The sequence below is a fragment of the Siphateles boraxobius genome, unplaced genomic scaffold (genome assembly GCF_051911475.1).
Source record: "Siphateles boraxobius isolate OS27281-9 unplaced genomic scaffold, OSU_SipBor_1 1, whole genome shotgun sequence".
Classification (NCBI taxonomy): Eukaryota; Metazoa; Chordata; class Actinopteri; order Cypriniformes; family Leuciscidae; genus Siphateles; species Siphateles boraxobius.
In genome coordinates, this window is record NW_027508699.1 from 11,652,541 (window position 1) to 11,724,629 (window position 72,089).

The 72,089-nt window shown below is 39.3% G+C and overlaps 4 protein-coding genes across 6 annotated transcripts in view; 3 read left to right on the plus strand and 1 right to left on the minus strand.

Moving 5' to 3' along the window:
• Positions 1–6, plus strand: part of rgs13a (regulator of G protein signaling 13a) — a 6,017-nt gene extending 6,011 nt beyond the window's left edge. The window contains exon 5 of the mRNA XM_077205507.1: positions 1–6. This exon is cut by the window's left edge and continues 3,435 nt beyond it. The gene's annotated coding sequence lies outside the window, so the exon portion shown is untranslated.
• A 17,749-nt stretch (positions 7–17,755) lies between these two features.
• LOC143714717 (structural maintenance of chromosomes protein 6) lies at positions 17,756–50,680 on the plus strand. Of its 2 annotated transcripts, XM_077206170.1 has the most exons (28): positions 17,799–17,858; positions 21,046–21,130; positions 22,899–23,030; positions 23,212–23,329; positions 25,854–25,959; positions 26,045–26,181; positions 26,938–26,999; positions 27,099–27,179; positions 27,273–27,374; positions 27,516–27,635; positions 27,977–28,075; positions 30,483–30,629; positions 35,882–35,970; positions 36,071–36,235; positions 37,793–37,971; positions 38,221–38,422; positions 39,526–39,640; positions 39,724–39,884; positions 41,491–41,626; positions 41,729–41,809; positions 41,889–42,059; positions 44,814–44,951; positions 45,036–45,181; positions 45,717–45,842; positions 46,065–46,170; positions 46,380–46,532; positions 50,142–50,239; positions 50,340–50,680. In XM_077206170.1, the coding sequence occupies exons 3-28, from the start codon at positions 22,908–22,910 to the stop codon at positions 50,422–50,424; spliced, it is 3,246 nt and encodes a 1,081-aa protein (XP_077062285.1). In that variant the 5' UTR covers positions 17,799–17,858; positions 21,046–21,130; positions 22,899–22,907; the 3' UTR covers positions 50,425–50,680. The 2 variants fall into 2 exon arrangements, with proteins under 2 accessions (XP_077062192.1, XP_077062285.1); XM_077206077.1 differs by lacking the exon at positions 21,046–21,130 and having other exon boundaries at positions 17,756–17,858.
• A 4,352-nt stretch (positions 50,681–55,032) lies between these two features.
• otol1a (otolin 1a) lies at positions 55,033–59,536 on the minus strand. 2 transcript variants are annotated; one of them, XM_077220722.1, is made up of 5 exons: positions 59,473–59,536; positions 58,917–59,372; positions 58,730–58,819; positions 56,582–56,653; positions 55,033–56,215 (listed from the first exon to the last, which is right to left on the minus strand). In XM_077220722.1, exons 2-5 carry the CDS (start codon positions 59,359–59,361, stop codon positions 55,332–55,334), a joined length of 1,491 nt encoding a protein of 496 aa, XP_077076837.1. In that variant the 5' UTR covers positions 59,362–59,372; positions 59,473–59,536; the 3' UTR covers positions 55,033–55,331. The 2 variants fall into 2 exon arrangements, with proteins under 2 accessions (XP_077076837.1, XP_077077358.1); XM_077221243.1 differs by having other exon boundaries at positions 58,917–59,407; positions 59,473–59,514.
• Positions 59,537–64,709: 5,173 nt separating this feature from the next.
• Positions 64,710–72,089, plus strand: part of ppm1la (protein phosphatase, Mg2+/Mn2+ dependent, 1La) — a 17,644-nt gene continuing 10,264 nt past the window's right edge. The window contains exon 1 of the mRNA XM_077205641.1: positions 64,710–66,713. Within this exon, the coding sequence (XP_077061756.1) occupies positions 66,315–66,713 (399 nt within the window). The 5' untranslated portion in view covers positions 64,710–66,314. The remainder of the gene's footprint in view (positions 66,714–72,089) is intronic.

The window sequence follows — 72,089 nt, forward strand, 5'->3', positions numbered from 1 at the left end:
ATAAAATATCACAACAAGTGACTACATCTTTCAAATGACATGAATACATTTTCACTACCCATACACCACCAAAACTAAAGGCCAATTTGCACGTTTACATACTCTTTTCAAATCCAAACAAATACAAAATTGAATAAGGCAGCAGTTTGCTACATTTTAATACTATTGAAATATATTTAGAAAAAGAAAGAAAGATAATTAAAGCATAAAATATGAACTACAATCAAAACAATTCAATTTTTGGCCCAAAAGCAAGCATGAAGATCCATCCATTACACAACCCAGACCTAACCCTCAGTTTGGTGTAAGGAGATCATACAAAATGTATCAATGAAAACTTATGAATTAATTTCAATTTGTCACCAATTTGCCAAACTGTAAAAAAGTTACAAATAGCCATGAGAGTGTTGTTAAGTGAAACAGAATGAAATAGAAGTCAATCGTTTTTTCTTCCCTATATTTCGGTGAAACAGCTTTTCGAATGAAAAAAATGTGGGGCGGGACTTGATATTTTCCTTTGTGAATTGATTGGATCTATTGCTGTGATGTCATGTGATTGACAGGTTGTCCCGCCCTCACGCCATCAGACAAGAGAAGAGATGAGCTGCAAGAGGGAGAAGTTGGTTTAAAGAATAAGGGGCACATTAATGACAGTTTTTTTTAATTGCTTTGGCGCAATTTTTACAAACATTTTCAAAACTCCTAGTTATAATATCCCATCAGATGTGCACTTTTTCAAACATTTCAGCATATTTTCAATAGTGTTAACACAAAATCACAAAGTATCCTTTTTTAATACACATAATATGTGTTTAATCTGTATACATTTTTCATTCACAGTAACTGTCTTTCATAATGTAATCAATATCAAACTTATCATTCAGTTTAATACATTTGTCTATCATTTAATTCAACTTATCTTAATGTTTAATCAATTAATCATTTATTATGTCCATAGATTTTCAACTGGTCTGATTGTTGCCTGTTAATTTGTAAGTTACAAACTGCTGTAAGAGCTTTCAGTCAAGAAAGACCAATAACTAATTACTTTCACCTGATGATCACAATTAGATACCATTAAAGCAGAAATGTGTGTGAGATTTTGCTATGTTCAAACATGGAGCAGGATAGACTTGTAGAGACAGTAAATCTGCATCAAAGAGGTGGTGGTGCTCCTCAACAACGAGGTGCTGGTGCTCCTAGACAACATGGTAGTGGTGCTCCTCGACAAAGAGGTGGTGTTGTTCCTCGACAACGAGGTGGTGGTGCTCCTCGACAAAGAGGTGGTGGTGCTCCTCGACAACGAGGTGGTGGTGCTCCTCGACAAAGAGGTGGTGGTGCTCCTCAACAACGAGGTGGTGGTGCTCCTAGACAACGTGGTGGTGCTCCTCGACAAAGAGGTGGTGTTGTTCCTCGACAACGAGGTGGTGGTGCTCCTCGACAAAGAGGTGGTGGTGCTCCTCGACAACGAGGTGGTGGTGCTCCTTGACAAAGAGGTGGTGGTGCTCCTCGACAACGAGGTGGTGGTGCTCCTTGACAAAGAGGTGGTGGTGCTCCTCAACAACGAGGTGGTGGTGCTCCTAGACAACGTGGTGGTGGTGCTCCTTGACAAAGAGGTGCTGGTGCTCCTCGACAAAGAGGTGGTGGTGCTCCTCGACAAGAGGGGGTGGTGCTCCTCGACAAAGAGGTGGTGGTGCTCCTCGACAAAGAGGTGGTGGTGCTCCTTGACAAAGAGGTGGTGGTGCTCCTCGACAAAGAGGTGGTGGTGCTCCTCGACAAAGAGGTGGTGGTGCTCCTCGACAAAGAGGTGGTGGTGCTCCTCGACAAGAGGGGGTGGTGCTCCTCGACAAAGAGGTGGTGGTGCTCCTAGACAAAGAGGTGGTAGTGCTCCTAGACAACGAGGTGGTGGTGCTCCTCGACAAAGAGGAGGTGATGCTCCTCGACAAAGAGGTGGTGGTGCTCCTAGACAAAGAGGTGGTGGTGCTCCTAGACAACGTGGTGGTGGTGCTCCTCGACAAAGAGGAGGTGGTGCTCCTCGACAAAGAGGTTGTGACGCTCCTCGACAAAGAGGTGGTGGTGCTCCTAGACAACGAGGTGGTGGTGCTCCTCGACAAAGAGGTGGTGGTGCTCATAGACAAAGAGGTGGTGGTGCTCCTCGACTAAGAGGAGGTGGCGCTTCTCGACAGAGGAGGTGGCGCTCCTCGACAAAGAGGTGGTGGTGCTTCTTTTATCCTGTTGTACAAACCTTTTTTTTATATGGCTTTTGACCGTTTGTTTGAACCTAAGTGTAACATCCATTGAGTATAATAATAATGATTATGTGGAATGAAAATATGTGCAACTAGAATAAAAACATGAGATCAGTTTTTGAAAGAATGACTAACTGTTATAAGTGTGATCAGTTTAAAGTTTTGTACTAAGAGTTTTGAAAATGTACACCTTACATGTGAAAATAGTACCAAAGCAATTTTAAAAAAACTGTAAATAAAACAATAATGTGCACGGATAAAACATTTTTAATAAATACTGCAATATCCACACACTAAAAAAAAAGAGTAGTCAGTTTAGATTTAAAGGTGCTTTTAACGATGTTTATAATTGTGTTAAATGGCTCTACTCAGGCATTCAACTGTAGTGTGAATCAATAGTGCGTCATTCACATGTAGTGTGAATCAATCTAGTGCGTCATCATAATACACGCTCAGGCTGACTCGATTCATGTGGCTGAGACGTCAAAGCAGAGGTTAACAGTGTATAAGCACACATGCAAGCCACATCCTTTCATCAATTCACTCTGCTCGGTGATGTAGGTACTGATACCAAAACAGCACAAATGGAGGTCGCAAGATTTAGAAAGGACAGCACATTTAAACATTTCGAAACACATAAGCGAAAGATTCGCACCACAAATACACTATCTTTTCAGCTGTCTCATTCACAGATTCATATCTTAGACACAGAAATTGCATCTACTCTGGGAAAACTCAGAAATGGCAAAGTCTAGGAGTAAATCAAGAAGGTACAGGAAGGTATTGATTGACATCTGTTTTAAAATATAATTAAAGGCTGTGTATAATTAAACTTCTGGATAATAGGGCCTCTTTTTTGTTTTCCTTCACACTGTCTTAAGCTAAAGTGAGGCAATGCATTCAGTCTCTTTGAGAAACTCTATCTTTATGTAGCCTAAGTTATGACTCCAAAAATTATAATATCAGTATTTTGAGTCATACATTCTGTCACAACACATCAGCAATACAAGTGAATATAGTTTTTGTTCATTTCTAATATTTATGTCATTTCTCAATGACTTGAGGCTTTCCAATTCCACACTAGACACTAGCAAAATTTTGCAAAAATAGCATGACACATGTAGCATGTCACACTCTGTCTCGTCTTTCTTTTTAAAAACATAGGCTACAACCTATAATACAACCTATAATACATCCAAAATGTCAAGATATGCAATCTACTCCTCTAGATGTAAATATCTCATAAAGGTCACATATCAATCTACTATTGGTCACATGTCTTCACATGACACAAATTGAGGAAACAAGGCAGTTCACCAAGCTTGAACTTTCCCTGTCTCCAGTATTCGCATGATTAGAAATCAATGGAATGAAAAGTGAAGTGTGAATGTGATCACCCCTTTAAAGGGGTCTTCAACAGGGGGTCCTTAAAGGGGCATTCACTGCTACCTATCTTGTCTCTGAGTTTTATGCAATTTACAATGATGCTTGTGAGTTTTAGAGCGAAGTCTACATAAAAATTACTCCCTAAACCTGACCTTAAAAAAGAAACAACTTGAGCATCACTACTCAGGATTTTCTCAATCATCAAATCATCCCATCTTGTGTGTGCTAGTAGTGACAAACAAATCCTTAAAGCCAATTGTTTGGTAAAATGATTCACTGTTTCGAAACGCCAGACGATGGTGACCTCTGCTGGTCAGAACAGTGCAAAAGCAGCGAAAACTCAGACCAAACGTGCATAAAAACATCATTTACAAATCAAAATGTTTTGTTGAATATGTAATCTATTAAATATACTTAACAAATCATCAAATAGCATTTAATATAAAGTGTCAATTGATTTTTAATTAATCGTACATTTTTCTGTAATTAAGCATGAACTATCATTAAACTTTGTAGTATATTTTTTACTGTGTAATATATCATTTCACATTTATTCTTCAAATGAACATAGAAACAACATAAACATGGTATATTTTAAATATTTGATTAATGGCATCTTTTACTGAGTACTATGAATGAAGGCCTATAAATAAGGTTATTACATCAACATTTCACACCAGTTGGGGGGGGGGGGGGTTGTTGTTCTGTTTTGTACGGTTTAGAATCACAATTGGTCTTCTTTGTTGTGATGAATGCCATCTTACCATCTGACAAGCGAGGTTGAAACCATTTGCCCCGACCGATCGCCAGCAGGTCGTTGGTTTCTGGATAGCGTCCACACACCATTATGAACAATAGCACTCCCAGCGACCACACAGTAGCAGGTTTCCCGTGGTACCTACACTCCATTTTGTTCTCAGGGGGATGTACTTTCATGTGCCTGAATGAAAGACATTTTGTCTGAAGGGTAAGCTTCCAAAACAGTGGGGATATGTTTGAACTCGTCACAAGAATTGAAGTCCTAAACTACAGGTTTGATACATGATACATATCACAGAAGACGTTATTACCAGATTCTCTCAGTAGATCCCCGCACCCAAAGTCAATCAGCTTGACTTCAAGGGTTTCTGAATTGATCAGCAGGTTGTTCAACTTAATGTCTCAGTGAAACACTCCACGGCGACAGCACATGTCAGCGGCGTAAGTTGCCTGCCACATGACAAGCCAAGCTAAGTCCTCAGTGAGGGTCCCTCCAAAGCGATGGACATAATTCCCCAGATCTTGACGTGGCGAGAGACGTTCCAAGACCATGATATTGGTCAAGCTGCTACTGCCATTCAAGTAGGTCTGCTCAAGAAGGCTTACTGGGGGAAACGCATCGGAGTAACTGGTACCCGGAGCGTGCCTTGTTGCCATGCCCACCCTGGGACTCGATCGCGAAGCCAGAGCTGAAGTGGTCTCAAATGAAGCAGTCTGAGCGGCGTAGCTGCAGCTGTGGATGCCATATGCCCCAGGAGCCTCTGAAAGGATTTCAGTGGAACCGCACTCTTGCCCTCAAATTGTCTCAGGTAAGTCAGCAGTGATGTGTCACCAGTGACACATGGCGACCAAGTCGATTTCCATACCGAGAAAAGAGATCCTCTGCACGGGGCAAAGTTTGCTCTTCTCCCAGTTGACCCGAAGGCCCAGACAGGCGAGGTGCCAGAGCACAAGATCCCTGTGTCGCAAACCTGGTCTCGAGAGTGCGCTAGGATCAGCCAGTCGTTGAGATGGTTCAGCTAACGGAAGCCTGTGAAGGGAACGGTTCAAGGATTGGCCGTAACCCACCGGTTTTCTTGGGTACAATGAAGTAGGGGCTGTAGAAGCCAGACCTCATTTCAGCTGGAGGGACAATCTCGATTTCACCTTTCGCCAGTAGGGAAGCAACCTCCGCACACATGACAGGGGCATTGCCACGAACCATAGTGTAACGGAAATGGAAGCGGGGAGGAGATCGCGCAAACTGAATCACGTAGCCGAGCCTAATGGTTCTAGCGACCCAGCGGGACAGGTTGGGGGGCTCTAGCCAGGTTCCAAAGGACTGTGCCAGCGGGGTCATGAAAACCACAGATGTACCGCCGGTGAGGCAGCGAGGCGGAATGACCGGCCCGTAAAGGGGAGGCGTAGCATCCCAGAGTGGGGGCACGGTCATTAGCCGCGTCCTGACAGAGGAGGCCAGGCAAGAACCAGCATTCCACAGGGGCCTGCTCTGCCAGGGGTCTGGCAACAGAGGGGGACGAGATTGGCGAGGCTTGTGAGCGGAGCGCACTCTCATCCGAGACCTCTGATGGCTCATGTGTGAGTTCTTTCTTTAACCACATCAGGGTGCTGCCCGAGGAAGTGGAGAACAAAAGATTCTCCCCCGGCCCTCCACCGGGAGAAGGAGATGACCTGCTACCCTCTCCTGGAAAGAACTCTGAGCAGCCTGTCTCAGCAGCGCCGCTTGGCCTGGCCTGGCATTTATGGTAAATGGACTGCATTTATATAGCGCTTTCACAGACCCAATGGCCACTAAAGCGCTTTACATATTTGCCTCTCATTCACCCATTCACTCGCTCACTCATACACCGACGGCAGTGTCAGCCATGCAAGGCGCCATCCAGCTCCTCGGGAGCAGCTGGGGTTAGGTGTCTTGCTCACGGACACCTCGACACTTGCTCAGGTGGAACCGGGGATAGAACAACCAACCTTTCGGTTTGTAGACAACATACATGAACCACTGAGCCACTGCCGCCCCATTTAGCGGGACGCGGGGCTGGAGCAGGCTGGGACGCCTTCCTGCAACCACCTCCACGGCACGGCCCGGGTGAAGGCTGCTGCTGGGGCCAAGCGAGAGGGGCAGGAGCCACAGGAGGGGTCGTCCTCAGTGGCGACCAGGCTGAGGCATCTGTGCCGATGGCTGGATGGAGGCAGCAGCGGGCTGTCGGGGCAGAATGTGTTTAATGGCCTCACTCAGTCTGCTTCTGGGCCTCAGTCTATACAGGGCTGTGTATTCAGTTGCTGAAACCAATGTTTTCATAATAATTACTTTCTTTTACAGTTTTTTAAAAAGTGTATGTTGGTATGTTGTAAAGTAAGTTTGTCCAAGTGCACTGGCTGGAGGTCATCAATCCTATTGCACTTCCTCCACCACAGGGGTCCTCTCCTTTCTGATGGGGGCAATGTTACGTAATATGGCACATGCAAAAATAATGTTGCACATGCATCCCTCAGACTTTTCACTCACTGAAATCTTTCCATTTCAATCCATTTCCAATTCATAGCCTTGTCCTGGGAAGATCTGCATTGTAACGGGTTTGGGTCAAGGAATGGCATCATAAAATACCGCCTGCAGACGTAGCCCCTGTCATTTACATTTATTCATTTAGCTGACGCTTTTTATCCAAAACGTTACAATTGCTGTATTTCAGAGGTCGCACTCCTCTGGAGCAACTAGGGGTTAAGTGTCTTGCTCAGGGACACATTGGTGTCTCACAGTGGATTCAAACCCGGGTCTCTCACACCAAAGGCATGTGTCTTATCCACTGTGCCATCACCACCCCACTGTCTCAAAACAGGATGCTGCCATAATCACCCATTATACTAGAACCCACCTATAATGGGAAAATTGACTTTTGTTAGGCCTAGCATAAGTGTATATAATACAGTGAGCTTGACATTTATATTTTCCCTTACCACGTTCAAATAATGTGCACGAATGTGGCTCTCTGAAAATTCTCAGGGAATTCTTCTCTAGAGTCATGCACAGATCCTGGCTATTTTGCCTCCACATTTTTAATATGGCACATGGAGTCACACACAATTTAAGAGATTTTAGACAGTCAACTGCATAGTTTTTTATTCCATTTCTTTATTAATTTTATATAATATTACTAATCTGGAATTTTAAGAATCCTAGTAGTAACTTACCTGCACATGTACTCTGTGAACCCCTTTTGGTTCACAATTTCCCCTGGTGGGGCCTTGATGGGGATGTGTGTGCAGTCAATCACTTTAGGAAAGCCTGGGGGACACATAAGTCGTACTTACCGTATGTTCACACCGCCGCCGACTTGAGCGGCAAAGAAGCTCTGGACGCCCTGTCAAGGACGCTTGTCAAAAAGTACGGGAAAGCTTGTTGACGCTTTGGTCGGTCTGACGTAGCAGGGAGAAGAGAAGTGTCACAACATGAAATGTCACATGAGATTGGTGTTTTTGCATTCCACTTCACTGCTTTTCTATTTAACTATGTAAACACGCGCTAGACTGTGTGCTCAAGCTTTATGTCTTTTGCCGCGTCTCACGCATGTCACACCTGAAGCATTGTATTTAATTTGTATCTTGGTTCTATTGTATTTATTTGCGCTATTGCTTGCTTTTTTATTTGACTGTTTGTCTATAAAAATGTTTTACTTTATATTAGAAAGACAAATATTTTTTTTGTTGTCGTATAAAAATTGGAATTGAGAATTGTGAAATTTCACTGGTATGTGAAATGTTGATGTAATAACCTTATTTATAGGCCTTCATTCATAGTACTCAGTAAAAGATGCCATTAATCAAATATTTAAAATATACCATGTTTATGTTGTTTCTATGTTCATTTGAAGAATAAATGTGAAATGATATATTACACAGTAAAAAATATACTACAAATTTTAATGATAGTTCATGATTTATTAATCATGCTTAATTACAGAAAAATGTACGATTAATTAAAAATCAATTGACACTTTATATTTAATGCTATTTGATGATTTGTTAAGTATATTTAATAGATTACATATTCAACAAAACATTTTGATTTGTAAATGATGTTTTTATGCACGTTTGGTCTGAGTTTTCGCTGCTTTTGCACTGTTCTCACCAGTCGGCGGCGGTGTGAACGTACAGTCAGAGCAACTTGGACTCCATGCCACGCCGCATTGCTGGAGTAATTCAGGCAAAGGGAGCCCCAACTAAGTAATGAGTACTGTACATGCTCATATTTTTCATGTTCATACTTTTCAGTTTGGTCTTAAGTAATATTCTAATTTTCGGAGATACTGAATTTGGGATTTTCATTAGCTGTCAGTTTTAATCATCACAATTAAATGAAATAAACATTTGAAATACATCAGTCTGTGTGTAATGAATGAATATAATATCCAAATTTCACTTTTTGAATGGAGTTACTGAAATAAATCAACTTTTTGATGATATTCTAATTATATGACCAGCACCTGTGTGTATATATATATATATATATATATATATATGTGTGTGTGTGTGTGTGTGTGTGTGTGTGTGTGTGTGTGTGTGTGTGTGTGTGTGTGTGTGTGTGTGTGTGTGTGTGTGTGTGTGTGTGTGTGTGTGTGTGTGTGTGTGTGTGTGTGTGTGTGTGTGTTTGTGTGTACACTCACCAGCCACTTTATTAGGTATACCTGTTCAACTGCATTTTAAAGCAAATATATAATCTGCCAATCACATTGTAACAACTAAATACATTTAGGCATGTAGACATGGTCAAGATCTGCTGAAGTTCAAACTGAGCATCATAATGGAAAAGAAATGTGATTTCAGTGACTTTGAACGTGGTATGGTTGTTGGTGCCAGAAGGGCTGGTCTGAGTATTTCAGTAACTGCTGATCTCCTGGGATTTTCACACACAAGCATCGGGTTTACAGAGAATGGTCTGAAAAAGATTTTTTTTTCTTTTTTTGCATATATATATATAGCCGTATGGGTAAACAAATGAAGTCTCAGAAAACATCAAAAACAAAAGTGAAACTGTTGACTTGAATGGGGCTTTCTCTTGTGTTACAGTGACTTGCCTCAGTAGACGGTACATTATTTTCCTCAGCAAAAACCTCTCAAGCATTTTACAATTTTCTTGATTTTCTGCAAAATCATATTTCTTATGAACCACAAGCAAATGTCCCTGCAACTCCAGGTATTAGCTAACTATCTGTTTATGTTGTTACCTCTTTACTAACTATGGTGGAGCTCATTACTGAATAAGCACGATTCTTGAGATAAAAAAAACTGGGAGATCAAAACTTGGGATAACAAAACTTGCTGAGTTTTTGCAGAAAGTTGAATTAGAAAATGTTCCCTAATTCATGCATGAACATACATGGCATTAGCTATGTAGGGAATAGTGAATAAGTCTACATTTGGGCCACCGTAATGGCATCAGTGCACACATGTATCCAAACATTTCCCTTTCTTTTTGTGTTCCTAATTCCTTTGGATAGCAAACAAACACCTTAGCCTATACTAGTTTAGCATGTCGTGGCTAATTGATGATCTCTGGTTTTGGTCTGTAGTTTTCAAAGTCTTCTAGAAAAAAGTCTTCAAAAAGCTCTCAGAGTCGAAGTTCCAGGTCTCAGAAGAAGTAACTTTATTGAGCAATTCAACAAAGTGAGATGTTCAGCTGAGTCATCTGATCTTACAGTGGTCAGGCCTTATACTCTTTTCTTATCGCCAGTGTCCAATTAGCGTTTGTACCGTTATCTCTTACACCTTGCTCCTCCTCGGAATCACTCCACAATTAAGACCACATGCTCGAGGCCTCATTTCTATTGGTAGCGAAATATCACATGTATAGTTTTTTTTTAAATTACATCATACATGTTTTTTAGTACCTTCCCGTACCTTCCACCAACGTCATCTATGCATTACATGGGTTTTTAGGTACTTTCCATCTCTACATTGCTCTATGCCCTACTTTAACATTACAGCATCCAGACTTTCAGCATCAGCTAGAGGAGGGGTAGTGAGATTCTCCAACAAGCATAGCGCTAAATGCTTAAGAGAAGCACTTTTGATTATCTAGAAGAAGATATCACGGGAGTCTATTACTATAGGAAAGTTTACACAACAACAACAAAAAATGATTTTTTTTCCTTTTCTTTTTCTGCGTACAGATGACATCATTGTCAAAATGATCCGCGCTCACAAGGGTCCGCAAAAACGACAAAAAACACTGTATTATGCTGCCAGGCCAGTAGATGGCAATGTCAATTTTGACGCTTTTCCACTGCATGGTACGGTACGGCTCGGCTCGGTAACTATATTGTGGGCCCTTTTTCATCTAATTAAGAAATTTGTTACATGCCCTAGTGAAAAATAAATATACTTAAATTTATTTTATTAATAAATATACTTAAATTTATTCATTTATTTTATCCTAAGTATACTACAAATACATTTACATATTTCTGTAGGCCTACTAAATAAATGACATCCTGTATCGCGCCGGCGCGATAGCCGACCCCAGGGGGTTAAACATTTCGAAACACGCAAGCGAAACATTCGCACCACAAATACACTATCTTTTCTCATTCACAGATTCATATCTTAGACACAGAAATTGCATCTACTCTGGGAAAAGCCAGAAATGTCAAAGTCTAGGAGTAAATCAAGAAGGTACAGGAAGATATTGATTGACATCTGTTTTAAACTATAATTAAAGGCTGTGAACTTCTGGATAATAGGGCCTCTTTTTTGTTTTCCTTCACACTGTCTTATTCTAAAGTGAATCAGTGCATTCAGTCTCTTTGAGAAACTCTATCTTTATGTAGCCTGAGATATGACTCTAAAAATTATAATATCAGTATTTTGAGCCATACATTCTGTCACAACACATCAGCAATAAAAGTGAATATATTTTTTTTTCATTTCTAATATTTCTGTGATTTCTCAATGGCTTGAGGCTTATCGATTCCACACTAGACACTAGCAAAATTTTGCAAGAATAGCATGACACATGTAGCATGTCACACTCTGTCTTGTCTTTCTTTTTAAAAACATGGGCTACAACCTATTTCACACTTCACTTTTCATTCCATTGATTTCTATTCATGCGAATACTGGAGACAGGGAAAGTTCAAGTTTGGTGAACTGCCTTGTTTTCCTCAATTTGTGTCACACATGTGACGAATAGTAGATTGATATGTGACCTTTATGAGAACTTTACATCTAGGTTAGTAGATTGTATATTTTTACATTTTGGATGTATTATAGGTTGTATTATATATACACATGGTATATTTAAAAAAATTTATTAATGGCATCTTTTACTGAGTACTATGAATGAAGGCCTATAAATAAGGTTATTACATCAACATTTCACATGAAAAATGAAAAATCTCTGTCCCGGCCAATGCAGGAACCTCTGGACAGCCGTGGCAGGAACAGCTTTCACAGAAAACCTCTGAAGCGGCCATAAGAGCAACTTCTGGGACCCTTATGACAGTTGACAGGGCATTTTGGGACTAGTGTTACCAAGGCTTGCCAGTCCTGCAATATGATAAGGTGTGGGGGATAGGGTGACCACCTGACCCGCTTTGCGTTGTACCACACAGCATTTTCACCCCTTGTCCCACACGTCGCATATTGAGAAAATGTCCCGCATTTTCATCAGTCTGTTGGTTTTTAATTATCATATTAAGAAAACGTGCATGCGTTCCTTTTTAAGAAAGAATTTTATTTATTCTTTTTGCGGCGTAGTTTTTCACCTATATTTAACAGAGCTTCGTCAGAAGTACAAACACAACAGCCGTTTTTAAAATCCTATCCAATGGTTGAAAGCAAAGAAGTAAACAGAAATGCAGAATACAAATGTTTTTATTAAGTTAGATAAACATATAACAGTTTCAGGTTATGTTTTAGTGTTGGTAACATGTCCCACATTGTCCCACACAAATTTATAATTGTCCCACATTTGGTTTGTTTGATGGTGGTCACCCTAGTGGGGGTCAGTGAAACTTTGCAAACCATGAATGGAGAAGAATTTCATCCAGTTCAATCCGCCAGCTTGGGTTCTGCTGCAGGAGGGATCGTATCAGATGGCAGCATTCTGTGTAGAACAATGGGAGAGGAGGAGAGATGAGAGACTTGAACCTTACACCTGCTGTCTTTGTAATAATCTGGTCAGAAATTCCAGGAAAATTCCAACCACTTGGTTAAGATGTTACCTTTCCCGTCCTTTTTTTTATGTTGTTCTGTTTTGTACGGTTTAGAATCACTTCTTTGTTGTGATGAATGGCATCTTACCATCTGACAAGCAAGGTTGAAACCATTTGCCCTGACCGATCGCCAGCAGAACGTTGGTTTCTGGATAGCGTCCACACACCATTACGAACAATAGCACTCCCAGCGACCACGCAGTAGCAGGTTTCCTGTGGTACCTGCCCTCCATTTTGTACTCAGGGGGATGTACTTTCATGTACATCGTCACAAGAATTTACGTCCTAGACTACAGGTTTGATGCATGATACATACCACAGAAGACATTACAAACAGATTCTCTCAGCAGATCACCACAATCGAAGTCAATCAGCTTGACTTCAAGGGTTTCTGAATTGATCAGCAGGTTGTTCAGCTTAATGTCTCAGTGAAACACTCCACGGCGACAGCACATGTCAGCGGCGTAAGTTGCCTGCCACATGACAAGCCACGCTAAGTCCTCAGTGAGGGTCCCTCCAAATCGATGGACATAATTCCCCAGATCTTGACATGGCGAGAGACGTTCCAAGACCATGATGTATTGGTCAAGCTGTTCAAGAAGGTCTGTGCAAGAAGGCTCACTGGGGGAAACGCATACTTGCGAAGGCCCCGTGGCCAGCTGTGCGCCAGTGCATCTGTGCCGAGTGTGCCCTCGTTCAGGGAATAAAACAGGCTGCAGTGGGAAGAGTCGCGGGAGGCAAACAGATCTATCTGTGCATCGCCAAACTGTTCCCAAATGAGCTGAACCAACTGGGGATAGAGTCGCCACTTCTCCAGGAAGAGGCTGAAACCATGAGAGCTGGTCGGCTGCACAATTCAGGGTTTCCAGAATATAAATGGCTCGAAGTGACCTCAGATGCTTCTGACTCCATATGGCATGCGAGTTTGCGACATACGGCGGGAGCGTAGACTTGTCGGTTGTTGTACGCTACTGTCGCGGTATTGTCCTAGCGGACTAGTATGTGTTGGTTTTTGAGCAATGCAAGGAAGCTGTGCAGAGCAAGGCGTACTGCCAGCAACTCAAAACAATTGACATGCTAAAGGCGCTGGGGTCCTGTCCAGGAGCCCCGCGGTGGCATGTCCATTGCACATGGCACCCCAGCCCGTGGCGGAGGCATCTATTGAGACAATAACATGCCTGGAAAGCGGTTCTAAGGGCATTCCGGCCCGTAGAAAACTGAGGTTCGACCACGGGGTGAAGGTCTGACGGTAGGTCAGAGTAACTGTCACTCGGAGCGTGCCTTGTTGCCATGCCCACCTCGGGACTCGATCGCGAAGCCAGAGCTGAAGAGGTCTCATATGAAGCAGTCTGAGTGGTGTAGCTGCGGCTGCGGATGCCATATGCCCCAGGAGCCTCTGAAAGGATTTCAGTGGAACCGCACTCTTGCCTTTCGAATTGTCTCAGGCAAGTCAGCAGTGACTGCGCGCGCTCGCTCGTAAGCTGCGCGCACATGGCGACCGAGTCGATTTCCATACCGAAAAAAGAGATCCTCTGCACGGGGCAAAGTTTGCTCTTCTCCCAGTTGACCCGAAGGCCCAGACGGGCTAGGTGCGGAGCACAAGATCCCTTTGTTCGCAAACCTGGTCTCGAGAGTGAGCTAGGATCAGCCAGTCGTCGAGATAGTTCAGGATGCGAACCCCGTGTTGTCGTAGCGGCACAAGGGCTGCCTCGATGACCTTCGTGAAGACGCAAGGAGACTGGGCTAGCCCAAATGGGAGGATACTGGTATGGCTGCCCCTCGAAAACAAACCGTAGAAATGGTCTGTGTCAAGGAAGAATGGAGACATGAAAGTAGGCGTCTTTCATGTCGATTGCTTCTAACCAATCCTGTGACCGCACGCACTGGAAAATACGTTTGGCCGTGAGCATCCTGAATGGAAGCCTGTGAAGGGAATGGTTCAAGATTCGCAGGTCCAGGATAGGCCGTAACCCACCAGTTTTCTTGAATTATATTAAAAATTATATTAAAAAACTATATTAAAATCAAGTTTTTATGTGGTAAAATATTTACTTCACCACGTGACAGCAGCAAGCTGGCTCCTGATTGACGCAGAAGTTCAGATTTTTCAACTCGGGCGGCAGACGCGAATTCGCGTCAAACGCGTGAATGCACAAAAAGCACTAAATAAATCATTCACGCGTAACGCACCAGACGCTCAATTTGCGCTATTCGCGCCATTCGCGTGAACTTTACGCGCGAATGAGGCGAATTCGACCGCGCCGCGCTCTACGCCTCATTCGCGCCGCAGGAATTTTTTACGCGCGTAACGCGTCTTTGCATTGACTCAACATAGAAATCACTCGCGCTAGACGCTCTATTCGCGTCCGGTGTCAACAAAATTCCCTTTTCCTCTGATTCCTGAGCTCATGACGATTCGATTGCACTCTGTGACGTCATTTTCCGTCATAAAAATATGGCTGCCATTTTGAATTGTTCAAAAAACCTACTCTTTCTAACTTGTCCTAGACGGTTTGTCCGATTTTCACAAAAATTTCACCAGATCATCTTCAGGCAGTGGGGACCAAAAGTAGTTGGAATTCAAGTTGATTCGCTTAACCGATTTGGATATATACGCGTAAACTAATTTTACGTAGCGCTTGCAAAAACAGACCTAAGGCTGTATCTCCGCAACGCTTTATCATATCCAGACGAAACTTGGTACATGACCTGAGGCTATATGCTGTGTTTTAGCGCAGCGCCACTGGTCAGGAGATATGAAAAATGGCTATTTTGGCTTATAACTTCTGAACGGTTTGTCCAAAAATCATAAAAGTGGTCTCGTTAGATTCAGGGCGTCATGTCGAGTAGAGTGATATCCAATTTTCCCAGATCGGCCATTTTGTCTGTCGGCCATTTTGAATTATGTGCTAAAATGCTGTATTTTCTGAACGCATGAACGAATTGTTACGAATTGTTAATATATTCCGTGGGTCATGCCGAGAACATAGATGCCAAGTTTGACATATTTGGACGAACTTCCTGTCCGCCATCTTGATTTCCTTTCTAAACCTTCTTTATCGAACTTCTCCTAGATCATTCGTCCGATTTTCACCAAAATCGAATCATATCATCTCCACACCATGCCGACTAAAAGTTATGGATTTCGTGACGATAGACGAAACCGTTTTCGTATAGCACAGCATCAAATTTGAGGCATCCTGCCAAAATGACTATTCAGACTTTATCTCTGCAATGCCTTCACATTTTGACACTAATCTTTGTATGTGTCATTATCACCTCACTCTGACCACATCACATCTATTTCGTAACTGCGCCACCTATTTGTCGAAAGTGATAAACCATTAAACCATATTTTTAGTTAATGTATATGATTTTTCAGCCATTTTGCCAAAATTCTCTTAAAATGTCTTCAATTACTCCTTGCTGAAGTTGGTCTGCCACTCCCACCCATGATGGCATCTGTTGCTGCTTCTTGCGCTTGGCCCCGGTAATGGCTGCTTGCAGCTATATTTTCATAATTATTTTGTTTATCGTCTTTAATGTCAGAGCCACCCACTAGAACATGGGAACAAGTAAAAGTGAAATACATGAATAATATTCTAAATGATAATCTTTACTACTTATACTGTTCTTAGTCTCTTTTAAAAAGTCACTGTTAAATTATGTGTTTGTCTGCTTATAACAGCAACCAAGAAAAAGGCTGCGGGGGCAAATTAAAAAACACTTGGTGGTCCTGCAGCCCGTTATACCCCAACCCATTGTACAGGGCATCTCGGGCCTGGGTTCAGCTCTTCTTTAGACAGACATCCAGGGACCAGTAGCAGCAACAACTTCATTACTGGTAAATGAGCTTTCAATTCTCCTAGTGGTAAAATAATTTGTTGCTGTAATAAGCGTAATCCAAATGGATGCTAGTCATTTCAACTGTTAAATCTTGAGCAGTAATTAATTTCTTTGACCTAAAGAGAAAACTGCTAAACTTATTTAGAGTTAATGTAAAAATATGTTGCCGTGAGTTATTGATGTTTTTTTTTTTACAGTGCATTGTGATGACATTGTGTTTTCCCCTTTTGTGCAGTTTTACACTATACACCTACACTTTGATCTGTTCCCAAGAAAGTGCTGGCTGAAGCATGTGCAGTAAGTGGACTTTTTACATCTGAAAGGAAAGAAAGTGCAACACTTTGTAATGCCCATTTGTTTCCATTGCACAGGACCGTGAAGAAACCCTCTCAGATGTCCTTTAGAGGAAATACCTGTAAGTGCATATACTGTATAATTTAACTTAATTTGTATATACTCATGTACCTAGTATTTTCTGACTTCAATATGAGTGACAGGAGTCCAGAAAGGCCCACAGAGAAGTGATACAGAGGTGGGTGGTGTACTTTTCCTTTTTATTTTTGTTGCATGAGGCATGTATTGAGTTCATTGTTTTGAGGGCACAGGGTGACATCGTTCCCTATATAAACGGAGTCTTCAACACAATAGAGTATTTTTCCCTGAAATAAATAATTAATTAATTAAAATTAAGGGGAGAAATAGAACTTGAGGAAGTTCTATCAATGCCAAAAATGACTTACTGATGACTTTTTTTATTTATTTTTACGAATAATTAAAATAAAACTCTCAAGGCACTAAGCATATTTGTCTGGTCTTTTATTAAATACTATGTTGGTCCAAGTGCACTGGCTGGAGTTCATCATCAGATTGCACCTCCTCCACCCCAGGGGTCCTCACCTTTCTGATGGGGGCAATGTTGTGTAATACGGCACATGCAAAAATAATGTTGCAGATGCATCCCTCAGACTTTTCACACACTGAAATCTTTCCATTTCAATGCATGCCCTTGTCCTGGCTCGAGCTGCATTGTAACGGGTTTGGGTCAGGGTCAGGGAATGGCGTCATAAAATACCACCTGCAGACGTAGCCCCTGTCTCAAAGCAAGATCCCGTCATAATCACCTGTATAATGGGAAAATGGAAAATGTGCTATTTAATCATCAAATGATAATAATGCTCTCTATAATACTCATTTTAAAGAAGCAGTCTTTAAAGTCTTTTTAATGTTTGATAAAGAGGTTGCTAAAAGTCAGCTCCATTTCTAGTGCAAACAAACTTTATATATATGGTCATCCACAAATCGCTTGGCTGTTATCTGATTGGTGGGGACAAGCCGGAAGCAATCTGACGTCATCGGTTACCCTGACGCAGGCTTCAAAGCGCGCGCGGAGAAGCAGGAGGGTTTACTGGTATGTTTCGTCTGTTTCACACACTTGCCATATTTACTTACATATATTTAGAATAGATACCTTAAAAACACACACACATATAGCTCCTTCTTATCCTGTTGTCATGTCTGTGGTGGCTTTGAGGAATGGTTTCAACTTTTAAGGTCTTTCGCGCGTTCGCTAACATTTTAGCAGAGAGCGAATTTCAACGTGACATAATTGTTAGTTTATAAAACGTAAGCAACGATGTAAATGCCAGTCTCGCATAGTAAGTTTGATGTATTAAAGTTTACGAACTTGGTTCTAACAATATCACAAGTTTCGTTTTCATGTTTTGTTTTGATTTACTGTTTAACGTTACATTTCATTGTGAGTTCAAAGTGTCGGTTAGTATAATACTAGCTAACGTTACATGTAAAAGTTATTATATGTGTGGGATTGTGTTACTCTTTATCTGATCATCCGTGATTCAACCTGCTTCCTTTTTTTTTTACACATGGCACGACGTACGAAATAGGAGAATGGTTTTCTGTGGTACACTCTGTGATGGCATCCGTTAACTTATGTCACATTTCCTTTAGTGGTTTTACTGTCTTGGTTTCAGTGATCGTGATTAATCGGTATGCTAGGTCTCTCTGTATGCAGCCAAAACCGCTCAATGACAAATCAAAACTAGCCCAAAACCATTTTAATCAAATCAATCAGTTCAATCAAAGCTAGACCAATAAATACCAAAACATGCCACAGTCCATGTTATGCATTTTCAGCTTTCCTTACTTTGCTATGTATAATGCAATAACTGTATTAAACTGCACAACACATAGGCCTACACTATTTTACCTGTAAATTTGCCATGTTGTTATCAGAACTTATACAAATTATATCCATCCTACATGTTCTGACTTGCCTGTTGCGAATCAAAGATTCGTTAAAGGATAGCCTAGATCAGCCAAACATGAAAATTGTCATCAGTTTATTTAACACCATGCTTGCTGTTCCAAACCCATAAGACTTTTGTTCATCTTCGAAACCCAAGTGAAGATCTTTTTAATGAAATCTGAGAGATTTCTGTTCCTCCATTAGCCATGTTTCCATCTTTGAAACGCCAAGATGCGAATAAAGTCTAAAAATGTGCCTATAAAACTTATTTGAGGTGAATAATTTTTTGGTTTGGTTTTACTATTTTGCAAGTGACTGAGCTGTACAGCTAAACTAATTTCCCTATTTTAAAAAATATAGTCTAACAAGGTAACGAAATATAAAAGAAAAAAGTGGCAGGACATTTAGACCTAAGTATTGGTGGGTGAAGATGAAAATCTTTATTTCATTATTTTATCTTTGTTATTAAAAACAAGAACAAAGATGCACATTACAAACCCAACATATTATACAAATTAAATAAACAAATGTTTAATTTTTTTTCACAGAAGGTGTATTTAACAGTAGTATTCAAATAAGAAATTGAATGAAATGTAAAAATAAAACACTATATGTACTTCACACTGTTTAAATTACGTATACACTAGCTGGGTTTCCATCCAAACATGAAGTGAATGTTTTCAAAATTTCAAAAATTGGGTGCGTTCCATCAAGTTGTTCGACCGGATGACGGTGGTATTGGTATCCTAGTAACTAACAGTTACTAACTTCCGGTTCTGTCGGGGATCCCCGTTCACGAGTCCGCAGTGACGCTGATGACGTAAGACGCTGCTGACGTGTATCTGGTGCGTCCATGTATTCGGTTTCAAATAAATATGGCTAGGCAAAAAAAATGCAAGTCTTCCTCTGTGTTGAAATCCTTAGACATGTTTCAGCAGCGTCACTGAACGCGGATCCACAACAGAACCGGAAGACTATACAATGCTGAATAAAGTCCTAGTTTTTGTTATTTTTGGACCAAAATGTATTTCTGATGCTTCAAAACATCCTAACTAACCCACTGATGTCACATGGACTACTTTGATGATGTCTTTATTGCCTTTCTGGACAAGGACAGTATACCGTACATACATTTTCAATGGAGGGACAGAAAGCTCTCGGACTAAATCTAAAATATCTTAAACTGTGTTCTGAAGATGAACGGAGGTCTTACGGGCTTGGAGCGACATGAGGGTGAGTCATTAATGACATCATTTTCATTTTTGGGTGAACTAACCCAAACTCTAACCCTTTAACTCTTTTTTGCACAAGTCAAAAATGCCCTCAAGCGAAATTTGGCGTTTCCATTACTTGTTTCTGATGCGATACCTCAAAATGCTCATAAAAGCAGGTTGATGGAAAAATAGCTGCTGAGTCTGAAAGGGACACCAGGCAAACCTGAGTGTTTTTTCTCTACAAAGCTCTTTCTAACTCCCCCTGGTGTCTGGTAGTAAATGCTTTCAAACACACTGTCGTAAAAACGAACTGTTGTTCCTCACCACGAGCAACCCAGCTGATCAGCTGTCAACCCTGCTGAGCATGAACCGGCTATTTCAAAACTTCAAAACTAATTTCGTAACTTCTATATTTGCAAACAAGACGGTCACGGAAAATATTTTGAGTCTGGGCTTCATTGTAGTTAACGAGGATTTGTAGCATATTATTTATTTGAAGAATTTGATATCTATTTATTTGCGAACTAAGTTACACAAATAAAACCGACTGAGGAACGGCCAAACAACTACAGAAATCAAACGTGTTTGCTAATGACAATGCTAACATCAAAGTTATAGTATGTAGCGTACTAGTAAGCCCGTAACAGACACAGCAATCATAATTAAAACCTTTACAGACAATAGCAAACATCCTGAGGTCACAATTACTTGAAATTTAAATATTAAACAGTTTATTCCAAAGATACTTATGCAACAGCAAGAAGGCCAGGTCAGTTTTGCATCCGTTTTGCAGGCTTCTGTTTCTCTCAGTTCTCGCCATTCTGAAAAAGCCGGTCTGATATTTATTCGAGTCTGACTTCTTGCTCGGTCAGTCTCCCGTTTCCTCTTTCGTTGGTCCTCCGACAAAGATTTCCTATCTTTCTGCTTCTTTTTTACAGGCTCAGCCAACTCAATCTATCGTTACCCTTTGCTTATAGCTAGCTGGTGCTTGAATGGGGGCCTGTACGTGTGCAGTGCCGTCAAGCAATTTGTTACATCGTGAGACCTGATATCACGCGATACTCCCTTGCGGGCTCACCGGCCCAAAGTTACAAGTGAGTTTTTTCTGCTCTCAGGCTCCAGGGGGGTGCGATACCACCACCATTCAACCCGAAATAAGTAATGTAACCATTCCACTGACTCCGAAGCTGTCCAGTTAAGGTAAAAAAGTTGCCTGGTGTCACTTTAAGTTATTTAGTGGCAAGCAGTAAGCAATTTTCTCTTTGTCTTTTGTTGTTTGATTAACATTAATAACAAGCAGAAGCAGGTTAATTAGGCTGCTGTCACTTCAAAAACCTCATCCAATATACAGACAAGCATCTGGTTTTCTCCCAACTGTTCACGGTCACTAACTTCACTTAAGCAGACCTGCAAACTTGTTGCTTTTCGGCGACAATCGCCGTTTTCTTGGTCAATTGGGTCATTTACGTGAATCGCGTAGATCCGGAGATTTTTTTTTCCCCGGGGTGGGGGGGATGGGGGGGGGGGGGTTGGGTGTAGGCTGCCCTTCATCTGCATGCCGGCTAGAATTGCGAAACATTATTTGATAATTCTTATAATTGACATTTCTCTGGGCCAATCGGAATCTTAGCACTTGCGTCAGAATCTTGAAGCACAAAGCGTCCACTTAGCTCGCCATTGGATGAGCACCTGACTACCACGCGAGTCTGATGGAAACTCATAATGTGAAGGAATCTTATGTGAAATTCACAATAATAACTTCAAAATAATAATTGGGAATGTGCTAATTAGACTGGAGTGAGACCATAGACGTCTTTCGAGCTGTTGTGATCTTTTTTTTGGCCCTCTAATGACTCATATCGGTCGGGCTCTAAAAAGGAGATATTCATAATCCCCTCTGGTAATGTCTTTTCATTGAATATATCAGCAAAATGCAAAGATAATTTTGAACCTTGTTTTTTTTTTTCAATTCGTCACTTCAAAATATAGGCCTATGCAAATTAGCGCATATTTAATTAGATATAGCCTGATTAGCAAATTTAAAATAAAATTACAGAAAACCTGTAATACATTTTTTTCTCCTATTCATGTGAGTAATCAACTGGTAAAGTTTCATGGTGATATCTGTAAGTTAAAAGTTTTACCCTATTCACCTGTAGTGTCTCGCCTTAAGCGCAATAAGACGTGAAAGATAACTTCGTTTAGTACTCACGAGCTGTTTGACAGGCTTTTAGTGTATGTGCCTTTCGGGTGGTATGCGCTTAGAAAAAACGCATGTCAGAACAGCGTGTGAATAAAAAGTTTAACTGGCAACTGGCAAGGCCAGTTCATGGTAGAGAAAGCTGCAACATGCACTCAAAAAAATTACTCTTTAAACTAACTTAATTCAATTATGGACAGTGGTTCCACACAAGCAAATTATTTTGTACTCATGTTAATGACATTTTTTGGATCTATGTAAGCTCCTTGTGTTGTCACAACTCAACTGAATGAGTCCAAACAAATCAATGGAATTGCTTCCCCTGTATTTCAGCCCATAAAAATGCAAGCCCTAAAAATACAATGCATTAAAATAGAAGCATGGTTAATGCAATGCAAATTTTTTTCAAGTAGTACAATTCAACAGGCTTTTTTTGTTTCAAACACATTTGGCATTATTTTACTTCCATACTTTTGTCTTCGTGCTCTAAGACGCAAGTCATTTATGATGGAGGAAAAACAGCCAGACTTTATGCCAAAACAGCCATTTTTATTACAGATATTTTGCCCCAAATTCCGAGGAAGTGACGATATTTTTCTCTTAAACGTTTGGGTTGGAAACAAAATTTTTCACAAATGTTTTATGGGATATTCGTATTTTTGCAGACAAGTTTAATTTGTAACTTAAGATGGAAACAAAGCTACTGAAAGTCTATTCACACAAAATACTGTGTGTTTATTGAGAATGATAAATGCTTGATGTGTGTAGAGGGAGAGCATGTCGAAGAGGAAGGGCAGTAATTCAAGGCGCACGCCTGACAAGAGAAGCCGGGTTTCTCAACCCGAGGACGAGGAAACGGGAAACTTCAGTTCAGGAGATGGCACAAATTCATCACAGAGTGTAAGACATTTGCAGCAAACAAGAAGTGTATTAACTGATATTCTTTTGACCTGTTAAGTACCCTACTTGTACTTTATTGTCCTAATAAGAGAATCTGTGCTAGTGGCTGTACTCTTATCTTAAGTATGCACATTTTGCATAGACTTTGCTTACACATCTGCGTATGTATGTGTGTTTTCAGGTTACAGGTGAGGTGGGCATCATAGAGAGTATCTCTCTAAAGAACTTCATGTGCCATTCGTTGCTTGGTCCCTTTGCGTTTGGTCCAAACGTCAACTTTGTCGTAGGAAACAATGGAAGTAAGTTGTTCTTCATGTTTCTTTTTTTGAATGGCATTAAAGGGGTGGTAGGTAGTTCACCCCCATAAAACTTTCAATCATTTTCGAAACACAAATGAAGATATTTTTAATGAAACCTGAGAAATTTCTGACCCTCCTTTGAAAGTCTATTCACTGAAAACTCAGATGCTTCAAAACGGTTATAAAGAGATCGTAAAACTTATCCAATTAGAGTGGTTTAATCCAAGTCTTCTGAAGAGACCCAATTGCTGAATATGATGTACAGGTTTAATTTTGGCTTTTATGCACGCATAAACATTGATCAGCGAACATGCATAGAGCACGTCAAGTAAGGTAAACAGAAGCTCAACCGTACTTGCTTGATGTGTGAGAACAAATCTCACTAGTTCTTGTGGAAGCTCAAACGTGATGGAGCCACGTGCAAGAATGAACGTTTTGGGTGAATAGTAGTGATCGACCGATATTGTTTTTTTGATTGATATATATATATATATATATATATACTTTATATTTATTTTAATAAACCCACTACTTCATCTTATTACTATTCATATGATTAATCACTACAGGGACAAAGCTGTTCTTATACCGTTTTGTTGTACACTGAACCGTTGATTAAACGGAAGGTGCTGGAACTCAATACAGGGGATGATGCCTGTCACTTAAAATTGAAACACCAATTCGCTGTACCTGCCTGGTGTACAGTGAAGCAGCGTTAAGTAGTGACTCCCCAATTAACCTACTGGACCATTTCACAATTTGATTAAAAGAGTTCAGGCTCTTTAAAGATAAATTCCCATACCAGGACACCAAAGAAAAGAACAAAATTGATTCGATAAAAGTATATGATAAAACAGAATCCAACAGTGTTTTGTCAAGTGTAACTAAGATATATTTAAATCGTTATTAAAAATGAATCTCACCCTCAAGTTGTTCTAAACCTGTATAAATTTCTTTTTTCTGTTTAATTCAAAATAAGATATTTTGAAGAATGTTAATCAAACAGTTGATGGTTCCTGTTGACTTCCATAGTATAAATAAAACTATGCAAGTCATTGTGGTCCAGAAACTGTTTGATTAGCAACATAGTTTAAAATATCTTATTTTGTATTAAACAGAGCAAAGAAATTCATACAGGTTTAGAACAACTTGATGGGTGAGATTCATTTTTAATAACGATGTAAATATATCTTAGTTACAGAATTTATTATTTCGTGATAAAATAGGGACACAGCAGTCCAGACCACTAGAGGGCCACAGACCCCTGGTTAAGGAACACAGCAGCTCCTTAAGTGTGAAATGTGCCTCTTAGGAATGTTTCTTGCATTAATTATAAGAGCTCTCTAGTTTGAACTTTAATCAGCTGACAGCTTTTTTAATAAACTAGTGCTGTCAATCAGTTAAAAAAATTAACTAGATTAATAAAAAAAATGTCTGATTTATCACAATTTAAAAAAATCCTACGTTTTTATATGCCTTTTTATACATTTTATAATGTAATAATTTCACAATTAATGTCCAAATTAATGTAGAGACAACCTAAAGACATAAATACTTATTTAATGGCATCTTTTTATGAATGAAGGCCAGTATCACTGATACTACTACAGCTACTGAAGCCTCATGAAAATGTTTTCTCCCCCCAATTTTAAACATTAATTAGAGCCATTCCAGTGAAATTGACATTCTAAATTGAATTTTAACATTCATTAGGCTTTAAAAAAATATAGCAACTTTTAATTTAAGTGAACTTCAAACAATCCTCACCTAAACCCATAATAAATGTCATATTTACCTGTGCCGTTCCTACCTGTCTTACAGGTAGGACATAAACAGAAATTGAATACGGTTATCAAACAGTCACTTTAAGACCAGCCGCTGCTGCCCATGACACATGTCTCATTCTCTCACAACTCTTTACATTCATTTAAGACTTTTTTAAACTAATTTAAGACTGCTCTTATGAGGATACTCGGCAAAACGGACATTTTGGCATAAATATGTGTTATTGTTCGTTCAAGCGCGAAAGAGAACTTGTTTCTGGCACGCTGTCTGTGCGCACGATACTGGCGCGCGTCTTTCTGTGCGTCGTGTGTGTCACATAGACAGGACATTCACAGACAGCGCATTCTCTTTTGTCTTGTCGTGCTTTTATGGTTTAAAAGCATTTGCATGAAGAAGAGCACGATCATATAATATAACACTAGCCAAAGGATGACAGAAAAAACAAATGCTGCGTTAATTGCATTTAACTGGAAAAAATTTATTGCATGCATTAACGTGTTAAAGTTGACAGCCCTAAAATTAAAATAAAATATTTGTAATGTCTGGTAAGGGGTTATTTCAAATCTTTAGATTTGCTTACTAAAGTTTTACCAAAAGTGAAGAGAGATTACATAATCATAGAATTTTAAATAAACAAGAGGTTTAATAAGAAAACAACCTATTATGAGTTTGTGAAAGCTTGGTTTACATTGTCAATGCTGGAAAGTTTTTAATAGCTTCATGTGTATTTGTGTGTTAGGTGGGAAAAGTGCGGTGCTGACGGCTCTGATTGTGGCCCTGGGCGGTAAAGCTCAAACCACCAACAGAGGTTCCTCACTCAAAGGATTTGTTAAGGAAGGAGAGAGGTACAGCACTCCTATCCTGCTCTTTCTGCATGTTGTTACAGTCTGTTTATAGTCTCTCACGCTGTTTTGTGTCTTTAATGTTCAGCTCTGCAGACGTGTCCATCACTCTGAGAAACAGGGGTCGTGATGCGTATAAACCAGAAGTTTTTGGCGAATCCATCATCTTAGATCTTCGTATCTCCAGTGAGGGACTGCGGACTTATAAACTAAGAAGTAAAACAGGTATACTTACAATTACAGAACCATTTTACCTTTGGGTACTCACTTGCTTTGGGTAGTTCAATCTAGGGCTGAGATAACATTAATTTAGTACTAATTTCAGAGGAATTTACTCTTCGAGAGGCACATTTTTTGGTCAGATTATGTAGCCCTACACAGCAAACCTGAAGCTTTTTTTTTTTAAGGAATTATATTTTTAAAAAGCTTTCATCTCAGAATCAAAATCTCAGTACGATTTTTTTTTTTCTCCAAACAATGTTTTTTCTCCAAACTAACTTTTAACGTCTCTGCTGTCGTGACAAAGGCAAGTGAAGATTTGCTGAAGCGCTCATGATTAAAGCCAGGATATCATTCTTTCCTGATGTGTAATCGACAGCCAGTCGAGTCAGATGTGCACATATGCACAAAATATGTGGCGTCTGTGGTGCTCCACTGGTTTAGATTGACAATTTCAGTGCTACGTTGGTATTTGATATTTAATCATACCAAATTCAATAGTTTCATTCTTAGTATTTCACTGCAGAAAACACACTGTGGTTGGTTGGTATGAACCATGTTTATACTCTTTAGTAAGCTTGTATTTGTTGTAGTCTGGTTCATATTTATTTTACCTTGCATAGTTTTGGCTTTCGAGGGCAAGGGCATGTCAACCTGTACGTGTTTGCATCTGCCCGGTTTGCTTAGCTTCTACCACATGACCGATAAATCAGCACAAAAGTCTGACTATTTGATTTATTATTTGCCTCCCTTTATAATTAGGTCACCTAGTGTCATCCAAAAAAGAAGAACTGACCTTCATTTTGGATCACTTTAACATACAGGTATTGCTCAACTCAAGATCTTCTCAGTTTTCAAAATGCTTGCTCAAAACTATTTGAGTAATCTGTTTTGATGAATCTGTTTGGTTTTTCCGTCCTCAGGTGGACAATCCGGTCTCTATCCTTACCCAGGAAATGAGTAAACACTTTCTCCACTCCAAAGGAGAGGGGGACAAATACAAAGTGAGTCTTAATGGTTGTGTGTATATTTGTGTGAATTTGCTTCCCTTAAGACAAATGCAAACTTGAAATTTATATTGCTCTTTTTTTTGGTAGTTTTTCATGAAAGCCACTCAGCTTGATCAGATGAAGGAAGATTACAGCTACATCATGAAGACCAAGACCATGACCCATAATACAGTGGAGAAACACAGGGAGGTGAGTGCTAAAATAATCACACCTTTCTATGCCTTGGGTGGAGCAGCTTTGGAAAACAATATGTGATTTGGATTGCTAAACTAGTTGTTTTTTGAGACGACTGCATAGTTTATTTCTGACACACCCTTTTCTCTCACGCAGACCCTGCAAGAACTAAAGAGAAAGTACCACGAGAAAGAAGAGCGCTATAAAAGCCTGGCTTCACTCGATGAAATGCAGCAGAAGTTGGATGAGCTGAAGAATCAGATGGCCTGGGCTCTGGTCAGGAATCACCGCCAGCACAACATGACTGCATGGATCTAATCAAAATTCCAAATTCCGAACCAGATTTGATCGATTTATTAATCGTATTATATTTGTAATGGCTTTGTAATTTTTTTACAGTGTAAAGCGGTTTTTGTACTGATACAGAGAATAACTCCCTTTGGAGTGACTTTGTTTTGTATCTTTGCAGAACTTTTTCATCCTCAAACAGCAACATTACACACTAAAGAAAGTTAAAAGTGTTAAAAGCTCCTTAAATATCTCATATATCTGAAGATTGTGAGTTGCTTTTGCTGTCATTGTCATCTTATACTGAAATGTATGTCTGTGTACATCAGGTGGCAGAGATGGAGCAGGAGGTGAAGCCCAAGAGAGAACGAATCGCAGCTGAAGAGAAATCTACTGTCAAATATGACAAGAAAGTGGAAGAGTGGGAGGTGATATATAATATTATCTACAGTTCCTGTGGTCCAGTGTCCTCTAGTGTCATGCAATTAGACATTTGACTACAGCATACAGTCTGGTCCAGATTTCAGCTTTTAAGTGGGCGTTTTTTGGCTAGAATGAGAATGACGTGATTAATACGAAAAACTTAATTTTTTTTCACAATTAAGGGTCACGTTTTTCTGAATTACATTATTCCACAATTCAGATTCAAGTGGCTTCACTGTCATGGTAAAAAAAATCTTTACATTGACAAAGCATTGACAACATTAAGTTGAAGACATTTACACAAAATAAATAAAAAGTTTGATAAAATAACTGAGAAGAAGGACAAATAGTCAAAGACCCTTCAAAGACTCGGTCTTGACTCGGACTCGACCCTTCAAAGACTCGGTCTTGACTCGGACTCGACCCTTCAAAGACTCGGTCTTGACTCGGACTCGACCCTTCAAAGACTCGGTCTTGACTCGGACTCGACCCTTCAAAGACTCGGTCTTGACTCGGACTCGGCATAGGCAGTCTCGTCCCCATCACTAGTTATAGGGGAATAAAGTTTTAAAAGATACTGAATTCGAGTGTATTGTCAAAATATTTAAAATTGAGAAATATTGGAAAATGTTATAAAAGTAGCTAAGCCTACTAATTTAGACATACCACTAGAACATTTTATTTTGCTCTGCATGTCCTAACTATGATTAAAAAAGTCAGGTTGGGCTTAACATGTAGATGACAGAGCAGCACTGTTGAAGCATTTTAGAAAAAAAATTTTAATGATAGTAAAAGCATAGTCCATATTAAGACATTAAGACTGCTCCTCTAAACAATTCCCAATAGCTTAGTCTGTAGGCCTAACTGTTGATTATTAACTGGGGTGATATTAAATCATGAATATCAAAACTGACATGTTGAGACAAAATCTCGACTCGGACTTGCTTCCTCAAAGACTCGGTCTTGACTCGGACTCGACTGTATTTGAAAAACAATGGACTCAGTCTCGACTCGGACTCGACCCTTCAAAGACTCGGTCTTGACTCGAACTCAACTGTATTTGAAAACCAACGGACTCGGTCTCGACTCGGACTCGACCCTTCAAAGACTCGGTCTTGACTTAGACTCGACTGTATTTGAAAACCAACGGACTGGGTCTCGACTCGGACTCGACCCTTCAAAGACTCGGTCTTGACTCGAACTCGACTGTATTTGAAAACCAACGGACTCGGTCTCGACTCGGACTCGACCCTTCAAAGACTCGGTCTTGACTCGGACTCGGCATAGACGGTCTCGTCCCCATCACTACCTTAAAATAAAGTATAACCAAATTAAATGTAAGTAATAGCACAACAGTCGCATGGTTGTATTGAAAATACCTCAAATTTGTGGAAATAATTTTGCAAGAAATTACTACAAAGTGTATCAAACACAGAAGTCTGTATAACATTCAAAATGCTGTTAACCATTTAGTTCTTCCTCAGAAGTGCTCAAAATTGCTTAAAGGGATAGTTCACCCAAAAATCAAAATTCTGTCATTTACTCACCCTCAAGTTCTTCCAAACCTGTATGAGTTTCTTCATGTATGACATATTTTATCCATAGTAGGAAAAATATACTATGGAAGTCAATTGGGTCTATCAACTGTCTGGTTACCAACATATCTTCTTTTGTGTTCAGCAGAAGATAGAAACTCATACAGGTTATGTACAATTGAGGGTGAGTAAATGTTGACAATTTTTGGGTAAACTATTCCTTTAAAGCCATCCAATCAGATTGAAACAGCCTGTTTTGGCATTTATTTCCATCTAGTTTTACAAAAAGATTAGTTTGTTGACACAACGCCTCTAAAGAGAGCACAGGCACATTTTTCTATCAGACTGCAAATTTATAAACACAATGATGACATGACTTCTGTTTTTTCTGAAGTGCTTTTTTCCCAAAGTGCTTTTTCCCCTCCCCATTAACATTTAAAGATCACAATCAGGTTCGACAGACCAGGATTTCCTTATTCTTATTGTGTTTTGATAACAATGAGAAACACTCAGAAACCCAAATGACAAAACACAGTTATTAATGCCCCTGTAACATGCATACATTTCTTTTCATAATGGCATAGAGTAGAGACCATTTGTAACAGCAGGCCATTACTGCCAAAATTTGCTCTTGGGCACAGTACATCAGGCCTGCAACCTCATTGATATTCCAGTTGCTCTCATACTGTCATCTTTTAGCAACCCTGGGCTCCAGACTCAAAGCTTTCTTTCTGCCATTGTTACAGAGCTCTGTTGAGTTGTACACAATCAGCAGCCCTAATAGTTCTTTCATTCTGAAGAAAATGCTAATTCAAATCTAATTATGTTTGATTGACAGTAATGTGCAGTGTCTAATTTGGGTTTTGTTTGTTTGTAGGGGAAAGTTCAGGAGGCCAACAGGATCTTCCAGCAGTTGCAGGATCAGCTGGAGGGTGTGACGGAGCGGATGCAGCAGCTGCAGCCACAGTGTGCTGAACTAAAGAGCCGAGCAAAGGAGCGCAACCGAGATCTCAAAGCAGCCGAGGTGCAAAATCAAACTCTCAAAATCTGACAAACATGCATGCACAACACAATAGGATGGAAACTATAGCCTTGTTCACACTGTTAGTCCAGGTCTGATTTTTGTGCATATACGATTGGAATCGGATCATATTTAGCAGGTGTGAAATACGATTTTTACAAATCAGATTCAAGCTACGGTCATATGTGGTTTGAAATCCTATTCAAAAAAATGTTTTTGTCTCTTTTTTTATAACCAAGTGAAACCTAAACATGAAGGACTTTGTAGGAAACATGCTGAGAGTCGCTGCAGAAACAAAGGTTGTATTGTTGCTGCTAAGTGCAGGTTCGGTGGAAAATAACAATATACTGATAGTCGGCCTGGTCTACACACCTCTTTGAATTTTGAGACAGCAGCACTGAAAAAAGTGTCTTTCACACTGAGCACGATTAAGCGATGCGAATGTCCAATGCGATGACTCTCTTGAATCAAAACAATAGATCCCTGTGTAACTATTCATACTGGCATGATCAATCGTGGCGCAACAAAGCACGATTTTTTTTTTCTGACTAGTTTTTTGATTATTTTCCCTGTTGCCCTGTGATAAAACAGGCCATCCAATTAGATTTGAGCTTTAGATCACGTGCCCGGAGCAGCTGCTGTTGCACAAATAGGCGAGATTGGTGCCGCTGTTTAGAAAGCCAGTGTAAACACAGGATAAAAGGACTCCTGAAGAAAAAAGAGAATTCTTTTTATTAAAAAAAAGAGTTCTTGTTATTATTCGTGCCTGGGACAGAGAACTTTTTGAGAAGTGCAAAATAAGCAATCGTTAGTTATTGATATTTTGAATAGAATATATGACACGCACACATTCAATTGCATCTGCTCCAGTTTATTTGAATTCACATGGCTTCTCTTCTTCCCATCAACTTCCAGTGGTGATTTTAGTTAAATTCTAGTTTAAAAGTGTGCACATTTGGAGAAATATTGATTTAATAGGAGCCGTAACAAGAGAGGGAGGGAAAAACACATACAGAAGCAAAACAAACACGCATAAAACGTAACAGTCTCACATGTTTACTTCGTATTTATTTTTACAGAATATAATTTGCATTCATTTTCCGCTGAATTATGCGACCTGAGGAGCTTGAAACATACAGAGCTCTGTGTGTCTGTTTTCTTCCAGGTGCCCGTGTGTTATGAGTCAGAGAGCGCTCATTCGGTCTAGATCTGTCAATCATATTATGTGATCATAACTTCTTCCCTTCTGGGTGACGATGTCCTGTATTCTTCCTCGTTCTGAGTTCCATACATAAAAAAACTGAGAAAAACGTTTCTAAACATGATTACAACGATATAAAATGTTCTATATGTGGCTCTGGTATTTTTATAGCAAAGGATGTTTACATGAGAAATGCTTAGAAGGTGTAGCGTTAAGTCCATTATAAAACTTTAAAAATAATGCATGTCTGCCCATTATATAGAATTCAACTTTATTTCAAGACTCAAAGTCCATTAGAAAATAAATGTATAACAGACAATACAAAATAAATACAAAATATTTAAAAAGAGAAAATTATACCAATATTTTCTCTATAATCAAAATCCACTTTAGATTGCAATCGCAAGTTATTACAAGCACTCCATGATGGTTTAAAGTGGGTTTTGAGCAAAAACAGTAATCTCATAAGTTGTGATGTGTAGCTTAATGCTAATTGTAGCTCTAATGCACCTGTTGCTTAGCTGATTATATTTTATGATGTATTTGGTTAAAATAATTATTGTAAGGTCTTGTAAGCATTATATATAGTTTGTGTTGCTGGTGTAGTAACAACATTTATTTATCTTAATTCACTGTTGTAGGCCTATGTTGTGCAGCAGATGAGCTTAAAGCCGTGTGGAAAAACCTACGAGATACATACACAAGAAAAAATGCATTCTTGGTCAGAGCCAACTATCGTGCAGGCGTGAATTAGCAGAAGGCCATCAATCGTTTCACGTTCAATGTGAAAGCACCATTTGTCTATGATTTGCTTCACTTTATCACGTCGCGCTCCGTGTGAAAGGGTCTTAAAGCAGCGTATGCCAGCCTCCTACGTTCTGCTGCTGCTTCATTAGGCATAGTATTCCAGTGCCACGGCTACACATCATGTTGTAAGACAACATCTGTATTACGAACCTCCATGTTGCTGTTGTGTTTTTAGGGCTGGGCATTGATAGATTCCACGATTTGATTCTGATTCAAAATCTTGCGATTCAAATCGATTTCGATTCGATATCGATTAAAGCTGCAGTAGGGAGTTTTGAGAAAATGTTGACTTAGCCTGAAAATTTGAACAAGCACAACTTACAGGTCCAACCCCCTTGCCCTCTGCTGCGCTACAGCCCTCCCTCCACAGCTCCTCCCCCACAGCGGAGCCTGCCGTGGACGCGCAGGCTAGTAAGCATGGCCACCGATGACAGCGGATTATAAACAGTTATGGAACATTCACTAATAGGGACGAAACATCAACAATATGCTTTACATTGACTATGGCCTGCCCATACTTTGACTACAAAGTTGGTCCTCAATAGGGGTGTCCATGGTTAACCGATTAACCGTTTAAATTTGCGTAACCGAGTGAAACATTTTGCTCGGTTAAGTGGCGTCAATGGCGTGCATTGAATTTAGTTGTAATACATTTTTGCACCGCCAGAGCGCTCCCAGACATTTGAATTGTCCACAAGAAGTTCACTTTTCATAATTTTAAGGCCATAAATAGGCTTTCATTTCTCAAATAGTGTGATAAATGTCTTAATTTTAGTTTGAATAGGTCTTAAATTAAGGAAAGACGAGGTGTATTCACCTTGCTGAGGGGGATGTGATCAAAGCCTGGAGTGGACCGAAAGCACGTTCCTCTCTCCACTCTAAGCATTCTGTAATCACTTCGCTAACAGTCCACTCCTGGTTTTCAATTCCCGCTCACAGAAAAAAACTAACATGTAAAAAGACCGCTTACAAGTAAAAAAAATTTTAATAGTTGGTTGGGATGAGTAGCCTAACTGAGTAGCCTATTTAATTGGAATATCAAATAGGTTGTGCGATTATTTAAAAAAAATCTCCATCTCCATATTTTCGGTGCTGACGCGTTCATGTATTGTAGCCTGGGTTGCGCTGCCAATAACCTAAAAGCTGTCAAAAAGAACAGGCAAAAGTAATGATTATAAATATGTCAAATATAGCAAGGAGACATTTTAATTGTTTGCAGGCTCACTCAGCTGGAAAGATGAAGTTGACAATGCTGATTCGCGATCTTCGCTTTGAACACGCCAGAGAGAAATGCACTTTTCATACGGATTACATAAGCAGAGAGCAGTCTGTTTTCTTTCGTTTTGAATTGTTGTGTTTAAAAGTAGACATTTCAATATAGATTTATTTATCAGGTCTGTGAGACAACTAGGCTACCTTATAGCCTACGCTGAGTTTCGGAATTCGTTTATGAGATGAGCTCCAGTTCACGCGCCGGCGGCTCCGTATTATCTAATGTCTGCTATATTTACTTCTTATTTCCAGGTAATTGGTTGATGAAACATTGATTAAAATTAAGATACAATTAATACAAAACGAAATTCACTTTAAAGAAAGGCTTTGTGCATTCTGTTTGAGGTCTCTGTGAAAGTTTTAGTGCCGCTTCCAGAACTGCCACGTCCCATTGTTTGTTCCATATAAATGCGAACACGAAAAATAAAATAAAATGAATATTTTATGTTCTGGGGAGAGCTGGCCCTTCTTCATTCGGCAGTAGTACTTTAGGTTTGTGCAGTGTAATTCACAGAATTAGGTAGCCTAAAACAATATTTTGCCACCTAATAGTTAAAGATGTTTTGTGCAGTTATTAAAGGTGTTAAAAATGAACTACCCCTTTCACGTGTGTCTGTATCTCGGGGTTGCGGCGTGCACACTATGGTTAACCGAGTATTAACCGCTAAGGGCCTCGGTTAACGGTTTATGAAAAACTTGAAAACGTGCAGCCCTAGTCCTCAAATCATTGTATTTTGCAATACATGTAACTTTATAACGTTGCACTCTTTCTATAAGTTATAAATAGCTAGTAAGATAACGTTAAAGGATTAGTTCACTTTTAAAAAAAAAAATAGCTGATAATTTACTCACCCCCATGTCATACATGTCCATGTCTTTCTTTCTTCAGTCGAAAAGAAATTAAGGTTTTTGATGAAAACATTCCAGGCTTTTTCTCCATATAATGGACTTCAATAGGACACAAACGTTTCAAGGACCAAATGACAGTTTCAGTGCAGCTTCAAAGGGTTTTAAACGATACCAGACGATGAAATAAGGGTCTTATCTAGCGAAACGATCGGTCATTTCAAAAATAAATAAAAAACTTTAAGTTTATAAGCACAAATGCTCGCCTTGCTCTGTTCTGTGATGCACATTCGTGATCCTGTTCGAACTCGTTCATCAAAATGAACAAATCTTTTCTCGAGTCATTTCGTTTGTTGAATGAACGAAATGACTCCGAAAAAGACTCGTTCAAAATTAACAAATCTTTTTGTTAAAAAAAAAAGATTCGTTCATTTGGATGAACGAGTTCGAACAGGAGAGTCACGAACGACGGTACGCGCTCGCGCTGTGCAAGAGAGGGGTGATCAGCGCCTACACGAGCGTGGTTGACACTGCAAAGACATTCCTCCTGGCTCTGATTGGTTGTTTCTGACCGGGAGCGGTGTATTTCTGCAAATGGCAATAGGACCACCGGGAGGAGCCAGAGGAGCTTGATTTTTTCACAGATTATCTCTCATATTCTACTGTCAGGACATAATGACAGTTTTAACAAATATTTGTTTACAAAAGTTACCTACTGGAGCTTTAACTGGGGCATATCAGGTACAGGTCATGGCAAATTTTCTCAAGAAAAAAAATATCTTAACTAATGCTGTAAACCTATTCAGGGAAGCCCAGTTAGTACAGCACTATAATATTAAAGGTTAAAATTAACTGATTTGTAGGCTGCTTAAATTTAAATTACACATAAGAAAGATTAATCGATATCGGTTCTTCAAAACGAGAATGAGATTTTTATTACATTTTTTTACCAGTCCTACTTCCAACACAACGTCATTGCCATAGAAACCAATGCAGATATTCTGCATAATGAAAGAGTGCCGTGGGACACTCAAATTGGATCTGAAAAGTTGCCTTTATGTACTCCCATATCTCAGTGGTGATTGGTTGACGTAGGAGAAATTCTCTTTGTTTTTGTTTTTTGGCTTAGGCTGGACTTCATCGGAAAAAAACTAACTTAAGAGACCTTGAGAAGGATAAAGATCAGCTCAACAAGCGTATCCAAGAACTCAAACGGAGGTACTTGAAAAGTGCACCGAAAGGAAACAATGTTACACAACATTATCCTTGTACCATTTCCAGCTGTTTCATTATGACCCGTCCCCTCCTCTCTGTCCAGCATAAGTCAGGCGAACTCAGCTGACACTCAGGCTCGTGTGGAGAGGATGAATCACATTCAGAGTGAGCTGGAAGATCTGAGTTTCCAGGACTCCACTCTGGCTCAGCAGATCGATCAGTTTAAACAGGCCTGTGCCTCTGCAAAAGAAAGGCTTGGCAGAATGAGGTCAGTGCAGATGTTGGTAAATGGCTTCACTATATAAAGGTCTTCCATGATCAAGCCTTGAAATTTCTAGGAAAGTGAAAATGTTCATGTCTGGAAAAGTCACACCAATTTTTGTCCATGTCCATGGATTTTAATATACTTATTAATATATAAAAGTTTTTTTATATTAGTATAAAATCTTAAATGGATATTTCTATAACAAAACATGTTTTGACATCTGTGTCCATGTGTGCCGCTAACTGAAACGCACGTTCTGTCAGAGCGTCCGAACGAAAAATAATAAAGTCAATACTTATAACGTTAGCATTGTTTTCAAAAACAGTTGCTAAATGCCTCAGCTCACTGCCAACTTCATCGTAGGTAGCCATCTTTGTTGTGACTGTGGCCGGTAACATGTAGATTCGACCGATGCAGTAAAATGCTAACCAACCAATGGGCAGAAGTTGACCCCTTAAGACACAGCCCCTCCTCATTTGCATAATGAGGCAGAAATGCATACAGAAATGTAAAAACGACAGGCAGAAATAAATAGCATTGAAGAAATAAATAGGTTTAAATACAAAGGAAGAATAAAACAGACAAAAATATTATAACATGCACATAAATAAATAAGGTAATTATTACAAAGGTGAATAAATAAAGAAGCTAATTAAGAGATATATACATTTATGTCTCACAGTATAATTTAATTTCTACCTACATTTATTTGTTTATAGTATTTTTTGGGGCAATTAATTATATGCTTATTTATTTATTGAGCATTTATTTATTTATGTATTTATTTTTAAATATGGTAGAGCTGGTCCTCCATACCCAATAAGCATCGCAAATGATATAATCGCATTAAAAACAATGGAGAAATATTAATGTTTTTACTCACAGATGTTGATTATATAGAAACAATATATTTTAATTGCAAAACATGAATATTATGCATACGAATATTTAAGTAGTTTGAGAGTGCAGGAACTCTACGTCATTCGCAGAGCTTCATGGAAGTGAGTGGGTGCTAAAAAGTTATTTTGCTGTGACTTGCTTTTCTTCTCTGATTGGTGGAGATTTCTCTGCAAAATAATCGGTTGTGTAGTTTTTCACAAGGAGTTCTGCTTCTATGATTATTTATAAAAAAACTTTGAAAAAGCTGAAATAAAGCAGGCTGATGGCTTCAACAGAGCCATAATACCTTCTTTTAACAACCTCATAGCTCAAAGTAAGTCTGATTTTAAAGGTTATCGTTCAAAATTATTTCCCCTATGGAGAAAATGAATGGGATTTCTACTTTTGGAACCTGATTGTGGCTTTCTATTATTGACACTGACAATGGGAACTCTTTATACAGACAATCCCTACAGTATTTCTTGATATAATATTCTTATTAATATTCTGACCACATAATTCATAATGAAAAATGTATTCAATTTGGGTGGGAAAACGGTCAAATAGAAGCATTTCTAAAAAATTTGGGCTCCCTGGATCTTGAACAAATGCTTCTTTTTGTTCCTAGTTCTTATTTTGTCTGTTGACTTATCTCACTTTTAATTTCTTTTCATTCTGTAGCCGTGAAAAGCAGGACCTGCAGCATTCGATAGATTCTAAGGAACGTGGCCTGGTTGCTATGGAAAACAGTCGAAATAACCAAATCTGTCGTTTTGGAGAGCACATGCCAGCACTGCTGAGGGCTATAGATGAGGCTGACCGGCGGGGTCAGTTCAAGAGGAAACCTGTTGGACCACTCGGTAAGTATCCTGAACTTTACAGCTTGGACAAGCTACTTTTCTCTCTTTTATTTCAGGATGTAGTTTAGCTCTTAAGCCCAGAGTACACTTCAGTTTAGGCATACTCATGCCGATGCCCATGTTGACACACGCTCATGTGAAATGATCAAAATATACAGCACCTCTAGTTTAAATGAGTACTAAGTAATAATTATTACAAAGTAATAATACTTTGAAAAGCAATGTCGTATGGAATTGTTTTGTTTCTAGGATTCTGCATCCGACTTCGGGATCCAGAGCTGGGTCTTGCAGTGGAGAGCTGTCTGAAGGCTCTGATGTTAGCTTTCTATTGCGATAACTACGCTGACGAGAGAGAGTTACAGAAAATCATGAGTCGCTGCTTCCCGCATGGCAGGAGACCTCAGATCATCGTCGGCAAATTTACCGACACGCTCTACAATGTCGGCAGCAGGTAGCTAGAGATCACCTGACCTGCAAACTTATTTAGCAATGGTTATCAGTGTTTTCTGTTATTTGTCTTTTTCTGATTTATTTTCATTTCCTGTAAATTTGTTGTGACAGTATTAAATGCTGTTAATATACTGGTAAATCCACATTTGGGTTGGTCCCTTAAGTTGTTTTGTAAAAGGCCATATTTGCAGGAAAATATTTAGAGTGATAGGCGTCGTATTCCTATAGGTAGACGTGGATCAGCTGAGAGTCAGCTGATGCGAGCTTGACTAACGTGACCTGCCAGAACTAACGCAGTGCTTGATGTGCCCCAGTAATATGATTATTTCTAATAATCAGAGTAAGCACTTAAACACAGTTAGATGCTTATATGTCAAGAGCAAACCTCTTCACTCCCGTTCACATGGTTTTAATTATTCTGATTATTCACAAAGAATTGTGGTTATTTTTACCACCATTATTCACTTACCCCAATGCACAGCACAACTGATGAACTCACATACAGTTGTTTAATCTACTTGCATCAAATGGAAAATGCATTTCTATGGGCGTTTTGTGCTTTTTAGGTTACGTGTCTAAAATGTCTTAATTTTGATATTTTTGACTATTAATTTATTACATTATATTCATGTCGTGCAACGTTATTAACATGAACTTCAGCACACAAAAAAAACGTATGCCTTCACTGCTATGTTTACAAATTTACACATGAAAACGTCATCTGTGTACGTCACAAGCACATGCTCAATTTTGTCAATGAAATAGATTCAATTTAAGTGTTTACATGCCTGTTTATTACTGTGATTTAAAATCTGTATACACCACATTTGATCACAATTATGGTAACTACAAGTATGAGCTTAATCACATCAATTTAATACGCAAAAAAAGTATTGTGTTTACATGAGGTAAAGTTTAATCGCAATATTGCCTAAATCTCATAATAATCACATTATGAGGGTAATGTAAATGTAGTCACTGTCAGGTTGGTTTAATCTCATGCTGGTTTTTAGCCAGTACTAGTTTGTCCTTCAAAGTACAAAAGGAAACTTGTCTGATTGTGAAGATGGATGAAATATCTGCGTCTTTTTCATTTGTTTTCAGAGCTGTCAATCACCCTGACTACCCAACAGTCCTCCAGGCACTTGACATTGAGAATCCAGTTGTGGCCAACTGCCTGATCGACATGAGGGGAATCGAAACCATTCTGCTCATCAAGGTGAGACTGGGAGGAGGACCACGAGCATTTTACTGCTTTTCCACATCCTGTGAAGTGAAGTACTCTGTTCATCTTTCTCACAGAATGCTAAAGATGCGAGAAGGGTCATGATGAGTGGACATCCACCACGCAATTGCAGGGAGGCTTTTACTCAAGCAGGGGACCAGGTCTACAATAACCGTTACTACTCCTGCGACCAGAACAGAGCGCTCTACCTCAGCAAAGATGTCGAAGAAGAAATCAGGTTTGAAAACATTCAACTCATTTTTGAGATGCATGGCTAAAAGCATATCATACGGTCTTGGTCTCGAGACCACTTTTACGTGGTCTCGGTCTTGTCACGCCCTTGACAGTCTTTGGTCTTGGTCTCGGACCTCCCGGTCTTGTCTAGGTCTCGCTGTCTCAGACCGACATAGTGGTCGGGGGATTTAGCAATACAATACTACAATATCCACGACGACACAATTTTCGATAATGCAACAGTATTTGAATTTCCGTGTGACTCATTTTGCCTATTTGAACAATATCTTAATTGTCCAGTGGTAGAATTTTCGCCAACCGTGTTAGAGGTTCTGGGTTCTAATCCGCAGTCTATAGGTTTTTTTTCTCGTATAGTTTTTTTTTTCTCATCAAAATCGATTATGTTCATCAGTGGTTGTATATTAAGCAGGGACACGTTTTTGTGCATTATGTTTTGTGATTTCACCAGAACGAATAGAGAGTACACTAGCAGTGTTTTGCCTGAACGCGTTCATTGAACGATAGTTCATGAACTAGTTCATATTTTGGGGTGCAAACGTGAACTGAACGTACTGTATTACTGGCTGATGAATGTTACTGTGAACTCGTTCATTCTGGTGTCTGTGTACGGCGCGCTCTCAGTTTAACTTCGTTCAATAGGGTGCCAGATTTCTATAGAGCCTTCCAGGCTAAAACACACCGTAAACAGGCCTTAATATGTCGAGAAAAAAACACTCAATCTGGCAACACCAGCCACCAGTGTCGCACCGCCGCATGCGTCATACAAAAAAAATGCAGCACGGAAGCGCCGTCGTATGATCATTTAAACGAGTTTTATGACAAGGTCGGTGAGGATGGGAAAAATCTTACATTTCTGTTCAAACTTTGCCCGCCGATAAAATAATTGCTGTCTAGTTCTATATGGGTTGTGGCAATCATTTAATAGCTCGCAGCAACATATGGAAAAAAAGAACTATGAATGAACTAGTTCAAAATTTTAAAGTATGAACTGAACTAGTTCATTTTAAAATTTGTGAACTGAACTTTAAACTAGTTCATGTAGAAAGTGAACTTTCCCAACACTGTACATTAGTCTGTTTTTTTTCCCTCCGGTCTCGGTCTTGGTCTGGACTTGGTCTTGGTCTTGGTCTCGATACCCTCTGGTCTTGGTAGTGTCTTGGTCTCGGTTTAGGCGGTCTTGATTACAAGTCTAGTCTTTGGTCTTTCAAAATCCCTAACTTTAAATTAAAATTTCTACATGTAACGTAACTAAACCGCAGGACAATACCCACAACTGTAGTTTAAAAAAGTAAAAAGATATTTTTACATCAAAACATTTGGAGAGAAAAGGCCTGTTCATACAAAGGAAGATGACTATAATGATCTTTCAAAAAAAAAAAACTTTCTAATAGAAACAATAAAATTGATTAAATTGACACAATAAATTGATCAAGTGACAGTAAAGACATTTTATAATGTTATAACTTATAAATTGAATTTGAAATAATTATTTTCTTTCTGTTCAGTAAACTGTTCAGTAAACAGAACTGTTTTCTATTGAGCTTATAAACATTAAAGAAAGATTAAACCCTTTTTTCTTTGTTCTGCAGACATTTGCAGTCTGCCTTACATTCCCAGAGAACACATTTGGATCGCTTTCAGCAGGACATGCAGCAGATTAGTGAAGACGAGAAACAGAACCAAACTCTTCTTCACAGAGCCTATGGAGACCAAAAGAAGGCCCAGGTCACTAAATACCAGCCGTGCACTGACCACATCATAGTGCTTGACTGAATGTGGTCTAATATGTTTTTTTTGGGGGGGGGGTTTGTCTATTTTGACTAACAGGAACTTTGTCGGAAGCTTCAGGCAGAGCTGACAGAATTGCAGAATGTTGAGGAACCACAGTCTGAGGACTTGAAACCTTTGGTAACAAACAGATTCCCTCATTAAACAAAAGATAAGTGTGATGGTGCATTTCTAAGTCTCATTATATCTCTGTGTTCAGGAGGAGGAACTGGAGGAGCTCAACAGCCGGATAAGTGTATGTCAAGTGGAATTTGAAGCAGCTCGGAAGCAGATGCTGACACTCAAGAGGGAATATGAGGAGGCCGAGCAGCTCTGCCGGCAGCAGAGGGAAGCTTTTAACAGCATCGTAGAGGAAGCTGAGCCCATTAAGGTCAGAGAAGTTTTATTCAAGTGTGTGTAATCATTAGTTCCTCCTGACCAGTCGCTTCTGGTCGACTTTTAACCACCAGATTCCTCTCAGCTAATGTTTAAATGTGTCAAGCTTCAAGTCATATTATGCCCTTTACCAAAGTCTTGATTTTGTTTTTGAGGTCTACTAGAAAAAAGTTTCACATTATTTTTCATATATTTGATATTGTTGCAGCTCCTCTCTTCACAGTCTGTCAGTAACACTCTGTTTAGTTCCTGTCTCTATGAAGCCCCTCCTGCTGAAAAGCACAATGTGCTCTGATTGGTCGGCTGGATATCTTAGCATGCCATGTTTCAGAAATGTCACTCCCCTTACCATAACCACGAGTTTCAACACACTATTAACACAACTCAACCAGGCCTCGCCCCTTTATTTTGCGTATGCCTTGAGCAGGAATTATTTAAATGAGGAATATTGTGACATTGTCGTTCTCAGAAGAAAACTACAGGACTACAATGGAGGAGTTTCAGGGAGTTCAGAAACAGTTTGCACTGATACAGAGAATAACTCCCTTTGGAGTGACTTTGTGCTTTTTAACTTTGCAGATCTTTTTCATCCTCAAATAGCAACATTACACACTAAAGAAAGTTAGAAATATCAAAAAGTGGATTAAGTCCTCTTTAAAATGAGGCTCATGATTCTCAAGTTCACTTCAGGGTTCCAGCGGATCCTTAAATTAGATTTTTAAAATATAAGGCCATAAAAAGTCTTATTTATAGATGACACTTTGACTTAGACATATCTAAATGCTTTCCAAATTAAAACTATCTAATTAGCGTACGTATTATTTTTTATTATTCTATCTTTGTGGATTTGCTTGTTCACGTAAGAATTCGCATCACATTCGCGGCAGAATAACGTCTGTCTCCTGCACGCGAGAGGTGAGAAGGAGAAGAAAGTTGGCAAATGTCAGTTCAGTTGTAAGTTCATTCTTTATGTGCGTAGGGGTGTGCGATGTGTATTGTCTATTATGATACTGTAATCATTGTTTTAACGATGTACGAGTCACTGCGAGCTGATCGCTTTGTCTATTGTGCTTTCACTGCGTGATGTGTGCAGTTATAGGTATGTCCCCAAATTAGTTTTTGTCTTATATTTATATCATATTATGTTCTTATATTAGAATATCACATCAGCAAGAGTGCCGTTTTCCCATGCACAATTGCAAGTGTGATATTTATGTTATACAACAGTTAAATTAACAATAAGTTAACATTGTGAGTTACTTTTTAGACACAATATTGTCAATATTGTTTGTTTTCCCTTTATGTCGCTGACTAGAATTTCAAAATAAAACCGTATCAGAGTCTCAATGCAACAGACAGCGATGATTTCTTGACTGAAATCCGCGTTTTGAACGAATCACTTGTTTCTTTCCCGAATGAATCAGCTGTTTGAACAAATCGGTTGAATGAATGAATGAATCCCTCAACTCACTTAAAGGAGTAGTTCACTTTTTAAAAAACTTTCGCTTATAATTTACTCACCCCCATGTCATCCAAGATGTCCATGTCTTTCTTTCTTCAGTCGAAAAGAAATTAAGGTTTTTGATGAAAACATTCTAGGATTTTTCTCCATATAATGGACTTCATTGGGTACCAAACGGTCCGGAGTCCAAATGACAGTTTCACTGCAGCTTCGAAAGGCTTTAAACGACACCAGACGATGCATAAGGGTCTTATCTTGCGAAACGATCGGTCATTTCAAAAATACATAAAAAAGTTTAAGTTTATAAGCACAAATGCTCGCCTTGCTCTGTTCTGTGATGCACGTTGGTGATCCTGTTCGAACTCGTTCATCAAAATGAACAAATCTTTTTTCGAGTCATTTCGTTCATTCAACAAACTAAATGACTCGAAAAAAGATTTGTTCATTTTGACATCTTGGATGACATAGGGGTGAGTAAATTATCAGCAAAAGTTTTTTAAAAAGTAAACTACTACTTTAAGACAGTGACTTCTCGCCGCCTACTGCCAATTTTAGTTTGATATTTAAAGTACCCTTTAATTAAAACGTTAAAATTAGAAATCATTTCATATTTAAATGTTGAATATTGATTTTAGAAAAAATCTATCTCATAGCTTTATTTATGCAATTGTAAATGGAGTGTAAATATATTAATGCCACTTCTGATGCCGCTTCTGTGTCACCTCTGCACTGCAAAGATGGATTTTGATTGAATGGTTTAATTTGAATGGTAACAGTGGTACTGTATAATTAAGTATTATTGTATAAATAAGTATAATTGCTGTATAATTTAATTTGAATGTTATTATTTGACACAAAAGGTGATGCATAACTCTAAATAAGTTTAGAAAAAATGTCCAAATATTGCCCCTTAATTAAAATATTCATTTCTGTCACTGCTGTGAACTGACCACTGCATAGAATATGAAAAATATGAATATCTTCGTGAGTCAGCTGTCAACAACAGGCCTAAACCAGCCATGGTACCAGCACAAAAACACAATCAGTAAAATATCATCTAATTATTATCAACAAAATGTTGAAAATATAGAGGGATATTTTGTCAATATTGCACACCCCTAATTTACGGTATTAATTTTGATTTCTTCAGGTCTTAAAAAGGTCTTAAATTTGACTTTAAAAAGTGTGCAGGAACCCTGCAACTTAATTCTAAATGAAATTTTAGTATTTATTAAATATCAATGTATCCAACCTAGTAAACAGTTTTGTTTTTATGTGATTGTGTAGGAGCAATTGAGCGACAGCGATCAGGAGGTGGCGAGGAGTAAACACCACAAAAGTCACTATGAAGAAAAACGCAAAACTCATGTGGAAATGATCGAGACACTAAAGAGGAACCTGAATGTCAAGGAGCAGGAGCTACAAGTGACCAAACATTGATATCTTACACTAATCAATTAGATATGAAAAGATTAGCGTTTGTTTGACTGAATCTGTTTTTTTCGACAGGCATCCATAGCAAAAGCCTCTGAAATCTGCCCTGACCGCTTGGATGTGAGGAGAACGGCTAAGAGTTTGGACAGTGAAATCAGCCGCCTTAAACACAAGATTAACACACAGCAGGACCAACAAGGACACAGAGACACTATCGTCAGGTACAAATCTCACAAAACATGTCAAAAGAATGCAACCAGATGATATTTCACCTCACAATCAGAGAAATAAATAAGAAATCATATTTGACATGAAGAAAACAGAAGCCTATTTTTAAAACGGTTAAGATCTGTTGCATTGAGACTATAGAGGGATGTTTCCAAAATGTAGATATTTTAGAATTTTTTTTCTCCATGTGTGTAATCTTTTTAAAAGGAATAAAAACATTATGAAAAAATGCCAAAATGAACAAAGGTAGCTAAAAGTATCAGGCAAAAACATGTTTTGGACATGTAACATCATAGTGTTGTGGTTTTCTTTGAAGTTTCTTGGGTTACTATGTTCATACCATGATATATGAGAATGACAATCATTCAGTTTTTCCGTGGTATTATCTGAGAATGTACTATGGTTTTGTAAGGGTTGTTTTCCCTGCATATTTGTGAAGTGCATCTACATATATTGTTTATCATGCAGGTCAGGTTATATTTGTTATGATGTTATAATGCTTATGTTGTTGGTCATTGAAACTTCTAGGCAATACCATGAGGCGAAGGAAAGCTTCAATAACATAGCCCGACGGGTAAAGGGTCTGGAGGCTTTCATCCGCCAGTTGTCTGAGATCATGAACACCAGACACTATGTCTACGCTGAAATGCGAATGTAAGTTTCACTTTTAATGTCTTCATTACAGGCTCTTGGTTGATTCTTGCTGACTGATTTGTAGGGGTTAAACGGATCGTTGTTGTTCCGCACAGAACGGGCCCCACGGTTCGGCACGCATGTGATTCGTGGATTATTTGCAAAGTTTAACCATCATCAAGTGATATTTGCATGTGTTTTACCTATTAAATCAGCAAGGGATTGTCCATTTTGTGTTTCCAGGTATCTCTCTGTACGCTGCAAGTACTACTTTGACTCAATGCTGTCTCAGAGAGGGTACATAGGGAAGATGGCATTTGACCACAAAAATGAGGCTCTCTCAATATCAGTAAGACTTTGCATCATGAATGTAGTTGTTGTCTTGATGAATTAGCACTGGATGACTCAGATAAAATATTTATAGATTCATGCAGTCTTGTATAATTGAATTTTATTAAATGGCCCATGTTCTCTTCGTGTCTTTGGGGTCAGTATTTTACTACGCATGGAACCATGACAATACTTTTCCCTGATGATCGTCATCGGTCTCTTCCTCAGGTTCAGCCAGGAGAGGGTGGGAAGGCCGTTCTGAGTGACATGCGGTCTCTGTCTGGAGGAGAGCGTTCATTTTCTACTGTGTGCTTCGTCCTGTCACTGTGGGCCATAGCCGAAGCTCCGTTCCGGGCCTTGGATGAATTTGATGTTTATATGGTAAAAAAATTATAATAATAATAGTTTTTATTCAAATATATGTAACCTTATTGAGCATAAGAGAGATCTACATTAAAGGGGTGGTTGATTGCGATTTCACTTTTTTCATTTTAAATAGTGTGTAATGTTGCTGTTGGTGCATGAACAGTATCTGCAAAGTTGCTGCACTGAAAGTTCAATGTAAGCAGAGATATAATCTTTTAAAAATTAGGAAGTTTAATGCCTACAAAAACGACTCAATGGGATTACAACGAGATACTCCCGGGTTTTATACGTAACTAACCCATAATCAACCCTCCCTCCGGAATATGCAAAAAAGGGGGCATGGCCAAATTTCTGTGGCTTTGTCGAAGAGGAAGAGTTATAGTGGAGAGCAGTAGCCATGCCGTCGAAAGTGTGTTATTTTCACCCAGCTGTCAGGTCTTCTGTGTTCGGGCTTCCTACGGCCGTTGTAGTTCGTCAACAATGGCTACAATTTATGTTTGATTATGTTCCTGAAAATTACAATCGTAATTTAGCTCTCTGTGCTGCGCATTTTACGGAAGACAGCTTCCAGAATCTCCACAAATTCAATGTCGGATTCAACAAGAAACTGTTACTAAAGTATGAAGCAGTTCCAACTTTAAAACCAAAGGCAGCAGTTGTTGGGCCACAACCTGTAAGTAAGACTTAATAATTTGCAATGTATTTGCATGTATAATTTCAGACGTACTGTTTTAGTTTTATCAAGGATGTAAACAAATGCCAGCGCTGGCTTTAGTAGCCACTTAGTTATGCTATTTCGTGTGTCTATGACAAACGCGTACAAACATTTTGGACCTGAATTTGTAATTATGTACTAATTTTGTAAATGTATTTTCCATGTATACTTTTTGACGTAATTTTTTCGATTTGATCAAGAACGTAAACCAATGCCAACGCTGTTTGTTTATAGTAGCCAGTTAGTTTGATGTTATTTTGTGTGTGTAAGACAAACGTGTACCTAAAGAAAACATACACTGAGTAAACTAAGTTTTGTGAATAGATAAACGGTTGTTCATTATATCGATAAAACAATAACTTTAAAAAACGGTATTAAAAGAATAGAATAGAATAATAATAATAATAATAATGAAATGTACCATTCAGCAACGTTTTGTAAGAGCCGTGGGGAGGTTCTGCTTGACCCTCTTCATTGGCGCTTTCTGGGTCTTGATTCTGGCTCAAGCTGATACGGCAGTAGGTTATTGACACTATTTACATTTGACCGGAGCACATGCAGCTTTCGCCTGTAAAGGCAATGGGCGTGAAGTTTCCGGACAACGTGCGCTACGCAGTTTAGCCAATTACAACACATCGGCCCAACTAACCAATCTGAGCCCATTGCCTGTTTCTGAGGGAGTGGTTTCATAGAATCAGGAAGTCAACCGGTCGTTCAAATGACAGGGGAGAAAGCGGCTTACAATAAAGGTGAAATTTATGAAAAATGAGGCTTTTTAAAAAAAAACACACACACTTAGGCCCCATCCACACTACTACGTTTTAGTTTAGAAACGCAGACCTTTTGCTACGTTTTCACCACCCGTCCACACTCAAACGGCACAAACGAAGACCTAAAACGGAGAAGTTTAGAAACGCTGCCAACCCCGTTTTGCGTTTTGAATCTCCGGAGGGTGTTTTAGTGAAGACGGGTCAAAACGGAGGACTTTAGAAACGATGACGCAGAGGCTCACGCTCGGCCGTCTGATTGGATGTCATACAATGGAATAAAACGCACAACAACAGCCTGGACTACCAGTTACGTTAGTGCAAGTAAATTCTGCATTTCACAATGCTATAACTGCCTACATGCGCCGGAGGCAAACTATTATTCCAGCAATCTGTGACAGTTCCCGTGTGCAGCGGCGGTATCGACCGTAAATGGAGCGTCGGTTTTGGGTTAAGCCGGGAAGAACCAGCGCATGGTGGGATAATTTTATCAATGAAGTTGTAGTTCCTGAAGAATGGTGCGAAAACTTTTGAAGGTCCAGATCGGCACTTATCAACCTCAGCGAAATCTGAGGAATAGTCAATCTGTTTCCTGTTTACACCGGCACGCGCATGCCCAGTGTAGGTGAATGGTGACGTGATCCGCGTTTTCAGCCGTTTTAATGTGAACGGAGATCAGTTCTAATACGCAGCTAAAACGCTGGTGTGGACGGAGATCGTATTCATCTTAATTCTCCGTTTCTAAAATAAAACGCAGTAGTGTGGATGGGGCCTTAGACATGTTATATTGCACCCCATTAACACAATCATGCAAAGAAAAAAAGCAGTAAACCACCCCTTTAAAAACATCTTACCAAATCCACACTTTTGAATGGTATTTTAAATACATTCTGGCATTTCGGCAATGTTTTATCATCATAGAAACAATTCAATTGAAAATAACATTCTCCGGGATTTAGGTAATATTTACTAATTAAATTTACTTAGGAATTTTTGTATTTTTTTTGTCTTCAGTGTATATGGTAGGTGCTGTATTTGGTCACTACTTTTTCACCATTTAGCTTTTTCGTAGTTTATTTAAAAGCTTCTACAATGTTAATAAATATTTTTTAGACAAACAAAAATTAAGTGTATTTTAATAGGTGGCTGTAAAGTCTGTATACATATTAATTATACCAGTAGAAAAATATTTATATACCCATTATGCTATTTTAAAGATTCCTAATTTGGTTTTGGAGGTATCCTACAATAGGTGTACATACCATTTTCTCATAATATCCATTGTACATCACCTCATTTCTCAAAAAGTCTGAAAATGGTTAGTTTGAAGATTCAGTCTCTCTAAACTAGGGCTTCACGCTATATAGTTCTATTTTCAATATCATGATGTGTGCAACCACATTAGTCACATCGCATGATGTGAGATGTCAAGTATTGGGATTGTAGTTGATCTGTGATCTGTACAGGCCAGCTGCTCCCTGGTTCGCGGATTAATTACACATTTAACCATCATAGAGTGAAAGTTTATCATTTGCATGTGTTTTTAAGTCCTGTCAGTTTAAACATCAAGCGCAAGACGACTGTACCTCAAATATTTAAGGCCTCATCTACAACTACAGTTTTTAAAGGGGCAGTTCAAATCAGACGTTGTCCTTGCGTACCCAGTGAAGTCCATAGACTGGCATTATGCAAGTTTGTCACATTGTTATGTAGGTTTTTAACTGAATTGCTGATTGTTTCAGCAGTTCACAATCGATTCTATCTTTTAGAAGACAAACTTTGTTGTGCAGTTCGATGTTTAAAACTTTGCAGACCTTTTACCTTCTCAAACAGCCATTTTATACACTCTATGTATGGGAATATTCAAAAAAGTATATTAGGGGCACTTTAAAAACAGCATGACACACTGAAGGACACTACTGTCAGTGCTTGATATGTCAAGTACCCAATAACATGTCAAATTAATGTCATGCTTAAAAAGATATTACATTCAAATCAAAATGAATTTGAATTAAGTCTAAAGAGCATTGTGTGAATACAAAAAGACATTTGTCATGGCTACTGGTGAGAATCATGTGACTGGAGTCATGATGAAGAGTGTGCAGCCAGTCACTCTAGTGTGTGTGTGTGTGTGTCTCTTAGGACATGGTGAACCGGAGAATCTCTATGGATATGATGCTGAAAGTCGCTGCCAGTCAGCGCTACAGACAATTTATTTTCCTCACACCACAGAGCATGAGGTAAAGAGCTTCTCTAATGTTAATGTAAAATGAGTTAGATTAGAAGACATTGCCTTATTCTGACAATTAATAACTTACTTTTCTGCTTTCCTTTTCCCAGTTCGCTTCCGGTAAACAACATGATCCGCATCCTACGTCTCAACGACCCTGACCGTAGCCAGTCGAGTCCGAGGAACTCAGAATAAAGCTGCTGTTTGCTGAACTGTGGTTTACACCACTGCACTTTACAGTTCCATCTAGACCTATAAATGTTTACAGTTTTCTTTTTCAAAGTTGTACATTTATAAACTAATTTAGTTATTTAAGACCAAAATGTGCAGGTTCTGTTTAGTGCTGTACTTTAAATTTTTCTAAAAATAACAGTTTTTAAGTTTTATAATACAAATGTTAATACAATTATTTGCATTGATAATTGGTTGAATAAACCTTTTGAATAAGTCATTTTTTACTTCATTTTTTCAGTCTTCGATTGCTTTAGTTTGATCTATTTAGAAATTAAAATTTAATCATTTTAATTTCTAAATTGATAAAACTAAAACAATCATCTGTCAATTTATTTTGTTCATTCATTCACCAGTCATGTGGTGTTGTACTACTGTGGCCTATTTCATGAAACTACCCTAAATCTTTCCCTGCATCTGACAAGATTCTCCGGCTTTCTGTATTTCACCGTTAAACGGTAGGGGGTGCCATTACACATCTAAAAGAGTACTGAATCTCTCCTGATCAAAACACTGGTGAAGAAGAAGCCGAAACAAGTGATATATAAGCATTGCCTACATACATGTAAGCTAACATGTTTAGCAACATTAAACAGCATATAAATCAAAGTTGCCTAATGTTACTGAATGAAATGTCGACCCAGGACGAGCTATAGGACTTGTGAAGTTTTAGGGGTGTTGATGGACTCGATCTACTCCATTTGTGTAGTTTTTAATGAAACTTACCCACATTCAACTGTTGATACAAATGTGCATGAAGCTAGAATTTTTTTTAAGCAGAGCCTCTGTTCTTTCTTTTGATAACAGAATATTCGTGGGCCATGATTTTTTTTATTCAACCCCTTGTAAGGTTGAGTTTAGTTGGAGCAAAACTAAATTCAAGTTTTTTTGGCTTCAAGAAGATTGTTTTTTTATGCAGTAAAGCCACTCCCTTTGTGTCTGTTGCTCCACTTCACAATGAAAGCATTTTAGAGAGCTTTTGTAGCAAATTGTTTATTTGATACATTAGAATAAATAATGATTTTAAAATTACTAAATTTACATATTTTCTTTTAAATTCAGTTGATTCAGTTGCAGTAATATAGTCCTAATTTCTATCAGCTGCATTCTCAAACATTTGTGGCTGCAGATGTTTCTTCCTGCCTTGTAAATGTGTTTTAAATCATTTTCATACCGATTTCTTAATCTTTAGCAGAGAAGTGAATTGTGCTGACTCATGTGAAGTGAATCAACCTGATGATCTCCATATTTCATGGTGGTTGGCTGTTCACACTTCTTGTCTTTTGAATGGGCAGAATGTAAATAATGCTGGAAATTTTGGTTCCCTTTCGAGAGCGGTAACTCTACATTGCATAGCAACACTGCGGGAACTCCTCCCTTCTCCACTTTTGTTGAAATCTTGTCGCAAAGTATCCAAATACTGACAGGCTGGCGGGCAGTATAAAATGCATGGATGCGACAATTGCGTCAGAACCTCTTTCTTCACGCTGCCATCGTGGAAGCCTCACCAGGATGACTAGTGATCTTTTTCTCTAAGCATCCGAGGGCTTCAACTTGCCAGATTTGTGCGGGCCCCATCGCCCTGCCCGACGAACATGAGTTCTGCCTCGCCTCGCCCACGCCTTGGCGGCCTTCACGGACTCCACGCGAGCTGCCGCTGCGTGCCCTAAGAACCAGGAAATGGTTCATGCTATAACGGGGACAAGGCCAGCGAGCCGATGGTGGGCCCTCCCCCGCTTGAGGCGAAGATGACGACAATGTCATCGCGCTCACCTGTCCTCTTCGCGGACGCGAGCTTTCGTCCATGCCGGACCACCCCGGCCAAGGAGGAGCTCGTCTCCAGCTCCAGGAGGAGCTCGTCAGGGTCCTCGGCAAGGCTGTCAAGGAGCTGGCCTTGACATGGAATGCTTAGGACGAGTCTACTAAGAGTAAGCTGGACTCGTATCTCCAGTCGGGCTCCCGCCAGGCCGCTCCGAGGAGGACCCTGTTCTTTCCGGACGTCCACGAGCATGTGGTGAAGTCATGGGCTGCACCCCTATCGGCCCGCATTCCGGTGACATTCTGGTCACTCACAGTTGCGTCAGCGCTCTGATACCGTGGCGTAACATGGATATGTTCATCCCAGGAGTGCCTTTGGGAATAGTGAAGCAACACACTGTGGTCTCGACGGATGCGTCAGACCTCAGGCTGGGGAGCAGTGTGCTTGGGCTTGCACATAAACCGTTTGCAATTAAAGGCGGTGTCCTTAGCCCTGGAAGCTTTTCGGTCGAGGTTGGAGCAGCATCATGGTCTGATTCAAACCGACAACATGTCTGTGGTTTCGTACATAAATTGCCAGGGTGGCGTGCGCTCCAGAGCTCTTTTCAAACAGGTGGCGAGTTTCCTGTTGTGGGCGGATCGACGCTTTCTCTCCATCAGAGCGGCGCATATTCCCAGTCTCCTAAACCGTGGGGCGGACATGCTGTCGAGGAACGGGATTCCTCGAGGAGAGTGGAGACTTCACCCCGGATCGGTACGAATGATTTGGGATTGATTCGAGAGGGCGGACGAGGATCTGTTTGCCACTAGCGAGAACACGCACTGTCAGACGTTCTTCTCGCTATCTCTCTCCCCGCTGACGGGAGATGCTCTGACATCATGTTGGCTGAAAGCCAGGCTTTACGTGTTCCCTCCGGTGAAGATTCTGCCTATGGTGTTATGCAAAATCAGGGAGGAGATAGCATCCACAAACTGGCCGAACCAGCCCTTGTTTGCGGACCTGAGAGAGATAATGGTGGCTCCCCCATCGCAAATCCCCCTCAGGAAGGACCTGCTGTCTCAGGCGAACAGAACGATATGGCACCCCAGCCCCGAGCTGTGGAACCTTCATGTGTGGCCACTTCAGGGAGCTTAAATGAGTGAGACACTCAGCATTCACAAGTGCTGGGCACACTCGCGGAGATGCACGCGCCTTCTACAAGGCGCCTTTACACTCTAAAATGGGGAGTTTTTGCAAAATGGTGCCAGCACCAAAATCAGATGCGAGCACTCCTAGCGGCTCGGCTATTGGCTGACTGTCTGTCTCATCCGTGGCTGGTGTAGCTTGACCCCGTTTCTCAGGGCTTATCTTCACTACTCTCACGGCGGGATTTAATACAGTTCCCGCAGCGTTGCTACGCAGAGATACCGCTCTCGAAAGGGAACGTCTCCGGTTACTATCGTAACCTCGGTTCCCTGAGAGGCGGGAACAAGATATTGCGTTAGCCGCCGTGTCCGCTGTTTAAACCGCTGTGCAAGCGTTCAGTTGTGATTGTGAACCAATTGTTGCCTCCGTGCATTTTATACTGCCCGCGAGCCTGTCATTATTTGCATACTTCGGGACAATTGGCCAGCTGTTCCGAGCTGGCGTTAGCCCATAAGATTTCAACAAAAGTGGAGAAGGGAGGAGTTCCCGCAGCGTTGCTACGCAATGTCTTTCCCACCTCTCAGGGAACCAAGGTTACGACAGTAACCGGAGACGTTTCCCAGTGCAGTTTATGATAGTCACAATGGCACTGATTCAGTTCTGTGGTAATCTCTGAGCTTGCACTTCAGTTGCGATAAGCATCCATTTCTGTCAGTGAGTCATTTACTTATTTTACTGATCAGTTCCTCTTTGTTGATTCAGCTTGTCATTGGTTATATCCTGTCATTTTTTTGAGGCGGTTCCCCTTGATGAATACATTTGTGGTTTTTGTGATCGATGGTGTGCCAACTGGCGACTGAACATTTTGCATTTTTTGTTGCCTGTTCATTGCTCAGTCATTGTTCTTTGTTTCCTTATATTCAAACATGTTAACAGAACAATTATTTAAAGTGAAATTTGTGAATTTTTTTTCTGTGTGTTATCCTTATATATATCGTTATAGTTACCAAAGCCATCTTTTAGCAGAATCATGCATTTAATAATTTTATAGTATTTCTTCTCTGGAAAAAATAGACCAAAAAATAATGACGACTCATCATGCACTACACAGATCTATGTCCAATCAAATCCTCCCTATATTGAGAATGTCCATCCCCCTAATACGACCTGCGACCAACAAACATACAATCACAGTAATTTTATTTTGATGGTCCCTTTTGAACATTCTGTTGATTATAAGTAAATTTGCAACTGCATGTAAACTAACTCTCATTAGAGTATTAGTAGACCGTCTGCTTAATATCTGCTAACACTTTATTGTGTTGGTCCTCCAACAGACATTCTACTGACTTTAAGTAACTTTGCAACTATATGTCGTTATTTTAACCCTACCAGTCTACTAACTCTACTGACACTCTAATGAGAGTTAGTAGACATGTAGGTGCAATGTTACTTATAGTCAACATAATGTGTTAAAGTGACCATCAAAATAAACTGAAACCCAAATCAGAATTCATGGCTGTGATGTAAAGCCTATTTGATATATAGATTTTAAATACATTTTATAGGTTAATTTTTTTTTATATCACTTATAATTAACAAAACTAATACTTGCATTTATTAAAAAGATATTAACAAAAAAATTACAAATCATAGTGTGAACATTAGGTAAGAAAGCAAGACCAAAATAAAGCATAATTTATTTTATTGCATAACCTGCCAGTTGTATAAATATATTAAGACCTACACACAAATAGCTGCCACAAATCATCAGCTTATTAAAAAAAATAAACACAATAAACCAACGATTGTTCTGGTGATAAAACAGGTAGCATAACGATTAGTGGCTGTACAATTAACTGTTAGTATACAAATCTAAGTTCAGGGCTCAAGTATTTAGGTAAAATAGGTGTCTTCCAATTCACCCCTACAAAACAAAGTATAGGTTTAAAATGGTTCATCCAGAGGTCAGTGTGATTCCTGGCCATCAGTCCTTGGTGGCATCAGCATAGAGCAGGAATCCAGAGAACGTGCTGTCATCCTCGCTACTGGAATAAACACCGTTCCAGTCCCGCAGAGTCTCCAGCCATACCTGGTCTCCAGATGATAGGCGAAGCACTGCCATGTTGGAGGCCTGGTCAATGTCCTGGCCATAAAGGGAGTCACGAGTTCGCAGTTTCCGAATGCCATTCACCACCAGGGCTGCGCGCAGGGGGCGATTACGCACTGTTATGTAGTAGGAAAAGACGTAAACTCCCCCATGAGTGCAGTTGAACTTACTGCCGTGGGGGTCCCAGTGGCCCTCCTCATTGTAAATGACTTTGTCAAACTTGATAGGCAGGCCAGGTGGCGGGAATGATCGGCTGGGAAAAAGACCAACGCTAAAGGCTGACCGCTTCTGAACGGCAGGTTCGCCTGGAAGTCCTTTGAATCCCCTAACACCTCGTGCTCCCTTTAGGCCTCGGGTGCCTTTCATCCCTGGCATCCCCCTCTGCCCTGGTGGTCCATGAGGTCCTGGAGGACCAGGCTCTCCCTGCTTACCTGGGGGTCCTGGGTCTCCCTTCAGCCCCTTAGCTGCAGGAAGCCCTTCTGAGCCATTCAGACCTGGCACACCCATGTCTCCTTTTGGCCCTTGAGGCCCTGGCTCCCCCATACTGCCTTTCTGCCCTCTCTCTCCAAATGGACAGTCTCCTTTGTCACCTTTCTCCCCCTTGATGCCATCTGGTCCTGGGAGGCCAGTCAGTCCTTGTATGCCAGACTCACCCACTTCTCCCTTTGTTCCATTCCAGCCGGGCTCTCCCCTGTCTCCTGGGTCTCCTTTCAGCCCGGGTAAACCGGTATCTCCTTTGTCTCCTTTGAGGCCCATTTCACCTGCACACATTAACATATTCTACAATTCGAAATTTAAGGCCAATTCTTAACTGTTCTAAAAGGCTACCGGTGAACACATTTTAATTTTTCCAGATCTTAAAATATTTAGAGAATATAGTATCGCTCAGTTTCAGTGTGCCAGGTAAGAAATTACACATTGTAATTAAAAAGAATGATCATCATCGCCCTTATCATGGATTCACCATAACAGAGTTGAAATATTGAGCTTGTTGAGCTATATAGTAGTAGTAGTAGTAGTAGTAGTTATGGCACAGTTTCCTGAGAACAGTTCAAAAATCAACATAGCAAGCATGTCATAAAGTGCATCAAAGACTGGGTTAGAGCTTTTGTCACAAATGAATGTACCTTTCTCTCCTTGTTTCCCAGTAACACCGGGAATCCCAGGCAGCCCACTCACTCCAGGATCACCTTTCTCTCCTGAAGGAGGAAAGGACATCTGTCTACAAATGTTTTGCACAGCTACTCTTTACTGACACAGTGATTTTGAATAGATTTCAATCCTTAAGAATACACAAAGGCTCACAAGCAAACAAAAACCCTGAACACTGGTGTGTTTATTAACTTCAGTGGTTACTGCAGCTTGCTCAGGCTAGAAAGAGAGAAGAATGAGAGAGAGAGGCTCTAGGCACACAATTTTGCAGACAACCTTTTGTGCAATCTCAGGGAACTAGCATTGCCTGTTTCAAGACAAATTGTAGGTTTTGCCAACTTGTGTGAGCATGCAGGACTACATGATTGAGATTGCAATTGTTTTTTCTAATATGGACATAGGAGAAGCCTTAAAAATACACACAAACTCCCATGTAATTCTCCTTAACTAAGGTCAAGGTCTTCTCAGATGTTTGTCCTCGCAAAACAAAGATATTTGTATACACATTCAACAGATAATTTCCCTAATCCTTTGTTTATAACTTTGGATAGACTAAATGTAGAAGATGTGAAAAAAGAATGATGGTCCTTGTTTAAACAGTATTTGCCTAAATTCATTTTGATTCTTTGGATTCTTAAATGTAAAACTTACGATTATAACATCTAATATCTTTGATACAACAGTTATCAAGCAACATTCGAAGAGTGCTGAAATAGTCAACTATTCTGGGAATTTTCACTGTTTGTAACTTTGTATTACTCTTCTTGTTTGTGTTGGTGCGTTCTAGTCAGACAGTCCATGTGTGTATTTGTGGTGGGATTTTTCAGGTTAGATCGTTACCAAAGACTTTAGAATTACACTTAAAGGAACTTTGTTGTTACACAAGTAGTAGGTCATTGAATCAGTCCCTCAACCGTTTAGTTCAAAAACAGTCTGCATCCAAATACGCCTACAGCCCTACTATATAAAAGGAGAAAAACAGTGTGTGTAATTAGTACGTCCAAATTTGTAGTTTTCATACAACAGTACCCATGTGTAAAGTACCCAGATGACTTACTACTGCTGATATTCCAAAATTCACATCCACATTGTCACATGACATTCGGATTTCCTTCATAATATATAGAACCTAAATTTTATTGGTCGCAAAGTTCATTCCTTGTAAAATGTATGAGATTGTTGTGATTTCATACGCAGTCATTCATTAATTTAGAAAAAAACTAATGTATTATGAGTGAGTAATTATTAGTTATGTTTCCATCTAAAGTTGTGAATTCAACTTGGAATATCACATAAAACATTTGCAAATAAATCATCATTTCCATCCAGTGAGTCAGCAAGAACAAAATTGTCACTTCCTTATAAACTGCCACTAAATATCACAAAGGAAAATGGAAGTTGCTGCAATAGGAGAACCCACTTATACTGATTTTCATATAATAAATGACTTGCCCCTTTGATTGTGCATATGAAACGCAATAAACATGGTCATGATATCTTGCTTTCGGAGGCGGATGCCTGCTGTTCGGGAATGCAGACGTTGTGTAAGTCAGTTCTGGGAGGTAATTATACCAAACCACTTTGGAACCATGACAGATTTTGCTCAGGCATTTCAGAATGACCAAAACAGCGTTTCAGATTCTGTGCAACGAGATCGGTCCCCTGTTTGATCCAGGTATGCTGTCCCATCGCAAAGTCACATGTCTTTTTTGATGCGTACGAAATAATTTATTCAGTACGTGTTTCCATTGCAGTTTATGCTCAGGTTTTCAATTGGACGACTAAATGGAGTGCTTTTTTTTTGTATATGCATTGTCGCATTTCCATCCAGCATTTTTTTATGTAATATCACAAAATGTGCATAAAAATAGGTGAAAGGAAACATAGCTACTGAATGATTCACTCAACCAAATTCGTTCAAGCTCAATGGTTCATTAAGGAACTACTGTTTGTTGCTCGGAGACGCAACAGTTGATTTTGCTTTGGCTTTGTTATGGAATGATTTTCTTCAGCAGAGCAAAAAACGACAAAGTACCAATATTACGTCTTGTTTACTGAACTCTTTTGATCATCCCTTGCTCATGCTTAAGTTGAACACAAGCACATGAGTTTAACACACTGACCATTCTCTCCATGTGACCCTGGAGCACCAGTGAGTCCATCTTGACCTGGAGGTCCAGAAGGTCCCATCTCCCCCTTTTCCCCTGTAATGCCTTACAAGATTACAAATAAAGTGTGTTTAGTTTAATTTAACATTTGATACAGATAGCTACCAATTAATAACTAGGAAATTACCACTCGTCTTCTTACCCGCCAGTCCCTTTTCTCCTACCGGTCCTGGAGGACCTCTCTCTGGTGGACAACACTCACAGAAGTTGAAAAAGCACTCGTTATAGTCCAATGTGTAGTTCCCAGGGCCCGCCCCAGGAGGAACCATGGCCTCCGTGTGGTAGTCAGCAGAATAAGCATCACTGGAGTAAGTGGTGCTGTCGGTGGGGGAAATAGAGTACGCATCCATCATGGAGTGTGTGACTTCCTCTGTGACGCCGATAGCGGTGGGGCTCACAGTGGTAGTGATCGAATGGGACCCCAAGCGGGCGGGCAGCTGTGGAGGACCTACTTCATCTCGAGGCGGAGGCTTCTTAGTGGGTTTCAGTCGCGGCCACTGTGTGGTCTTGGATAGTGATGCTTGAATCCCTGTCGTTACCTCCAGCAAGGCCATCAGCAGGATGACAGGGTGGAGAAGATTGGGCATTGTACCAATAGCTGCACACAAACAGCAGTGGGTACAGAAGTGGACACTAAATGGACGTTGATAAACTAGGTCTTTACATTTTCTGAAGAAAAATATTGTGCTAATACTTACCTAGTCGTCGAACTTCAGTGCCGCTTCTCCGTTCCCTTCTCTAAGAGAAATCTGCATCCAGATCACTAGCTTTTAACAACCTGTGCCTCCCCGTCCCCCCTTAGTCTAGCCAATGAGAGTGTTTTCTGCAGCATGGGCAGGTGACATACACTTGGCACAGACCGGAGGATTTGATACCTGAGGAGAAGCTAATGTGATGGCTTTAGAAAGTAACATATCAGTCCACCTCATTCTCATGCATCGGTTTCCCTTGTTGTGTTATATCACGGAGAAGGACAATTAAAGTGCAGATGTTTACACATTATGGGCATACATGCATACACCTGTCTGTATCCTCTTCAGTTTTTCATATGATTAAGAATCAACAGGAATTTATTTGAAACAGGAATAGCACTGTATGTAATGTAATTTACAAAGCTGAATTTTCAGCATCATGATCCTTCATAAATCATACTAATATGCTGGTTTATTATTATTGTCAATGTTTAAAACAAATTTATTTTTTTAGAAACCATGATACATTTCTCTTCAGGATTCTTTAATCATTAGAAAGTCCAAAAGTAAAGCATTTACTGAATATAATTTGCTGTAGGGTTTACTTTTAAATGATGTTCACAAATAATTACAAAGAAATGACAGGTAACACAGTTACTGCAGGTAACATTACATTTTGAAGTAGAAAGACAGAACTAGTTTGTTTTTTTTACAACTTTTTTATGGTGTAAATAAGATTTTGTAATAATATAAATGTATTTACTCTCACTATTGATTAATTTATGCATCCTTGCTGAATACATTTTATATTCCTCTCACAAAAAAAAATGTATGGACCCCAAACTTTGAATGGTATTGTAAATGTTTATGTATTGTATATTATAAAATATTCAACTGATCATATCAGTCCATGAACACAGATGCTCTCTTGCAAACTTTCAGAAGCAAAATTGCGTGTTCCACAATGTGAAACAAAAGTTGAGTAAGTCATGATTTTCCCAAGGATCAAAGAGAATCAGAGACTTTTGGGGGAGTTTTGAACGGTCTCAGCGGAGAAAACACTAACACTTGAAGGGCGAATGGTCGTGTATCTTATACGCCTTCAAACCCTTCCATCAGACACACAGTCTACTTCCTAACAGTATAAACGTACAAAATTTGAACGAAGAAACCCCGGGTCAAAACTGCCTTCTACTGAAATGTGGCCTGAATTCTGTGTAACTGGCCCTTTTGGCCAAAGCTCAAAGGGAAGCTAAATAATCAAAGCAAATGAGATGTTGGCCCATGAAACAAAGTCATGGCAGTCATTCTGTGGCCCTCCTTCAGGAAATCCAGCACTAGTGACATTTATATCTCAGGGGGTTACTGACCAGAGTAACCCCAGAGGTAAGATGTTCATCTCGTACCTCGATGCGATATGATGTCTCCCAGGTGCAATGACATCATTCAAGGAGAAAACTTTTCAATTACACCTCCAGTGTTTGGCAGAGTGTGATTAAAGCGTGACTGTGTTCATGACCAAAGTGTGACATGTGGGTATAATCAAACTCTTCAACAATACACATTTTATCTAAACTTTTAGGAAGAAACTTGCTGTCACAAAGCTAGGGTGTTGTAGGTTGTAACATATCGTGTTTGACTCCACCCATATACTGTACAGTAGGCTAAATGAATTATTATGGAAAAATATATATACATATATTAATGTTAATCTAAAATGATCCAAATAAATATTTTTAAGTATTTATGAATAAAAAACAGTTTTTATCTAAAAAAAGTTTTGAAAATGATTATGATGTGACTCGCATTTAAGGTGTAAGAAAAAAATATATTATTTTTACATTACATTTTTACAAACTAATTAACATTTTTAGAATAAAAGTTTTTCAAAATCATACAAAATCAATTAAAAACTTGTCAACTGTTTTACACTAGATTTTTCAAATATTTTGAAAGTCACTCCAAAGGGAGTTATTCTCTGTGTTAGTGCACACTGTTTCTGAACTCCCTAAAACTCCTCCATTACTCATGAGTTTTCTTCCAGGAACGAACATGTCACAATATTCCTCATTTACATTATTCCTGCCTAAACCCACGGTCACACAAGACTAGAACACACAAAATGTCTACGTGTAACCAGTTCTACTCTACCCGAGCTGGACTCGAACCTGGGTCTCCGGCGTGGGAGGTGTGCGTACATCATCAATCCTAGAGCGCCTCTTGTGAACAGGAGAGTGAGGTTTACAGCAGTTACATACGGATACTGTAACGGTTGTGATATGACGTCACACTTTGCGTCTTTTTTATAAACATGAATTCAATATAAAACAAATAGTAGTCTAATAAATTTAAAATATATAAACAATCTACTCGACTTTACTGCACAAATATGCATTCTTTTAATTCAGTCAAGAGGTCACGCAAGAGGTGTAGGCTATCGATCTTCCACGTCCATCTTTTTTTTTTACAGTCTATGGTCACACAACACAACACGCGTGATGCGAATTCAGAGCTCACCAAACTTGAACTTTTGAATGCAGCTAAAATAAAAAACTTTTCGGTTGAGCATGCATTGCATTTCCAGTGATGCATTCGAATGCTTATGAAAGGATCGTCAATGGAACGAAATGTGTAGTGGGATCGCCCCTTTAATGCCTGGCTCACACTACAGGAGTTTTAAAATCCTAACCGATTTTGAAATCTGGTTGCACCACACACTTAAGGAGAATCTTTGCAGATTTTCTTCCCTCAAATCTTAAACATGCTCACACTACAAGATTTGAAATATCATGGCGCATCACACACTACAAAATGTTAATAAGATTATCATGCCAGATATGATTCCACCATGATCACGTGATCTCACGCAACAGATCGGAAGCGGAAAAGTGGATGTAAACTAAATATCTGTCCTTCAGATCAAGTCATATTTGAAAAATATGCCGTGACCAACGAAAGCGAAATCTTAAAAAAAAAAAAAAAATCATCCTTTTAACATTTAAGGATATTTCTAATGAATGGCGTCATCTCTATGAGGTGACGTGTCAGCTTCAGCGTTGCCTTGCCCATATATAACTAACTGTTATATAACAATGATCTAACAATTATATGCCTTATGCCTGGCTCACACTACAGGAGTTTTAGGCCGATTTATGCCCGATTTCCCCCTCCCGAGAATCGGAGAAAATATCTTGTCGAGGACCTCGATCGGTTCCGATGTTCGGCGCAGATTATCTGGTAATGTGAGGCGTTCACAGATCGAATCTTGCACCTCCCGATCTGCTCTCACACAAATCGGGCTCACCCCGATCATATCAAACATGTTTGATATTTATCGGGATGAGCAAGATTGTGATTACGTCATTACTGTCACAATAGCCAATAAGAAACAAGGCTGTCGTGGTGAAGGAATGAGGTAATTTTGAGTGACTCAGCGTGATATGCACATAGACTGTAAAAAAGGATATGCGGTATTATCTTTATTTATTATCTTTATTTATTTATTTATTGCTAAATAAAAGTGTTACACTGTTGTCGGCAGGCACGAAGACTAGTACATGTAATGAAACCGAAACAAAAGAAAGTGGAGTAAACAGAAGATACAGTGTCAAAATAAGGGTCCACATAGTATAACAGAACATAAACCTGACACAAGCTTGTTAGATCATTGTTATATAACAGTTAGTTATATATGGGCAAGGCAACGCTGAAGCTGACACGTCACCTCATAGAGATGACGCCATTCATTAGAAATATCCTTAAATGTAAAAAGGATGATTTTTTTTTTTTTAAAGATTTCGCTTTCGTTGGTCACGGCATATTTTTCAAATATGACTTGATCTGAAGGACAGATATTTAGTTTACATCCACTTTTCCGCTTCCGATCTGTTGCGTGAGATCACGTGATCATGGTGGAATCATATCTGGCATGATAATCTTATTAACATTTTGTAGTGTGTGATGCGCCATGATTTTCAAATCTTGTAGTGTGAGCATGTTTAAGATTTGAGGGAAGAAAATCTGCAAAGATTCTCCTTAAGTGTGTGGTGCAACCAGATTTCAAAATCGGTTAGGATTTTAAAACTCCTGTAGTGTGAGCCAGGCATTAGACCATTTTAATAATCTAAAGACACTTTATTCACTTTAGGAATTGAAAGTTTCCATGGTTGTTAAAAGGTCTTTATGGAAACACAGATGCCAATAAAGAACCTTTATTTTTAAAAGTGTATGCACTGAAATTGAATACTATACAGGTTTATTCAAATCTCTAAGCATTACTAACAATAGTAGCTAATAGTGATGCTTTCCTTAGCAAACAGCACTGTTTTAGCAGGCATTACCCTCTCCACTTACAGTGCCCATTAGACTGGTCTAACACTGTTTCTGTGTACACAAGGGCACCATTTGGGAGAACGAGATGAGAAGTGTGGGGGGATGCATTGGGTTGTTACTTGAGCCTGAGATATACACCCTCTCATTGTATATCTCTAATATGCATTAGCTTCAAGAGGCTCAAATGCCCTGTGCTAAATGACCAGGTAGGCAAAATGGAAACCCTTAGTCAAACCAAAGATCTACCTCACTAAGTCCAGTACAATTGCACCACAAAATAAATCCCATTGGACTTCTGTGAAAATGAAATCAATAAGATGTGCATCCATTATTCAGCCTCTAGAAGGCCAACAGCATGCTAATCACCTTTCTGAATCACAGTTTTGCATCAATTTATACATATATGTTTACTTGCTGAATCCTTAAATGGATCCTTCACTGGACAAGCCATGCAACTTCATGTCAGGGCATGATGTAAAATAACTGGTTTCAAAGAGTTAAAGGGATAGTTCCCTCAAAAATGAAAATTCTGTCATTATTTACTCTCACTCATGTTGTTTCAAACTTGTATGAGTTTCTTTCTTCTGTTGAACACAAAAGAAGATATTTAGAAGAATTTTGTTAATTAAACAGTTGATGGCATCCATTGACTTTCATATTAGGAAAAAAATACTATGGAAGTAAATTGGTGCCGTCAACTGTCTGGTTTACAGGTTTACAAAAATCTTTCATCGAAAAATGTGTAAAATGCATAACAGTTCTAAATTGGTGGCTGACATGTACAGTAACATGGACATTCATTAGCTTATTCTTTCACTCTGTCTTGATTAACATATGGGAAAAGTGTATTTAGGACATAATTGGTCATCGGTTTTTCACAATACATACTAATAATCAGAAAAAGGTTTTAATGGAACAGTTTATTGAACCTGAAGACAAAATATAAGATATTTTATGAGAAAATTTTAAAAAGTTTGCATAGGCCTCTATGTTTTATGTATTGTATGATATTTGATAAGGCTATAAGGCTATTATGGACCATACAGTGATATTGGAGAATAGATGGTTAAAAAAACCATCAATTTGATGGCCCAAACTGAGGATAAGAATATGCAATTTGGTGCATGTGTTGTTATTTAAATGGCTAAAAAGTCAGATGAAATTCTGATAGCTTGTAATGTACAAAAATCTAAAATAACAAAACACATAATGCAATGCAATACAATGATGATTGAAAGATGTACAAATAAATGTTCCTCAAGAGAGTGTTGTATCATTTTATACATTTTTAAAAAGATTTCTAGAAAATGATATATTCATCAAATATGATACAGAAGGGATTTTTTGCCTTTGTATGTAAATTGTAAATTATCTTACAGCGTGGCAAATAAAAAATAAACACAAATTTGACATTTCACCATATATTTTTGTATATTCTATTTTTGCAAAGAACAATAAATACACCAAACAATGGGCAACCATATTAAATATTCTAAAACGGGCTTACAGTTCTGGCATGTAACAAAAATAAATGAATGCTATAGCTTAATAACAAAAACAAAACAAAAAACATCTGAAAGAAATATTAGGCCTAAACCATTCTTCTCTAATTTGTCGTACAAACCCCCAAAAAATCGACTAAAAGTTCAACAACAAAAAAATACTTAAAATAATTTACATTTCACAAGACTGTTTTTGTGCTTATGAAATTGAGCCCCTAAAAACAATGGGTAGGCTACAACAAAGTACAAAACAAAACCAGGGTCAACCAGCCAGTGTCAACAGCCTGGCCCTGTTTTTTTTTTAATGCTTGAAAGAACAGTAACACTAATTGTCCTCATTGTCATACCATAACAATATAACTAGCCTAACGTTACTCCAGGGTCAGTCTCTGCTTGCTTGGCCCTGTTTTTCTCCTGAGCACAGCTACGCATGCGGCATCGGTAGTACAAAAAAAACCCACAGTTTGTTGAAATGTAGTCTGACGTAGGCTTCTCAAGCTAACGAAAAGATGTGATGTAATTTCTTCAGCGTTTGTGTCTTTTTCCCGGTGCTGCAGTCAGTCGGTCACGCAGCGCGCGGAGGAAGTCAGAACAGCAGCATGACATGTGCAGTGACGAACTAGCGATATATAGAGTGCTTCGCAAGTGTCAGTGACGCACGCGAACGGGTAAATCAGTCCGTTTGGAGCGGAGACTCGTTGAAGACGCTAGCTAGCGGCACGGATGGCTTTATGGGAGGGAAAGGATTCGCTGTCGTTGGGGGTAATGGGATCTGTGCGGTTATATGCAGCCCGTCGGTAGGGCAAAGCAAAACCATATTGCAACTGAAAGCACCGGGATCGCTCTCCATCTGCAGATTATAATATAACCGCTGAACATTTAGGCGTTTGCGTCGCTGTGTTCGGGCTTTCAGGTGGGATCTCACACGTCGGGCTGCAGATGGGCTTTAATATCGGTCAAATGAAGTAATTTGAAGCCCATACCTCAGTCCCCGTGTGCAGTCTTGAGCGTGTGATGATAGGAGACACAATGACGCTTTTGTCTCTTTTGGGTCGCATCATGCGTTATTTCTTGCTCAGGCCAGAGACCTTGTTTCTGTTGTGTATAAGCTTGGCCCTTTGGAGTTACTTCTTCCACACGGACGAGGTGAAAACCATCGTTAAGTCCAGCCGGGATGCCGTGAAGATGGTGAAGGGGAAAGTGGCGGAAATGATGATGAACGACAGGCTCGGCGGTCTGGATGTGCTGGACGCGGAGTTCTCCAAGACATGGGAGTTCAAGAACAACAATGTCGCGGTGTACTCGATACAGGGCCGAAGAGACCACATGGAGGACCGCTTCGAGGTCCTCACCGACCTGGTCAACAGGAGCCACCCTTCAATCTTTGCCATTTTTGACGGACACGGCGGGGAGGTAAGAAGTGTGGATGCTGAGGAGAGTCGTCGTGAGAGATTTACATACGAAATGTCCGTGGTTGGGACGATACGTTACCATTGTTTAAATGTTACGCATAAAAAGAATGTTCGTGTAGGCTAACGTTAGGAATTGGTTTCCAAAATAACCAAACACGTTCTGTGTTATTTGGGACGACCTTCAAAAGGAATCGTTCATGCAAAATGTGTTTACGCGCCCTCATGTTGTTCCAAACCCGTATTAGCGACTCACATCTGTGGAACATAAAAGGGAAAAATACGAACGAAGTCATGGACACTCTTTCATACTGAAAGCTGATAGGGACTGGATTTCCCAAATGTCAACGAATCCAAAAAGTTAATAAATTACCAGAGAAGTATCACAAAAATCACTTTGAACAGGTGCCGAAGTATAGGGGAATAAGAGAGTGAATATTCATAAGTAGCTGATTCGCAAAATGTTCACACGTTCATGCCCGTATAACCTTTTATTTTACTTCTGGTGTAATTGTACTCCATGCAATGAATGAATTGTCTTTTGTGTTAGATGGAAGAAAGAAGGTTGTACAGATTTGGAACAACATGAGTGAGTAAATAATGGGTGAACTGTCCCTTTAAGGCTTACTATTTTCAAGAGTGTAGCCTATATACAGGTCCTTCTCAAAAAATTAGCATATTGTGATAAAGTTCATTATTTTCCATAATGTAATGATAAAAATTAAACTTTCATATATTTTAGATTCATTGCACACCAACTGAAATATTTCAGGTCTTTTATTGTTTTAATACTGATGATTTTGGCATACAGCTCATGAAAACCCAAAATTCCTGTCTCAAAAAATTTGCATATCATGAAAAGGGTCTCTAAACAAGCTATTAACCTAATCATCTGAATCAACTAATTAATTATAAACACCTGCAAAAGATTCCTGAGGCTTTTAAAAACTCCCAGCCTGTTTCATTACTCAAAACCGCAATCATGGGTAAGACTGCCGACCTGACTGCTGTCCAGAAGGCCATCATTTACACCCTCAAGCAAGAGGGTAAGACACAGAAAGAAATTTCTGAACAAATAGGCTGTTCCCAGAGTGCTGTATCAAGGCACCTCAGTGGGAAGTCTGTGGGAAGGAAAAAGTGTGGCAAAAAACGCTGCACAACGAGAAGAGGTGACCGGACCCTGAGGAAGATTGTGGAGAAGGACCGATTCCAGACCTTGGGGACCTGCGGAAGCAGTGGACTGAGTCTGGAGTAGAAACATCCAGAGCCACCGTGCACAGGCGTGTGCAGGAAATGGGCTACAGGTGCCGCATTCCCCAGGTCAAGCCACTTTTGAACCAGAAACAGCGGCAGAAGCGCCTGACCTGGGCTACAGAGAAGCAGCACTGGACTGTTGCTCAGTTTTGCATGTCATTCGGAAATCAAGGTGCCAGAGTCTGGAGGAAGACTGGGGAGAAGGAAATGCCAAAATGCCTGAAGTCCAGTGTCAAGTACCCACAGTCAGTGATGGTCTGGGGTGCCATGTCAGCCGCTGGTGTTAGTGTACTGTGTTTTATCAAGGGCAGGGCCAATGCAGCTAGCTATCAGGAGATTTTGGAGCACTACATGCTTCCATCTGCTGAAAAGCTTTATGGAGATGAAGATTTCATTTTTCAGCACGACCTGGCACCTGCTCACAGTGCCAAAACCACTGGTAAATGGTTTACTGACCATGGTATTACTGTGCTCAATTGGCCTGCCAACTCTCCTGACCTGAACCCCATAGAGAATCTGTGGGATATTGTGAAGAGAAAGTTGAGAGACGCAAGACCCAACACTCTGGATGAGCTTAAAGCCGCTATCGAAGCATCCTGGGCCTCCATAACACCTCAGCAGTGCCACAGGCTGATTGCCTCCATGCCACGCCGCATTGAAGCAGTCATTTCTGCAAAAGGATTCCCGACCAAGTATTGACTATTGTGTGCATAACTGAACATAATTATTTGAAGGTTGACTATTTTTTTTGTATTAAAAACACTTCTTTTATTGGTCGGATGAAATATGCTAATTTTTTGAGACAGGAATTTTGGGTTTTCATGAGCTGTATGCCAAAATCATCAGTATTAAAACAATAAAAGACCTGAAATATTTCAGTTGGTGTACAATGAATCTAAAATATATGAAAGTTTAATTTTTATCATTACATTATGGAAAATAATGAACTTTATCACAATATGCTAATTTTTTGAGAAGGACCTGTACATAATTACTATTATCAAACCGATGGGCTAATTAACACAAGTTGTCCTTCTGACTTAAATTAGTCCCAAATTTTACTGTGTAGGCATTGCACGTTTTCTGTTTACTTTTTTATTTTTTTATATATCATGGTATCAGCCATTAAAAATATACTTTTGGTTGACCACAATTTACACCCCCCTCAAAATACTTAGCCTATAAGTATTGCTTCCAAATAATAAACGGTTAACCCAAAAAATTTTTTTGGGTGTGTTAAAAATTAGAAAACAAACTGCCTTTTTATAATGGTTATACGAGTACTCTAATACGAGCACCCCCAATCCCCCCAGACATCTGCTTTGACCAGCCTTATTCCCCAGGCTGTGTGGTGCTCAGACAGATGTTCATTTTATCTTTTTCATTATTTGGTAAAACAGATGAATGCTGGTTGGCCTAAAGCTTGAATGACTTCGGAGATGCTTTTGAGTAATGAAATTAACAGCTCACAAGAGCCTATGCTCAGAACAAACATCTCAGAAAACTCTTTTATTTGAATTTTACCAATCAACCATTTTCCTCAGCTTTCAAGTCTGCTGTTTCTAACTCCCACGATAATATATGGAATGCCTAAAATCTATTTATAGTGGTATTTGTTTAAATGACCAGAGGCCTTCCTGCAATCCAGGCAGTTAATAGATTAAAATGTGCCAACCTCATGCTCTTCGGCCCTTGTAAAAGGTCTTCTAATCTACACTAGCCTATCTCCTCTCATTAATATTTGCTGACTCAAACGTCCTGACATTATGAGTCTTATCTGTATGTAGATACTGGCTCGTTTGTTTTGGTTGTGAAATCCTATGATGATTATTACCTGAACTAAACTCTTAATGTTGGGTAACTTACACATCTACTCGTTGGAAAGAAGAGTGCAGGATTTTTTTTTTATTACTACTGAACTTGTTTTGTTATGAGCAGGGCTTCAAACACTGTAGACTTTAATAGGAAAAGATGAATGGATTCAGAAGAGCTGACCAGATTAGGATTCTGTATGTTGTAAAGGAGAAATTTATAGTGTGTGTGTGTGTGTGTGTGTGTGTACACGCAACGTTCAAACATTTGGGGTCAGTATGATTTGTTTTTAAGAAATTACTTTTAACAATTATTTACAATTACATTTTTAATTTATAATTAATTGTATTCATCAGGGATACATTCTTATATAAGCAGCACAACATTGATAATAAGAAATGCTTTTTGAGCATCAAATCATCATATTAGAATAATTGACACTGAAGACTGGAGTAATGATGCTGAAAATTCAGCCTTACATCACAGGAATAAATTACGTTAATAAAACTTTTTAAAGTTATTCCAAATTGTAATCATATTTCACAATTTTGCTGTTTTTATTGTATTTTTGATCAAATAAATGCACTTTTTTCTTCACAACAGCACCGGAGGAGCAGAATAGCAACACTTTTAGTTTTAATTATACATTTATTTGTCCAGAAATTATAGAGGGAGTCTTTTCCAGCCTCTAACAATGTTCAGTGCATAAATCTGATACCCAAACTGAAGTATGAATACCCCATCCAGTCAAAAGTCTGAGCCGATTTTTTGGATTGACTTTTTAAGCTGCTTGCAATTAGCAATTATCTTTTTTATTATTATTTAATGCAGCTGTGAAAGGGCTGTAAGTGACCTCTTGAACAACAGCCGACTGATCGATACACCTCAGCAGTAGATGATAGTCAACAATACCGTGGTTAGAATTTGCATGTGTAATCAACATGTATGCAAATATAAGTCGTGCTTTAAAATGTCAGAAGTAAAAACTAGGTCTGGAAATATTTGATCCAGGGGGCCTGTTAAAAATAGCCTGTTAAATAGTCTCGTTACATGATTTTGCCCTGTGGTGACAGCTAATGATGAGAGCTCTCGCTAACAATGACTAGCACAGTCGGCCTAATCAACGCTTCTCTTACTCTTCTGTAACGTGCTCGTCCTTTATTCCCTGGTGCTCTGGTTTTCTCCTCATTAGAATCTTGAATTAGGCCTGGTAAATTGAGCTTTTAATTAGCAATGGTAGTACAAAACAGTGTGAGTTATTGTACACTGTAAAAAATTAAGTTATGACAATATATGTTTTGACATTGCTTTAACTCATCAAAATAAGTTAAGCAATTTTCAACCTTTTTTATAAGTTATATAAGATTATATAAGATGAAATAACTTAAAACATCCAAGTCGATTGTACCTAAAAATTGAAGGCAGCATCGTTCAAAAGATTTATGTAATGTTTTTAAAAGAAGCCTCTTATGCTCACCAAGGCTCATTTATTTGATGGAAAAATACAGTAAAAACAGTAATATTGTGAAATATGATTACTACATTTAATTTAATATTCAACAATAATATTGATCTGCTTGCATTGACACTATAGCTGGACGATGACATCATGGTTTACTCCAGAGCTGCTACATATATATATATATATATATATATATATATATACAGGTCCTTCTCAAAAAATTAGCATATTGTGATAAAGTTCATTATTTTCCATAATGTAATGATAAAAATTAAACTTTCATATATTTTAGATTCATTGCACACCAACTGAAACATTTCAGGTGTTTTATTGTTTTAATACTGATGATTTTGGCATACAGCTCATGAAAACCCAAAATTCCTGTCTCAAAATTTAGCATATTTCATCCGACCAATAAAAGAAGTGTTTTTAATACAAAAAAAAAAGTCAACCTTCAAATAATTATGTTCAGTTATGCACACAATGGTCAATACTTGGTCGGGAATCCTTTTGCAGAAATTACTGCTTCAATGCGGCGTGGCATGGAGGCAATCAGCCTGTGGCACTGCTGAGGTGTTATGGAGGCCCAGGATGCTTCGATAGCGGCCTTAAGCTCATCCAGAGTGTTGGGTCTTGCGTCTCTCAACTTTCTCTTCACAATATCCCACAGATTCTCTATGGGGTTCAGGTCAGGAGAGTTGACAGGCCAATTGAGCACAGTAATACCATGGTCAGTAAACCATTTACCAGTGGTTTTGGCACTGTGAGCAGGTGCCAGGTCGTGCTGAAAAATGAAATCTTCATCTCCATAAAGCTTTTCAGCAGATGGAAGCATGAAGTGCTCCAAAATCT

Bases quoted from the DNA above. Each gene is read 5' to 3' on its own strand.
- LOC143714717 (XM_077206077.1), top strand. From the start codon at position 22,908: ATGTCGAAGAGGAAGGGCAGTAATTCAAGGCGCACGCCTGACAAGAGA. The intron at 25,960-26,044 runs GTACAGCACTCC...TTTAATGTTCAG, and splicing joins TTTGTTAAGGAAGGAGAGAG to CTCTGCAGACGTGTCCATCA. The intron at 45,843-46,064 runs GTAAGTTTCACT...TTGTGTTTCCAG, and splicing joins GTCTACGCTGAAATGCGAAT to GTATCTCTCTGTACGCTGCA.
- otol1a (XM_077220722.1), bottom strand. From the start codon at position 59,361: ATGCCCAATCTTCTCCACCCTGTCATCCTGCTGATGGCCTTGCTGGAG. The intron at 58,820-58,916 runs GTAAGAAGACGA...TAATCTTGTAAG, and splicing joins AGGAGAAAAGGGACTGGCGG to GCATTACAGGGGAAAAGGGG. The intron at 56,216-56,581 runs GTACATTCATTT...TAATGTGTGCAG, and splicing joins TGGGAAACAAGGAGAGAAAG to GTGAAATGGGCCTCAAAGGA.